The sequence below is a fragment of the Neovison vison genome, chromosome 2 (genome assembly GCF_020171115.1).
Source record: "Neovison vison isolate M4711 chromosome 2, ASM_NN_V1, whole genome shotgun sequence".
NCBI lineage: Eukaryota > Metazoa > Chordata > Mammalia > Carnivora > Mustelidae > Neogale > Neogale vison.
In genome coordinates this window covers 11,663,297-11,721,404 of record NC_058092.1, presented here as the reverse complement: position 1 = coordinate 11,721,404, position 58,108 = coordinate 11,663,297, and the positions used below count along the sequence as shown (strand labels likewise).

At 55.3% G+C, this 58,108-nt stretch overlaps 2 protein-coding genes across 6 annotated transcripts; both read left to right on the top strand.

The window, feature by feature from the left end:
* Positions 1–11,819: 11,819 nt before the first annotated feature.
* On the top strand, positions 11,820–15,574 carry CPLANE2 (ciliogenesis and planar polarity effector 2). 2 transcript variants are annotated; one of them, XM_044237251.1, is made up of 6 exons: positions 11,820–11,886; positions 12,401–12,514; positions 13,483–13,635; positions 14,136–14,260; positions 14,509–14,645; positions 14,866–15,574. In XM_044237251.1, exons 1-6 carry the CDS (start codon positions 11,820–11,822, stop codon positions 15,113–15,115), a joined length of 846 nt encoding a protein of 281 aa, XP_044093186.1. In that variant the 3' UTR covers positions 15,116–15,574. The 2 variants fall into 2 exon arrangements, with proteins under 2 accessions (XP_044093186.1, XP_044093187.1); XM_044237252.1 differs by lacking the exon at positions 11,820–11,886 and adding an exon at positions 11,889–11,978 and having other exon boundaries at positions 12,366–12,514.
* Positions 15,575–28,189: 12,615 nt separating this feature from the next.
* ARHGEF19 (Rho guanine nucleotide exchange factor 19) lies at positions 28,190–41,845 on the top strand. 4 transcript variants are annotated; one of them, XM_044237248.1, is made up of 18 exons: positions 28,190–28,323; positions 30,465–30,944; positions 31,020–31,112; positions 32,022–32,465; positions 32,869–33,150; positions 33,311–33,419; positions 33,502–33,578; positions 33,893–34,155; positions 34,878–35,038; positions 35,159–35,311; positions 35,559–35,688; positions 35,832–35,906; positions 36,065–36,154; positions 36,333–36,493; positions 38,605–38,763; positions 39,040–39,119; positions 40,768–40,872; positions 41,288–41,845. In XM_044237248.1, the coding sequence occupies exons 2-18, from the start codon at positions 30,827–30,829 to the stop codon at positions 41,443–41,445; spliced, it is 2,658 nt and encodes an 885-aa protein (XP_044093183.1). In that variant the 5' UTR covers positions 28,190–28,323; positions 30,465–30,826; the 3' UTR covers positions 41,446–41,845. The 4 variants fall into 4 exon arrangements, with proteins under 4 accessions (XP_044093183.1, XP_044093182.1, XP_044093184.1 ...); XM_044237247.1 differs by lacking the exon at positions 28,190–28,323 and having other exon boundaries at positions 29,881–30,944; XM_044237249.1 differs by lacking the exons at positions 28,190–28,323; positions 31,020–31,112 and having other exon boundaries at positions 29,881–30,944.
* The last annotated feature ends 16,263 nt before the right edge of the window (positions 41,846–58,108 follow it).

Genomic DNA, 58,108 nt, shown 5'->3' with positions numbered 1-58,108 from the left:
TCTGGAACCTGTTCTCTGGTATCATGGAGGGACCTGGTAGGGAATTCCAAGATGCCAATAGCATGAGAAATCCTTGAAGTGTCAAGAATACTGTTATTTCCCTTTGGGCTTCTTTTTACTTCCAAAGCACGTTAGGCACACCCATTATTATTTATACAATGTGGAAATTGATCCTGGAAGAGAATCCCAGTAATAGTTCCTTCTAGAAATAATTTCGCCTCTTGGTGTGACATGCATTTTTCTGTGTGGCTGTTGACTAGCGGTTGGGTTGAGTGTCGGGTGCTTAGCCTCTCTGAGGCAAGGCACACCTTGGGAGCAGCCCCTCCTTTGTGACTGTCTCCTTCACATGTGACCCAAATAAGAGTTGGGTTACGGTTCCTGGGATAATGTGCAACCAACCAGAGCATTCCTTTGGTTGATACAGGAAGTTACAAATTACCAGTCTCTAAACCATGGCCTGGGCCTAGGAGATGTTAGAGTAAGTCAGATGGCCCCACTTTAATTTTTGGTGATTTCTCATCAGTGGAAAGATTTTTACTTTGCCTTTAGGATTTGAATTTCAGAACACTGCATTTCCCATCTTTCACACTCCCCTTTTTTCCTGTTAGCATTTCTCAAGCACAAGCCTGCTACAGCTGGCCCTGGGTCCTGGCTTTAGGCCAGCCCTTAGCAATCTGTCTGATAAGTGTGTTTTCTCCTATGACATCATGTTGAATTCTTTCCCGTAGCCATTAGCTTTTACAATGTGGTCTTGGTGGGAAAGCCCCCCTGGTGCCAAGCCCAGGAAAAGGCCAGCTCACAGGGAGAGGTCTGTGTTCCAGAGACTGTTCCCTTAGATGACAAAACTGCCATGTGCCTATTTACTGTAGTATCCACCTACTCCTAGCTCAGCACTTCACCTGCTGGACACCTTGCTCCTGGGCTATTGCCGGTCCTTCTTCAGCAAAGACTGTTAGATCACGTGGGGTCCTTATTCGCAAGAGAAAGCCTAGCCTGTAAGATTAGGTATTACTTTATTGCTATTACCGAACCGTGTTTATGACATTGCATCTGTGCATGGACAGCATCCCCAAACTCAGTTCCTGTTTAAATATAAAGTATTTGGAAGCCTGAGAGTTCGGAATCTCAGCTTTGTGACCATTCCCTTAGTCCTGTGGCCTTCCTCAGCCAGCTGTTGGCTCGTGATTCCCTCTGTCTTCCCCAAACAGGCAGGCAGCGGAGGTGATGACTCCCTTGGAAGGTTGCTGGCTCCTTGGAGCTCCGTGGCACCCGGTGCTACCCAGACTGCTCAGAAGCGCGCTGTATTTTGACAGCTCCTTAGGAACATCTCCTTCATCTGCACCTGGTGGTGGTGGCCCTGGTGGCTCTTGGGCACTGTGGCCAGATAGCTTAGGAGAGCTTCTCCACACAGGGTGGTCGTGTCCTCAGGGCCCCGTGAAGCCGCGTGTTCAGGGGAACTTCAGGTGTTCCCCCTGTGGAGAACATTCCCCAACACCCTGGCTGCTTCTGGCGACTCTGGTTTGGACAGGATGCCAATTTTGTCTTAACGATTCACTGAGACAAATGAGACAGAAAGTTTCCTTGGCCTTCACAAGCACCTAAATTAGCAAATATTTGTCAGTGTTGAAGTATTTAAAATACGTGGTGTTTCTTACTTGAAGCTTTAACCCCTTCCACTCCTGCAAGTGTGCCTTTGAGAGCCCCACGTCACATGGACTTCCCTGGCCCCCTCTTGGACCTCCTGTGAGAGTCTCGGTGTCTTCCTTTCCTCTTGGACAGGGCTTCTGTTTTCTCACCTTGCAGGCTGGGCAGTAAAGAGGCTTCTGTATTTCCGTTCACATTTCATGGGTGGTTGGCTGCGCAACCCCCCCTTTACACACACCCCCTGCACACACTTCTGTATTTTAGGAGCACAAACTAGGTGTCGAAACAAGCTTACATTTAGTTGTAAGGTAACACTGGCCTTCCTCTCCTCCCAGCCCTCCGCAGATTGATCTAATTTTAATCTTTGAGTTTTATATCAAGAGCTAAAACCACGAACTATCCCAGGAACTGTGTTGGAACTCTCTCAAATAAAAGAAAAGAAGAGGACAACAAAAGAAAACCAACTTGAGAAGTCTTGACGTTGGAGAACAGAAAGCCACCAGCTGATGGAGAACAGAGGGATACTTCCTTTCCTCTAACTTTCTCTCTCTGGGTTTCCCTCTGCTTTGCTTCTTTGCTTCCCTTAAAAGTGATGTTCCTGTGGGTTTGTCTGTCTGTCCTTGTCCTTGTGGTGATCCTGGCATGGTGATGTGCTCTGCTTTGCGTTGTCTCTGCTCTCTTACCAGCGCACAAGTCAGTGGGGAGGATCTGAACACACCCAGGGGCAAGGAAGCCGAACTTTGAGGCCTGCGTCCCGTGCAGCCTCCCCACGAACTGCAGAAGGCATGTTCTGCATGGTCACCAGTAAGTGGCTCCCTCTCACTGTGTTCCTTGTCCTATGAGAGCAACCCTTAGGCCTTGGCTCCACCCTTGCTCTCTGTCCTCGCTCTGCTCCCTTCCCACCAACCAGGGTTCATGTCAGCGCACACCCGTCGTGCCCTGGCGAAGCTGGTGCTGTGAGTGATGTTTCCCATACAACTCAGGGGTCCCAGATGGCTTACCCTGAGATGGTCATTTTAGGCACATAACAGTGTAGGAATGAAAAGTGGACTTCATTGGTATTTAAATCTGTCAATTTCATTTTTTTGTTAAGGTTTTCCCTGATGACTTTTTAGCGATTTAACAAATAAAACAAAATGGACAGAATTGTCTTAACTGTTTTATTAGTAGAAAAGAAGAAAGAAACAGAGCGGTCATGGAAGCAGTTGAGATTGGAGATGGAAATTGGAAGCAAGGTAGTTGGAAAACCTGCCCTTAACCGCTCTAGGAAGGTTGTGTTTGGGGGTAGAGGTGGGGAGCTGCCCTTCCCTGGGGACAGCTCCCATTGAATAAGAGGCAACTCTCGGTTATGCTCGAAGGACTTGGCATTTCAGAGTCTCAGGCACCACCCCGTGGTGGAGACTCAAGAGAGGGCCTGAGCTTGGAGGAGGGCCCCAGGGACCAGGACAGCAACAACCACATCATCTCTGGCCTCTTAAGCAAAGAGGAGGACACAGGGCCCCTGGATCTTGAAATAGCACGGCAAATGGTGGTTAGAAACACAAGCCTGAAGCCCCAGAAGCTTGTGTTCTAATCCTGCCTTCCCCTGCTTTCTGCTTACCCTTGGACGTGAGTTTCCTCATCTGTAAATACAGTTGTTTCTGTCTTAAAGGATCATGAGGATTAGCTGAGGTTGTGTATGAAAGCACTAGGCACAGCGTCTGGCGCATGGTGAGTGCTCAGTAGATGGTGGCTACTATTTATAATGAACCTTGGAAGAAAAATAGAGGCTCGGGGAAGGAAAGGGCTGGGCTCACTGTGTAAATTGCTACAAGCATGTCCCTGCTGAGGATTATGCATGTCTCTGGTTGTCTGGGTCATCTTTTAGATGTCAGCGTGAGAACCTCTGAGGCTTTTGCCTCTCGAGAGCAGTAAGCAGCAGCTGCTGCCATAAATCAGGTCAGAATTGTCTCATTATTTAATCTCCCTTTTGGACTTGAATTCCTTGGTTTGCTAGTTGAACTCTGCCTCTGGCACATAAGGTATCCTTCTGCCTGGATTCAAGGGCACACTCAGTTGGCTCCCATTCTGGAAGTGTCAGCTGGGGACTGATGACAGGAGTCTGCCCAGCAGCGTGGGGGCCTGGGAGGAGACAGGCACCATGAGGGTGGGGGGCTGAAACCACTTGCTGACCACATGCCAGTTTCTTATACCCATGGGTCTTTGTGCCGAGCACCATTATGTTCTTTTCATTCGGTGAGTACCGTGTACTGACCCTGTCCCAGGCTCAGGTGCCGCGAGCCCGCAGCTCTCATGTTCGCTGCACATTTATGTCTCCCAAGATGTGGCATGAAACGTCCCTTTCTAACAGCATGTGGTCCGATGCTGTCTATCTCACCGCACTTTGAGACAGTAAACTAGAGCATGGCCGCAGGAAGGGTCCAGCGCCATGTGCTGGCTGCTGCTAAACTGGCAAGAGGCAGAACGACTGTTTTTGTTTTTTGTTTTTTTTGTTTTTTTTTTTTTTTTCAGAACGACTGTTTTGTATTCTTTCTCAGTCGCCCTTGTGGAAGGGCTGGGCTCATTGTGGGTCTGTTGGGCGGAACAAGGTTCAGTGGGTAGAAGCTGTAGAGAAGAGATTTCCTCATCGTTGAGAAGAACTCCGTTATGGTCAGAGCTATATGTATCAGAACCAGTTTGGCACTGCTGGGGGAATTCAGGCATTGCCTGGGCAGTCTGGAATGTTGTAGAGGAGGCGCCGTTCAGTGGGTAGGGTGCGGGGGCGATTGTGGTCCTGCGGAAGGAGGCAAACATCAGTGCCTGGGGAGGACCCCACATACTCAGCTTTCAGGATAGGTTGGCCTGTAAGCCCCCCAGACAGCATCCTACTGTAGTCTGTCCCACCACGGGCCATGCTCCTGCTCCAGAGATGATGACCTGAACGTGAGGACAGCAATGTGATCGGCCCCAGGTCAGAGGGTGTGTGGGAACAGAGAAGAGAGGATATGCCAATGTCAGGGAGAACACAGCTCAGAGGAGATCCATGATTCCCCCAAAGCCTGGCAGGAGGCGGCAGCCACTGCCTTCCCATGCAGGTCTAGCACAAGACTCCCGGGCCACTCCCCTCGGTATTGATGGGCCAGAGGCCTGTGCACGTTTAGGTCTAAATGACAGCACCTACAGGGAAAGGGCCGCTCGACACTGCCCTTTCTCCTTCCCAGGACTTGGTTTTACTTCTCTAACTGGCTCTGTGAGTAAGCAGTGTGGGAATCACTGACTCAGACGAGGAGACCGAGGCCTTGCCCATGTCCCTACCCTCAGCGAGTCCTGCTGCCTATGGCTTTGCCTCCCATCACCCTCATCTGGGGAACCCTGAAAGACCAGCCTTTGAGCTCCCTCATATCCAGCAGGACAGGAGGCGTCACCTCCAAATCTTGCAGGCTGGTCTGTTTGTCATGCTGCCGCAGGGGACCGGTGTCCACCCTTGCTTCTTTGTGCCTTACCACCTCCCCAGAGATGGGGGAGCATACCTAGCCCAGGTCCGCCTTCTGCCCTCAGTGGCCATAAGTGTCCCTCCCCACTCTGATCTACCCTGGCCAGCAGTAGTCCAGAGCTCTTGTAGATGCTCTGAGAGGCCATGCTTCCACTGTTACAGGAAGTGCTCAGAGATTGGGAACTTGCATGGGAGGCAATGACAGCGCTGATGTGTGCGTCAGATCAAAAATGGGACCAAGAGACCCCTCCATGCCCTTTCAACTCAGAAGGGGCTTCCTAGAGAGCCTGCAGGACAGGGACGTGGGCTGACTTTCAACCAGAAAACACCTTGGTTCAAAAGCTGGTACTGTCACTTTGGGCTGAGACAAGTCATCCCACAACTAAAGGGCTCGTAGGAGTCTCTTGATCCCACCTGAGCCCCAGTTTTATCACTCACCTGGGTCGATTAGCAATTCAGCAATAATTGTTCATCTGTGGAGTGGGTGCGCTTCCCCAGAAGACCACTTGGGGGCACCCTGTGAAAGGCTTTGCATCCTAGGCATTCTATCAGAGGCCGACTTCGGAGGGAAACTGAATGGGCTGGAGGAGAAAAAATTCTCCCTTCTCTCTGTTGGTAAAGCCTGGGTAGGACCCCATCCCTGGCCTCTGCCACATTTCTGAGCACCACCCCCAGGCTGGCTCCCTGCCCTCTCTGCCCCAGCCCCCAGCTGTGGGAAAACCAGTGTTTTCCCCACCAGGCTGGGCTCTGGGCCCAGGCGCTGTCAGCACGCACAAAGCTGAGCTGATGTTAGAAGAAAATGCCTAAGAGGGCTGGCAGAGTGTGCCATTTCCCCACCAGGGAACCTGTCTGCCCACCCACTGTAGGAAAGAGAAAGAGGGCTGGGGGCCAGCCCTTACCAGGCAGAAACCTGGAAGGAAGAAGGAAGCTCCTGCCCACCCATCAGCAAGGGCACGAGAGCCCAGCACTGCCCTGGGGATCAGTCATTCCCCGCACACCTTCACCTGAGCGTGGACTGGCCCTCGAGGCGCAGGGACACAGATGGCTGAAAAGAGGCCTGCGCCTGGAGTTGCCCACAGCCTCCTCACCAGCCAGGGAGGTGTTTCACTGAGCTGAACAAAGGTGACAAATCCTGAGCTTCAGAGCTGAAGACAGTCCTAGGTAACAGACTAAAAAGACACAAAGAAGGTAAAGAACTGTCTGGAAGCAACAGCCAGGCGGGCAGGAGAGCTGTTCGGAAGCCAGAGAGAGCTAAGAGATGGGTTTCTCCATACCCCAGCCTCACCCCACTAAACTGAGGCAGCGAGCAGATGAGAATAAAGTCTGTCTGGGGGATCCCAGGCCTGGCCTGGGGCAGTCCATAATGCAGGATGTCGGCAGTCCTCCAGGCCTCGCACTGGGGAAGACCCATTCACTGTGGGCCAGGTCAAGTGCAGAGGAGCTGGGGGAGATCTGGCATATCAGAAGCGCTGAGGGCAATGCAGAGTGACCCATATGGGTCTGATGACCAGGGGTTATTGCCTCAGATGTAGCAGGGAAAGAAGCGTATGACCAGCCACAGTGGGAGGAGAGGCCAGCACAGATAGGGCCATCGCGGAATTCTGAAAGAGAGTTCTCCCTGGAGCAGGAGACCCACAGGGTCCAGAACAGAGGATGTCCAAGGAGAGGGTGCTCCCCTCCCCACACATGCTTCCCTGGCATTTGGGTAACCCGTCCTACACACGGAAAATGAGCCCCAGGGCCAGGGGAGGGGGAGACAAAAAGAAACAACCTTGAGGAGATTGAGATAAAACTGTAGAGAATGAGAAGTCAACTGAATTTAAGTTCACCAGGAAACTATTGGATTAAAATGACTGCAGACAGATTAAATCAAGTCAGGAAACAAAGCTCTTTTTCAGTGAAGGTAAGAGCTTGTACTTGCTCCCGTTAGAAGGAAAGAAATCAGATGAAGGGCTAGGGAATCCCAAGAACCGAGGGTGAGAGGCGCTGTGGCCAGTGCCAGAGGGAGAAAGGAGAAGGGTGTTCCAGTAGAGAGAATTGCCTTTGTGGAGGCACAGAAATCTGAGTGTGACCCGCCCTTCCGGGACCTTGAGGAAGGTCAGTGTGACCTGAGTACACAGGGCAGAACTGGAGAATGCGTTGGAGAGGGGGATGAGAGGCAGCCAGGCGTGGGGTCTGGACCCAGGTGGGGGCGACCACAAGAGGATGTTAAATGTATAGGGAGAAAACTCAGCCCCTGGCGGCTGACTACATCAAGAGAGCAGGAGGCCGGCACCCGCTCCTGCTTTAAGCAAGCATGTAATGCTGTGTGCCAGACCCTTCCTGCGGAGCTGACATTTCAGTGGGGGGTGAGGGAGAAGGAACAGATGGGTAAAGAGCTGATTAGGACCATTCCAGATGAGGACCGTGAGGATTATAAAGTTGGGATGTGACAAAATGTGATGGGCTTGGGCTCACCAGAGAAGGCCTTTCCAAGGAGGTGACATTTTAGCTGAGACCCGAATGTAAGAGCAGCGGGGCAGAGAGAACAGCAGCAGCAAAGGCCCTGAGGCAGGCATGAAACTGACAAGTTCAAGGAGCAGAGGAAAGGCCAGCATGTCTGGAGTATGTGAGTGAAGGCAGAGGTTGCAGGTGGCCCTTTAGGCCATGGGGAGGGAGGGGTGGCCATGACTCTAGGTGCAGTGGGTGGCCATTAGAGGGCTGTAAGCAAGGAAGTGATACATGAGGCTGTCCAGGTCAAGGACACCAGCCTTGCTGCCAAGCAGGCCTCGCACATTCCAGGCTCAGAAGAACTTTCTGGGGATAATTTGACAGCTCAACCCCAAATTTTATATTTAAACAGGATCTAGACATTTCCAGTGTGCCCTTTCTCTCTACCCTGCTGTCCTGTTTCTAAGTGCAGTTGCCTGGTTATTTAATCGCAGTCCCAACCAGAGTGTGGGATCCACAAGGGCAGGGTCCGTATCTACTTCCCAGTGGCCTTCCCAGCGTCTGGCCTGCCACAAGGTGTGTTTGTCCACACTTGACAAGTACCCGTCTGCATCCCCTCGGGCCTGGGATGTTCACCCAGCTTCCTAACTGGTCCTCCTTCCCAGTGCACCCTCTTCAGGCCATTTCCCAAGCTGCAGCCACAGCCGGTCAGCCAACGCATTTCTATTGAGCTTTTACTGGGTCAGACATACTCCAGCTGGTAGAGATTATTATGGGCCAAATTGTGTCCTTCTGCCCCGCCCCGCCAAATTCTTATGCTGAAGTCCTAACCCCTAATACCTCGGATTGTAATCATATTTGGAGATAGGGTCTTTACTGAGGTGATTAAGTTAAAACCAGGCCATCAGCGTGGGCTCTGATCCAGTATGGTTTATATCCTTTTAAGAAGAGCAAATTTGGAGTCAGACTTCCGCGGAGGGAAGGCAGTGCGAGGACCTGCAGAGAGCCTGGTCACCCACAAGCCGGAGAGAGAGGCCTGGAGGAGATCCTTCCCTCCCACCCCTACCAACTCCTTGTCTATCACCGCCAACCTCCAGAAGTGAGAAGACACATTTGTGCTGTGTAAACCACAGTCTGTGGTCCTTCGTTACTGCAGGTGGAGGGGATACGGAGATAGAACAGAACAAAAAGGCCCTTATGCTCATGGAGCTTATGTTCTGGTGAGAGAGACCGACAATAAATTTAAAATTTCAGAACCAAAGGGCACCTGGCTGGCTCGGCTGGTAGATCATGCAATTCTTACTCTGAGGTTCGTGAGGTCGAACCCCATGTTGGGTGGAGAGATTACTTAAAAAAATCTTTAAAAAAAAAAAAGTAAAATTTCAGAATCATGAACAGGATGATGTCAAGGAGTGAGCCGAGGGAGGGAGGGCATGTCCTGAGTGGGGCAGGAGGCAGGGCTCCGGGCTGGTGGAGCAGCCCACGCACAGGAGGTTAGGGGGGAGATGTAGAGAGCACTGTGCTGGGCACTGTGTGGGAACAGAAGGCCGGGCTCACTGGAGTGCTGCAGTGTCCAGGCAGAGAAGAGAGAGAAACATAACCCACTGTCCCTTCACCACTTACCTTCCCTGGGCGTCCCATCCTCCCCTCCCCCGCGCCCAAAGTCCTGTGTGTTTGCCCCCCTGGGCCATCTATTTCAGGCAGGTGACTTTCTCTCCCTGCTTTGATAAGTCCTCTCCAGGCCTTATGGGGCCTTGTCCAGAAGGTGCTCGATCAACTTGGGGGATGGAGAGAGACCAAACCATGAGAAATGAGTGGATTAATTGGGAAGTTTTACATCAGAAGGGCCTTTAGATAAATGGCCAACCTGCCTCACCTTAGGCCTTAAAAGGAAAAGCATCTTGCTTGGGGGACCCTTAACTTATTAGTCAGAGTGGGCACAGGAAAGTGGAACTCACAGGACCAGACAGTCCACAGGCATCCTCTTGAAATGAAATTCTGAACCACCTCACTCCCAGCTCTAACCCGCGACTGGCTTCCTGCTGCCCGCAGCAGTTTTACGTGAGATCTCTGTGGCCCTGCTGCGGACTGAATTGTGTGTCTCCCTCTCACCCGCCACCCAGATCCACAGGGTAAAGCCCTAACCCCCAATGTGACTTCCTGGGAGGTAGGCCTTAAAGGAGGTGATCAAGGTTAAAGAGGTAATCAGGGCAAGGCCCTGACCCAGGAATACTGGTGTCTTTAGGAGACGAAGACACACCAAGAGCAAGTGTGCACAGAGAAGGCAGCTGCTGTCTGCAAGCCAGGAAGAAAGGCCTCATCAGAGACCAACCCTGCTGGCACCTTGGGTTTGGACTTCCAGCTGCCAGGACTGTGAGAAAATAGGTTTCTGTTGTTGAAGCCCCCCAGTCTGTGGTGTTCTGTTAGGGCAGCGCCCGCAGACTGCTTCAGAACCCACCTTGTGGACTGCCCAGGGCTCTTGTGAAGTGTGCAAGCTCACAGACCATCCAGCCCCCAAAGCAGAATCTCTGGAGGATGGGCCCCAAGAATCCATGTTTGGAACAGGCTCCTGTTGCTCACTGGTGTCCTTTCTGGGGCTCCTGAGGGCAGTGAAGGCTCATTCCCCTAAGAACCTTTGGCCACTAGCTCCTCTGATCACCAGCCTCCCTCTCTGTCCAAGAGGACTTCACCTTCGGCCTCCAGGTGAGCCGGCAAGCTCATTCTGCCAAGTTGCTTCGTTTCCTTACACTGTCTCTGAGCCCTCCAAGAGCCAAGACAGAGCAGGGCTAAATGTAAAGTCTGGAAACTCAGATAAGTGAGATCTGAGCCCTGCCACGGGGGGAGAACGCTCCACACACTGTGACCAGTCCTGACTCTGAGCAGATGCGGTAAGACCTGCAGGAAAGGGAGCTGAGCAACCTGGGAATGTGGGCAAGAGTTTCGAGCTGCAGAATCCCCTAAGAACTGTTCAGTTGTTGTGTTTCTGCCTGGCTGTTGTGGAAGCAAGCTGAAAGCGAGCGCCCTGTCTCACACGGCCACATCCCCTCTACTCTTTTGGACATAAGGAGCCACAGTCATTTGCGGGTTCATGGCCCTCTGGCCGCTTTCAGCATTACCAAGAAGAGCCCTCCTAGTGGCTGGGGGCAGAGGGTAAAAAACACGAGACCCAGTCTGGCAGGACAGAGTCTAGTTTTCTAGTATATGTGCTGCCGAAGCGAGCACAAGAGTCTAGTTTTCTAGACTTAGAAGGCTTACTTGGGCTCCAAGTCTAGTTTTCCCACTGACCATCTGTATGATTTGACCTCAGATAACCACGTTGTCTCTGAGAGCTTCCTCATCTGTAAAAGATAAGGATAATATTTCCTCCACACGCTTGTTTATGAAATTAAATGTGGTCACTGCTATAAAGCGCCCACCATCTGGCACCTAGTTAGCCTTCAATAAAAGTTAACTTATAGATTATTCCTTACAAAACAGGGATTTACCCAATGTGAAGGCCCTGCAAGAAGATACTGGTGAAAATCAAGCATAATAGACAATCTATCAGGAAGGACCCACCCACACCCAGTCCCACTAGCGGGCGTTTCCTGAGCGCCCACCTTCTGGAAACAGGTCGGTGCCTGTTGCTGGAACAGTGGAGAGGGGCTGTAGGCGTCAGTGCTGAAATATCAGCTCCGGGAGGGGAGCAGGTCTTGGTAGTCTCTGTATTGCCAGGGCCAGGGGGCGGGGTGCACGGACACATAGTAGGTGCTCAGTAAGTATTTGCTGAATGAATGGGATGAATCAATCAATAAATGAATGACCGGCCAGCATAATCCTGTGGACCTCTGACTCATTTTTAAGACTTTGAGCAAGTCCGTCACGCTCTGAGCTTCTGGTTCCCACTGGTGAAGCCACAGGTGTCTTAACTCATCATTTAGGTCCTGCGAGCAGAATTAACAGAGCGATAGTAACAGCAAGAATAGTAGCTTACTGAGCACTGCTATGGGCCGAGCGCTGTTGTAAACAAAACAAAACACCTTAGGAGGCAATAGTATTTTGCCTCCACTTTATTGAAGGGAGATTGAGGCACGGAGAGGCAGGGAAGGCTCCTGGAGACGGGGGAGTTGATCAGTTTTTGGAGGAATGCCTGTGGGATCGGACTGAACAACGAAGAAGAACCACGGCCGAGGGGGGAAGGCTCTGTCCTGGGTGTCGCCGCCGGGTGGTAGCGGCGGACTTTAAAGTGGGGCCAGCCCCGCCCCCGGCGTCTCCCTGACAACAGCGTCCGCACATGCGCCTCAAACACCCGCGCCTGGGCTGCCGGCGGGCTCCGAAGCCGGATGAGAGCCGGGCGGAAGGTACCCGAGCGGGCTAAGCGGTGGGGGCGCGGGCTGGGTTTTTAAAGGGACCAGCTCTTCACTGGCCCGTTCGCCGACGGGACCCGCTGATGGTGAGGGCTGGGTGGCCCAGGTAGTCGGGATCGAGGCAGAGGAGAAGCAGGGTCATGTAACAACCCCGCCCGCCCGGAGATGACAAGGGAGGGGAGGGCTGTGTAAATGCCCCACCCCCACCCCCGGCAATTAATGGGATGAGTATCCCCCAGGGAGCAATATGGGGAAGTAACTATGGGATTGCACCTTCTGGGTAATAAGAGGGAGACGGGGATTGCGTAACTCCCCAGGACCGTGAAAGGAAGCCCGGGTTCCAATAGAGTTAATGGGGATAAGGGTGGGGTGCCATGACTGATCCCCCACCCCAAGGAGGAGAGTCAGAGAGCAGGTTGAGTGGGATCACAGGTCCAGCTCAGGACGGTTACCGTCTCCCATCCCCTACTCAGCATTCTGCCATCTCCCTACCCCTCGGGTTGCCCAGCCATGGCCAGACCACCTGCCCCGGGCTCAGTGATTGTTCCAGACTGGCACGAGAGTGCTGAGGGCAAGGAGTACCTGGCTTGCATCTTACGCAAGAACCGCAGACGGGTGTTTGGTAAGTGCCTGACCCCCAGGCTTGTCTCCTGTCACTCCCTGGTGAGAAGTGTCACCTCTTGTTCCCTGGGGAGAGCAAAGAAGTAGGGCAGTGAGGGCCTGCTTTGCTGCACTCTTCAACCTTGGAGACCCCTGGAAGCCCTATCCCTGGGGCCCCCACCCCCGAATCACCTTAGAGCTAATTCCATCATCAGAGCCAGGGACATGGAAACAGCCGAAACGCTGCCAAGAACCATTGTCACCAGAGAGGCTGTTGATTGAGTTCTCACCCTGTGCCAGGCCCTCTGCTGGGCACGTTATACAACAGACTCCCAATTACCCTCAGCAGTACACCTTACAGACTTCTCCAAGATCCAGCCTAGTAATCAGAGGCATGCCTCTTCTACAACCTGCTATCTCTAAGACAAGACATTCATGTTTTCCAGAATGAGCCAACTCACCCAGGGTTGGGCTGACATCAGCAGAAGGGCCTGGCATCTGCTGTGGGGGCTCAGCTCTGGCCAGAAAATGAGAGGGCAGTCCACAACTTAGGGCTTTCAGATCCCAAGCCTATGGATGTATCATAATTTTTTTTTCAAATCTTGATTTATTGATTGTACTGAGTTTATTTGTAGTAATTGAGTATATTTTTGCTAATATTTCTCCATTGAGGAAAAACTTACGAAAAACCTTGCCTTTACGTGTGGGAAATCTAGAACACGTGATAATAGTATCAATAAAAACAATCTCATGCATCCAACTTCAAATACACGTAACTTGGTATTATTTGGAGTAGGTCTTGGTGCAGCTCATAGAGCACAGGTGAGCTGTGAGCTTCTTAGCAGAGCTCATCCAGGGACCCCCCTTGTGTCCCAGGCCTCTGTAATGAGCATAGAAAACCATGGCTGGCAGGCACTGAAAAGCTCTTAGAGTTGCTGGGTCTGATGGGGCAGACCTCTTGACCCCCCTCTGGCTCCCTTCTTGTTCCAGGGCTGCTGGAGCGACCAGTGCTGCCCCCACCCGTGGCCATTGACACAGCCAGCTACAAGATCTTCGTGTCTGGGAAGAGTGGCGTGGGCAAGACAGCGCTGGTGGCCAAGCTGGCTGGCCTAGAGGTACCCGTCGTACACCATGAGACCACTGGTGAGTCCAGCCACGGAGGCCTTGCCTGGGATGGAGGAGAGACTGGCTCTTGTCCCACCATTTACTCTGCAACCTTGGAAAGTCACTTCACTTCTCTGAGCCTACTTCTGGCTCCTCTGTTCAGCAGAGGTAATCGTACCAACCCCAAAGTACTAGAGATAGTACTGAGCTGGCTCAAGAGAGGTGCTCAGGGAGCATTACCCCTCCCTTCGTGTTTCCACTGGACGCTGATTGGCCAGCAGGTTGCAACATTATCCAGTATCCAGTACCTTTGGGTCCCCTGTGCATACAAGTGAAACTGCTTCGTCTTGGCTAGGGCTAAGCTGCATCTCTCCAGCAAACTGGAGGCTTATCTAGGCAGGCGTTTTCTCCCCTCAGACTGAGAATTCTCCCTCTCAGGCTGGTGACCCACCAGGGACATGGCTTCTTTCTATTCCTTCCTGGTCCCCTTAACCCTCTCCACTCTGCTTTCCCCATGCTGAATGGCTGACCCTCCCTAGGCATCCAGACCACCGTGGTATTCTGGCCAGCCAAGCTGCAGGCCAGCGACCGTGTTGTCATGTTCCGCTTTGAGTTCTGGGACTGTGGGGAGTCTGCACTCAAAAAGTTCGATCACATGCTGCCGGTGAGCAGACAGGCGGGCCTGGGAGGGTCCGGGAGGAGCTGGTTGTCTGAGATGGCCTTCAGAATCTGAGTGTCTGAGCCTAGCCTGCTTGATCTGCAGGAGCCAGATCTGGGCACGGGCTGAGGGTGCTGCCCCAGGTGGGAGAGCTCTGAGCTGGCAGTGGGGACTGGTCCTGTGGAGGGAGGAAGTGAGCTGAGACTTCTCAGGGCCTGTGGTTATAAGCCTCACATCAGCCTCTCCATACCCAGGCCTGCAAGGAGAAAACAGATGCTTTCCTCTTCCTCTTCTCCTTCACCGACCGTGCGTCCTTTGAAGACCTCCCTGGACAGCTGGCCCGAGTAGCAGGCGAGGCCCCTGGTGTTGTCAGGATGGTCATCGGCTCCAAGTATCCTTTGGGTGGCCCCTAGAGGCCACACTTGGCAAGGCATGGAGCAAGGGGATCAGGAACCCTGCCTCTGCCCAGCTGTGGGGTCTAGTCCCATGGACTTATCTTAAAGGCAGCAGGCGTGCTCCCCCCTGCCACCATCCCAGGGAGGAGGGCTAAGGTTGGGTGTGATGAGGTGGCCCACAGAGGTACCCGGCCAGGCTCCTTGACCCTTCTGCAGATTTGACCAGTACATGCACACAGATGTGCCTGAGCGGGACCTCACAGCCTTCCGGCAGGCTTGGGGACTGCCGCTCCTGCGGGTGAAGAGTGTGCCAGGGCGGCGGCTGGCAGATGGGCGCACTCTGGATGGGCGGGCCGGGCTAGCCGACATTGCCCATGTGCTCAATGGCTTGGCTGAACAGCTGTGGCACCAGGACCAGGTGGCAGCTGGCGTGCTCCCCAGCACCTCTGAGAACACCCCAAGCTGATCCCTACTCCCAACCCTCACGTGACCCAAGCAGAGGGCAGCAGCCAGGTCCTAGGGCTGAGGCAGGAATGTCGATCGCATCCTGAGGACTGGCCAGAGGGCCCTGTCGGGAGGATGGTACCCTGAGAAGAAGCCTCCTGCCCCAGCAGCACCTTCCTTGCAGAATTCCTGGCAGTGAGATGGGGGCACAAGGCTCTGTGGGCCAGTGGTCTGGGGGCATCTGGGTGCCCCTGGTCTTCTCCTTCTGACCTGAGGGTCTAGGCCCTGGAAGCTGAGGAACTGTAGGGGCAGGGCCCCAAGGCTCAAGCTTCTCCCCCAGCTGCCTGCCGTCCTCCCCCTTTCTGCAGCACCCAGAGAGGGTGACTGGGAAGAGGGGGTGTCCCAGCTGGGCCTGGGCCTCAAGTGACTTCAATCAAGAGCCTACATTACAGCCGTCTGCTGTAGCAGATAAATCCTGAAATCTTGGTGGCTTAACTCTATAGAAGTTTTTTTCTTGCTCTGTCTCACCTCAGTTGGAAGTGAAAGGTGGGTCTAGGGGCTCTGCTCATTGAACTCATGCAGAGACCCTGACTCTGAGGTCTTTAACATATGGCTTCCTGTTTTGGCCTGGGACTTCAACCCCCCAGTCAGCCCACTGGGAATGAGCGCAAATGGAAGATTATCTAGAAGGTCTCCAAGGACCTGGCCTCTGCCCACCTTCCATTGGCTAACACAGAGTCACATGGCTACACGAGGCAGGGCATGCTGGGAAATGTAGTCCACCAACATGTTCAGGAGGTGAGCCCTCTCTCTGCAGCCCTTTCTCCATCAGGAAGGTGTCAAGCTAGGCTTAGAACAGGGGCCCCACCAACCTGGAGAATCAGAACATTCACTATACAGGGCCAGGGACTGGACCAGGTGGGGTCAGCGAGTGAGTTGCCCTGTTAGGCAGCTCTGCCCTATGGAAAGCCAGCAAGGGCAGGTGAAGGAAAATGAGTGAACTTGCCCATTCTTGTGTCTCACATCTGCCCCATCTACCAGACACTGGTGAATGCAGACTGAAGTATGGGGGTGGGTGCTGATGAAGAGGGCCCTTATGTGTTCTGACACCCCCCGATGGTGGGCTGAGGCCTGGTCTGAGTCTGAGCCAGCTGGGAAGGGACTGAGGGCCCAGATATGTGACCCCAAAAGCCAGCTGACCCTTGGAACCCCCTCTTGAAAAGGCAGCATCAGCAGCTCTGTACAACATGCAACATGGGATCAACATGCAAGATCCCATCCTAGCGCTCCTTCTAAAATGCTGCTGTCCTCACATTTACACACCCCCTGCTGACATGCACAGGAGGTTTGTACCTCTGCACTCTGGCTCACACTCCTGGACACCCTGATTGCCTGCCTGGTGTCTACCATGTCTGCCACCTTGGGCACGACCCATAGGTTCGTCACCCCTTCCAGTACCTAAAGGGCTGATTTTAGTGCCTTCTTACCCCCAACTCTGGTTCAGAGCTGAGACCCAAGCTTACCCCATACCCCAGAGTAGGAATATTCCCTGGGCAGGAGCCCATGCCTCACAGTGGCCCAGCAGGTACCATAGACCCTCCCAGGGTAGGCTTCAGCTCTGCTTCCGGGCAGTGAGTTCAGCCCATTCTCTGTTCTTAGCTCCAGTAGACCCTACCCCAGCAGGCAACAGAAAAGCTTGGGAGTGGGACCCAGAGAAGGTGGCTCTGGGCCTGAATGTGACACCCCGCCCCCCCCAGGCACTGGTACCTGTGTTGTGAGCACCAGCTGCCCCACGTCCAGCACTTACCTCTGAGCTTGAATCTCCCCCCAAAAGGAAGCTTCTGCCTCCTTCTAGGGTACCAGCTCTGCATCAGCAGGCCAGTTTTCTCCTGGTTAGCCCTGCTCCAGTCAGAGAATCACCTGTCACGCTCCTTTACCCCAGACCAAGAGGTGAACAATTCCCTTTGCTGTTTTGCTGTGTAAGGACAAGGTGGGGAGGGTGGTGGGGCTGGCAGCCCAGTGCCTGCCGTCCCAGCCCCACTTTCCCCGCCCCCGGAAGCCCAGCCCTTGTGCCACGGGAGCCTGCTGCTCCACGGTGGTGCAGAACTGGGAGCCTGAGGGAGGAAGGAACCACGAGCAACCGAGCCGGTGGCTGTGCCTGCAGTGTGTCCTCTGGGCAGGTTACAGGGAGAGCGAGAAGCGTGTGTAGACACACTGTGTGGGTTCAGGCCAGCTTCATGGGCCTGCCACGTGGGTCCCACACTCAGAGGGGTCTTCCCACCTGGTTTAATGCTCTGCTGTTGCCACCCTGAAACTCTGCACACCACAGATTATGTGGCAGGTCCTGTGTGTGTTGTCCAGGGAGAGGGTCTGGGGTCCTGATGAAGCCCCCCTCTCAGGGCTTGGAGAGAGAAAGACCACTTCAGTGAAGTGTCACAAGGCCACCAAGAAGTTGCCTTCTTCCCGCTTTGGTGCCAAAAATTCCACCATTAGATCACAACAGCTCAGGGGCGCCTGGGTGGCTCAGTGAGTTAAGCCTCTGCCTTCAGCTCAGGTCATGGTCTCAGGGTCCTGGGATCGAGCCCCAAATAGGGCTCTCTGCTCAGGGGGGAGCCTGCTTCTCCCTCTCTCTCTGCCTGGCTCTCTGCCTACTTGTGCTCTCTCTGTCAAATAAATAAATAAAATCTTAAAAAAAAATCACAACAGCTCAAAGGCGAATACCTCTCCACTCACCCCACCCCCTCCATGGGCCCTGAGGGTCCCTGGGAGGAAGGGGTAGTGACTGTGCCCCACAACAGTTCAGGGGTGGGCCCTGACTTAGAGGGACCTTTGGGAAAAGAGTAGCCATGCTTGCTGCCCAGGGCCCTGGAGCCACTGAACTTTGGGGCTCGGGAGGGAAGCCTGGAGGAGGAGGGACCATCTCCTGAGGTGAGGGTGCAGGTGGGCTGTGCTGTGGCCCAGCCCCGCTGCCGATCTTCCCAGAGTCAGGACTGACCAGCCCCCTCTTTCTTCCCCAAACAGACTCTCAAGGAGTCCTAATCCCCTTCCCTACAGATGGGGAATACCACAGACTGACTGTGTCTCTCCCACATTTATAGTTTGAAATCTGAATCTCCAATGCAAAGGAATTAGGGGCCTTTGGGAGGTGATTATCTCTTGAGGGCAGAGCCTCATGCAGAGCTCTGTAGCCCCTTCTACCCAAAGAAGACGCAGAAAGTGCAGGCTATAAACCAGGAAGATGGTCCTCAAGGCTCCTGCTGGTGCCTTGATCTTGGACTTCCTACCTTCAGAGCTGTGAGAAGTGAATTTCTGTTGTTTATGAGCCACCCAGTCTATGGTATTTTATTATAACAGCCCAAATAGACTTAGGGAAGCTGATGTCCAGAGAGGGACAGGCATTTGCCCAGGGTTGCAGAGCCACGAAGCATCTCTGATGCTCTCAGCTCTAGGCACGCCCCTTCCTTGAGCCATCCCTGCTCCAATCTCCTAATGCTGTCCTCCTGGTCCAGCCCCTCACTGGCCCACTCCTGGTCCTCCCAGTTTTGCCAGCTGTGAAGCCTGGGGCTGCCCGTAGGAGGGGAGACACAGCGCTGTCACCTCCTTCCTCACTTTCCTTCCCTTTTTCTCCCCCCCCTGCCCGCTGCCTCCCTTCCCAGGCCATGCCCAGCTGGTCACTGAAAAGTTCTTCCCTCTGCCACCCAAATCTGGCTGGCCTCCTGGGCAACTGGGCAAATGGGAGGACCCCCTGGCAAGGAACCTGGCCCCAGCATAAGGAAGGGGATGCAGGAACCTGGCTGAGTCCAGGGTGGGGCTGAGGGTTTCCTGTCTTGCGGTGGATCTTACTCCCTGGGCAGCCTGGTGCCAGCTGTGATCCCCATGTGCCAGGCACGGGCTTGGGGGAAGGTAGGGAAGTGCCCAGATGGAGGTAGGAGGCTCAGGGGCCTGGACAAGTTGGAGCTGTGTGGACCGGAGGGGGCTAAACTGGGGGTGGGGAGCGAAGGGTGAGAGGGTGGAGGTTCTCCCCTCCCTTGGACCTCAGACTCAAAGGCTGGGGCAGTGGGGATGGAGAAGCTGGTGTTCTACTCCATTCTGAATGTAGGGGTGGATCCGGAGAGCTGAGGGTGGGGAGGGGCTCCAGAAGGAAGGCGAAGGAGAACTAGGACCTTGAACCATTCACTTTAATTCCTGCGTGTTCGTCTGTAAAATGAAGATAACAACACCCGCTTCTGGGAGTTGTAAGTAAATGGTATGCACCAGGCACCACCTGAGGGGCGCAATAAAGGCTGGCTATGACCTTCCACATTGTTCTTCTGGTGGTGGCGGCCGTTCCTGGGCTGAGAGCAGCAGAGGGGCTGCCACACTGCACACTCACCCAGGGATGGGCGGCTGGTGGGCAGAGGGAGGGCAACCCAGCTGGGCCGACCGAGAATGGAGACACTCCTGGCACCTGCAACTGCAGGTTGCAGGGGACTCCTCTCCCCCGCACTTCCGTCCTGTTGCGCCCAGGACGGCAATGGCACTGAGGACAAGGACTCTGCCCGTCCTGGACCATGCCCGTCTCTGCCCGTCCTGCGTCAGCATTTGTGCCTCAGAATCCAGGGCAACCTTTTTCTCGACGGGAAAACCAAACTCGGTGAGACTTGGGCCAGACAAGACTCTTGCCCCACATCACCCGAGCCCAGAGTAGCCAACGGACGGCCCTCTCTTAAGTCCCCTCTCCCTCTGCGAGCAATCCTGTGGCATCTCTGGTCCGTTGCTTGCAACGGGCAGTGGGTAGTGCCCCCTTGGAAACAAACCCAATCCCTCTTGCTGCAGCGCAAACTACTTCCTTTAATTCTGGCTTCAGTGGGACTGATAAACCCAGTCCCCTGCCTCCCGCCCGGGAGAGAAATGAGGCGGACCCTTCCTAACTGTCCTCCCTGCCATGGGGTAGTCTTCGTGCTCTTGCGGGATGGGCAGCTGTGCCCTCTCCCCCCGCGCGGCGGCGCTCGCAGTGTGCGCGCCAGTGGAATCCGTGGAGACCGGCTGAGCCCGCAGGGTACCCGAAGCTGAGCGCGGGCTCCCCCAGCAAGCTCTGGGACCTGCGCAAGCGACGGCACCACCTCCTCTGTAAAATGGACTTTACTGTCGTGTCAGCCCCTCAGAGGGGCTGATGATTAAGTGGGCGAAGTGTGCACAGCGCTCAGCCTGACACACTGGAGATGCCCAATATTTGGGAAACAGCAGCCACTGCTCTAGGACGCCGGCCCGCTCAGCGTGTATCCACGTTTATAAAACGGGGGCGCTAGTTCCCTCCTCGTTTGGATTTCAAACGAGAAAAGGCGCGTCAAAGTGCTTTTGAAGGCGGAAAGGACCCTCGCGCACAACGGGATCTGTCAGCCCCAGCCGGGGTCGCAAGGTAAGGGGCTCCGGGCTCTGGCCCACCGGGAACCCTGGCCCCCAGGAGCACGGTCCCGCCCAGCGCCGCGCCCAGGCCGTGCACTTCGCCAAGCTGAGCGCAGCCCGGGTGCTGCTCTGGTTCTACGCAGAGAGACTGAGACTGAGTAGTGGGCCGGGGAGGAGTCGGCCCGGGTGTGGAGTGTCGCCAGGCGCGGGTGACTCTGCTCTTGTCCCCCAGGCCCGATCCAACCTGGTCTCGGACGGCTCGGAAGAACCGCTGCGACGCCTGCGCCTGCCTATACAACTCTCTGCAACTACACGTGGCCAAGCCGCTGGACTATCCAGCGCTCCCAGCCTGCAACTCCCTGCAAGCTACATGAGGGGGCGGGGCCTTCCGCGGAGGGGCGGGGCGCTTGGCTTCCAAGTTCTTCAGAAAAGCAACTCCCGCCTCCCTCACGCTAAGTCTTCAGCCATTCTGTGTTCTAGCGGCTCCCGAGGCCTGATTCCCACCTCTTCAGTCCCCCTCAGCTGTCCATCTGGCTGGAACATACCAGCCCAGGCTGAGCTCCGTGGGTAGATGGGCTCTCTGGCTTTAGCAACTGGTACGTCTCCGCCCTCTGCCCCAGCCTAGAAATTAGGCCCTGCAATCCCATTGTGTTAGGTCTGACTCCTGCTCTGCTCACCGATTCCTAGGCAGTGCGTCCTACGACTCGTACTTCTCCAACACACAGAGACATGAATGGCAAGACAGCTGCCTGGGGAGGGTGGAGCTGGGACCTTAAGGGGAGGAAGCTGATGTCTCAGGCTCCTCTCAGGCAGGTGGCAGTCAATGGGGAGCAGAAAGCCATAGCCTGTCTGCTGGCCGGAGTCTGCACTACAGGCTTCCCACTGTGTGAAGGAGAGAAGACACGAGCTCAGCCCTCTTCTGCTGCTGGGGCATCAGGAGGGAATTCTGGGACCTCCCTGCAGCCCTCCCTCCTTTCATCTGCCTAGGACCCCTTTGCACTGCCTGGGTATCAGGTGCCTGGGGCACACCCCAACCCTCACCGATTGCTGCACTCATCCTGGGCCTGCTGGAGATGCGGGCACAGGCACCAACCCTTGCACCTCGTATGAGAATATTTTGGGGAGACGGTGGCCATCTGCTTTGGCTAGGTGAGCCAGGCACTGGTGGGTGGGGACTGGGAGCTGAGGTCAAGTACAGTGATGATGGCTCACTGATTTTGTCACCTCTTCAGGCTTTTGCACAGCCTGTCTGCTGCCCTTGTGGGCACCTTGGTCTTTATCTCTGGCCTTATTACCATGGGTACCAACACACCATGAGTGGCTGGAGCTGGGGGCAGGAGGATGGGCTGGGTGGGCCAGAACAGCTGGCTGGTTGAGAACAGCCCTTCCCAGGATGGGCAGCTTTAGCTCACAGGGAAGAGATCTGGGCCATGAGGGTGCCTTCCTTATGTGCCCACTCTGCAACAACTGTGCCACGTGGAATATTTCCAAGATCTGCCCCATGGCCAGGTGAGACAGGGACAAGAGCAAGGGAATGGACAGGGTTTGGAACACCTGGGCCTGGCTGCAGGGAAGGCAGTGCTGGTCCTGCAGTGTGTCCTCTTTCCCTCCCTTACAGCTGGGCTGCTTCTCTATCTGGCAACTGTGTTCTTCAGCATCTTCATGACCTTCTGAGCCCTTCTGAGCCACAGCCTTCCTGAAGCACTGGAAGGGCAAGAGCATCCCCTTGGCCCACCACTAGAACCTCAGTGGCTTCCAGGAAGAGGAATGATGCCCAGCTCAGCCTGCCAGGTCTGGAACTCCACCTCCCAGAATTCTCAGAGACCACAAGGCATGCTGGGAAGAGCCCAGACCCAAGTCCATCATTCCAGGTTCCAAATCTGGCTCCTTCCCACACCTCCTGGGTTACTCTACCACCCTCCCCTGAGATCAGGATGATACCAGCTTTGGTGAGATTAAACACTGGGCATATTTATGGTCTCAAAGAGAAACTCTGGAACAGGGAGGAAGGGGAGAAGCATTCCATTCACCCAGCCAGCCAGCCTCCCACCAAACACCCCATCATTGATCCTGAATCTCTTTGCTTGTCCCCATCTCCACTGCCGCTCCCTCCCCCATCCCCACCCCCTGTCCCAGCCACACTGCTTCACCTGGACCACTGTGGTAGCTTTCCCAAGATCTCCCTGCTTCCATGTTTGCCCTACTTAATTCATTTTCAGGGTCAGGGTGACCTTTTGAAAACACAAATCACATCATGCATTGCCCTCATTCAACGCGTTCTAGGGGGTTGTATTATGCCCTATGGGCTGCATGAGGTTAAACAGATGTGGGAAGACCGAGAAAGCAGTCAGGGAACACAGAGGTAGCAAAATCGATGTGAATGGTGCCCTCTAGAATACAGTGGTATACAGCTCATGCACCCTAAAGAATGGCCCTGCCTTTGCACAGACTGATCTTCCCTGCCATTACCGCCACCACTGTGGGATGCTGCCCACACCCCCCCACACACACACAACTCCTTACTTAGATCAGTCCTTCATCGGACTTGTTCACAATTACATATTTGTGCTTGTTCATTTGAGGTCTGTCTCCCCAACTAGACTGTGGTTCCATCAGGGCCCGGGCCATGCCCAGGTTGTTCACCACAGCATATCTAGTATCTACTGCAGAACCGTATGTCGTCAGTTAATAGTTATTCTTTTAAAGATTATTTATTTTGGGGGGAGGGCAGAGAGAGAGAGAATCTCACACAGATTCTGCACTGAGTCTGGAGCCTGATACGGGGCTCGATCTCATGGCCCCGAGATCATGACCTGAGCCAAAACCAAGAGTTGGACGCTCAGTCGTCTGAGCCAGCCAGGTGCCGCAGACAGTTCACAGTTTTGTTTTTTTTTTAAACATTTTATTTATTTATTTGACAGACAGAGATCACAAGTGGGCAGAGAGGCAGGCAGAGAGAGAGGACGAAACAGGCTCCCTGCCGAGCAGAGAGCCCGATGCAGGGCTCAATCCCAGGACCCTGGGATCATGACCTGAGCCGAAGGCAGAGGCTTTAACCCACTGAGCCACCCAGGTGCCCCAGTTATTGAATGAACTAGTGCATTATCCATTATCTGTCCATCCGTCCTCATGCCGGTCAGCCATCCCTCTGCTCATCCACAGTCATCCACCTGTCTGTCCACCCATCTGCCCTTCTGCTCACTCACTTGTGCACCCACTCATGGAGATTTGCCAATTTTTCCTATCCGGTTTACCCACCCATTGGTCCCTCTCCTGTTTATCACACGTACCTTCCATCTATGCATGCATCCATCCACAGGTGTTTAGCCAGAACCTTGAGGGGAAAGGCCCTGCAGAGACAAAAATGACTTGGTCCTCGTTCCTGTATTTCCAGAACTCCCTGCACAGGCAGAAAAAGATGGGGGCTCCCCCCCCGGGGTTGTAACACCCAGCCTCTTGGGCCCCAGGAGGCACACCTGTTGTCTCTCTGAGCACGAGTGTGCATGTCCAGAGTTGGCCACTCTGGGCCCACATATGGCCCAGATCCCAGTGACAGGGTTTTGAAGGAGTCCCACTTCCCTCCCACATTGCTCCTGCCTTCCTCACCAACTCACCAGCTCTGCAGCCATCCTTGTCATGGTGAGGGGGCTTTGGGCCCTTGCTCCGGCACCCCTGCTTGCTCTGCTCAACAACAACCAGTTGGAGAGCCGTTTATTTTTTATTTATCACAGGTTCCCGTGCGAGTCTTGGAGGCCAGAGGCTGAGCAGGTACAGGGCACTGGAATCTGGCTGCCTCTGCTTAAGGCCATGGCTCGTCTTCATTGTGAATGTGAGCATGGGGCAAAGGAGGGGCATACAGGGTCAGAGGGGGAAATAGAGATCAGAATCCGGGAAAGGTGGCTTAGGAATGGGGAAATGGGGGCTGAATTCCAGGGTCAGAGGTAGGGAAGTAAGAGGTAGAGTTCCAGGATTCTGGACGCAGGCTCATCCTGCCCACGGGAATGGGTTTGGACCCAGGGTAGCTGGGGAATTGGGCCTTGGAGTCCCTCTGGCCCTGCAAGCTTTCCTCCTCGCCTTCACCGCCGACCTAAGGCATCTCCTGCGCCAGTAGGAACACCACAGCCTTCTGTGCAGCTTCGTCAACTGCACAATTGCGCCCGCACCTCCAGTCTACCTTGCCCAGGAGGACCTCACGCCCTCCAAGTGGGAGCCTCAAGGAGGGCCTCTGGGCCTGTCTGGGAGGGGTGGAGCGCTGAGCCTGGGAAGCACGGGGCCTGGCTGGGGGACCCGGGTGCTGAATCTGGAGGCAGAGCGGTGAGTTCGTGGGTGGGAGGGGTGGGGCGGGGCCTGACTGGGAGGACAGAAAGCTGAGTCTGCGCAGCGGACGGCTGGGCAGAGCTGGGGGCGGGGGCGGAGGCGGGGGAGGGTATCGCTGAAGGGGCGGGGCCAGGCTCTAGGGCCGGGAGGGGCGGGAGAGACTCGCGGGACCCCGCGCCCTCCTCAGCTCAGGTACGCGGCCTTTTGCGACCCACAGGGGAACCTCACCCTCTTCTACTGGAAACTACTGGCCCTGCGTCTGGGCTTCATCGTCGCCTTCGAGGTAGGCTCAGCTATTTGTGTGTGGGACACACTGGGGTTCAAGTTCAAGTTCAAGCGCTGCCGCGGCCCAGATGTAAACGGGGGGTATGCTATAGGGTAGTATCTACTTCATAGGGTCGTTATGAAGATTCGGTGCCAAGCCCTTGCACAGTGTCCAGCACTGTGTACGTGCTCAATAAACAGCACTACCACTACCACTGTTCTCTTTAGGCAACGACCTGGAGGAAGGAGAGGAGGCATGCTCCCTCCAGGTTTGCTTAGGATCCTTTCTCCAGCTCGGCCTCTACCAGGGTCCCTAGTGTTACAGGTTTCGAATTATGCCTGTGTCTTTGGGCAAATGACAGCCGCTTTATGCTTCAGTCTCTTCATCTGTAAAACAGAAGTAGTAACTGTCCTCACCTCCTAGTGTTGTGAGAATTAAGTGAATTAATACCCGGGAAACCTCAGAACAGAGCCTAGCATTCAGTAAGCGTCGATAAATTAAGGTAACTAAGGGACTCACTGTCTCTTTGGCTCCCCCATACCCCCAGCACGTGGTGTTCTTCGTGCGCCTCCTCGTCTGGCTCGTGCCCGACGTTCCAGCCGGCCCTGGTGACCAAAATAAAGCGCGAGCGCTGTCTGGTCGTGCAGGAGCCTGCGGACAACCGGGAGGTGCTGCCTTCGGTCAGCGCGCCTAAAAGACCCTGGCCCCTCCCTGACCACGCCCCCTAGACCAGCCTCCAGGCCTTAGCTCAGCCCTCTCTTGCCACGCCCTCTGGTTTGGCCTCTCCCATAGGGAGAATTGGCCGACTTCCTTCTCCTTCCTGCGTGGTCCCGCCCTTCTCCAAACTCCGCCCACTTCCCCGCCCCTGCTATGACAGTATCCCTACTGGAGTCCCCTCTGTTCTCCAGGGCCAATTTACTTAGCCTGACCAAGCCATGCTTTCTGTCCTTTGCAGCAGGGGCACTGTCCCCAAAGCCCGGGACCAGGGGCGAGTGAGGCGGAACGGTCTTTGAAGAATCCTGGGCTCTCCTGATGCTTCCTTTCCTTTTTGGGGGGGTCCTCTGCCTCTGGCAGGGGGTCTGGGCAGTACCTTGGCCAGCGGCCCCAACGTCGGCCTCTGAACTGGGCTGCGAGGATTAAAGCTCTCTGAAGACCGCTAGTCCCGCACTGCCTCCCTCTCCCTGTCTCAGTCTCCTTTTCTACGTGCAGTGCTGGCAACAAACCTCTCTGCCCCCCAGGGTGCCGCCTCTCCACGGACACTTGGTTTACACACAGACGCTGTGCAGTGACTCTTCATCATGTCTGCATGCTCTAGAGACCGAGGGAGTGGAGGGACCCTAATCACTCAGTACTGAATGGTCACCAGTTGGTAGGGGAGAGTACCTTGGGATCTGGGCCCTGGACACCTGCCCCATATGCTCAAGGAGGCCTGCAGTGTATGAGTAACAGTAAGAGGGTTTAGTCAGGGGAGCTGAGACACCTCCCAATGGACGTTTACACACTTTTCACCAGATCTTCCCAAAAGCCTGGTCACGTGGTCCTGGGCTGTGGCTAAGGACAGAGGTTGGTGGCTGAGTCAAAGACCTGGGCTTGAGTATGAGTTCTGACACCTATTAGCTGTATGAACTTGAGCAAGTGATTTAATCCTTTGGGCCTTAGTTTCATAGAGACTTCAAAAAAATAGAGACTTCATAGAGCTGATGAGAGATTGAATGGGATAATCCCCCCGATTTAACATGTACTTGTGGGAGCAATAACAGGGTCGTGGCCAAGAGTAAATGAATACAGTATACCCTGCTTTTCAAAAGTTTGTGTTACAACCACTTGGCTTCCCCCAAAGACCTCTGTTAGTACCTGTTTTCACCAACCAGAAGAAATACAGAGAAAATGTTTGCTATTGCGGAAAATGGTGAAAAAAGGAGGAAATAGCATTCAACATTTGTTTTGCAAAGATCTGTTATAGAGGCAGCAAACACCCTGAGCGGAGAGCCTGCCCCACCAAGCTCTTCCCCGCCCCACACTCGGCAACTCGGTATCAAACTACCGGAACTTTGAACTGTGTCCGGGAGCATCTGTCCTTTATCTCGATTTATTTTGCCATCTGTTAGGAAGATGTGTCCTCAAGTATCAGAAAAGTCTAAGAGAGGTTATTTTGGGGGTATGGAAATGCTAAAAAAACATTTTTCCATATACATTAATGGTAACTGCTTCTTCGTTTTGTGCCATTTTTGGCTTAGGAAAGCTTTTGTAGGAAGGCTCTACTTTGGGGTAGTGGGGGAAACCTGTAAACAGATGTGAAGTGCTCAGAACAGTGCCTGGCACATAGTGTACAATAATTTATTCACAACATGAGTATTGGTATTTATGTACATATTGGTATTAACACTGAGTGTCTGGCCATTATGGAGCGCTTAAATAAGTGGCAGGTAGTATTAGGAAAAGAACAGCTTTCCCTTTCATGGGCTTGGGATGATTGCATGGTTGCTGCAGTCTGCTTACTGGAGGCTGGTTCTGCTTGGGCTGTTGGTTTATTGAGGGCTCATTCAGTGTGGACTACAGACCCGGAAGGCTTCCTGGAGGAGGAGGCCATTGGAAATGGCAAGGTGGGTCATTCCAGGCTGCAGGGGAGTATGGGTCATTCATGATAGCAGTGATGCTGAAAGGGTTGGTCGGGCTGGTCCTCGATGCATCACATCACCAACTTTCGTGATTTCCATCTCTCCACCATGGAAATGAGTGTTCCTATTTTATGGGTGCTGTAGACAGCTCAGAGAGGGTCAGCAAACTACAGAGTTCTCAGGGTCCCTGAGGAGTCCAAGGCTTGAAAGTTTCTCTGTGAAGCCGCTCCTCCCCCAGCATGTCTTACGTTGGGGAAGCTTCAGAAGAGGGGTGAACTGTTTCTTGGGCAGAAAAGCAGTGCTTCCCCCATCTTTAGGACATCGGTCTGGGGTCCTTCAGAACCTCTCCTGGGCATAGGACTCCCATTGTTCCAGCCCCCCTCTTGTACCCCAGACTGGCCAAACCGGTTCTGGGGAAGGGGGGCGGGGAGCAGGCACGTTGAGACAGCCGCCCGCCTGCCTGCGAGGTTCCCTCCGCCTTCGCCTCCCCCCCTCCCCGCCCCACACAATACCCAGGATCGTGCACTGCCCGGCTCAGGGGCCATGCTGACATCGCCCCCTGAGGACCCAGCTGCAACCCCAGAGCCCCCAGGTGGTCTGGAGCCCTGGACCGTGTCGGAGGCTGGACGGAGCTCCCTGGCTGAGGTAGGGCCCCACCCTGCTGCCAGCAGTCCTATCCTCCTCCTGCCAGTGTTCCCAGAGTGCGTCCTTTGTGCTGCCCGCCTGGCCTCTGATCCAGGCTCCCACCCACTTATGGCCTCCTGAGGCTCCACAGCCTACTTGGCTTGGATCCCCCTTCCAGCCATGACCTTCCACTCGGCTTTGTCCCTGAAGGGGCACAGGGGCCATGGCAGGGCCCTACTCCTCTGGGCACTGGGGCAAGGGGGACCAGGGAGGGGGCAGGGAAATCCTGGGCGTAGGAAGCCAGAGGTGCTCTCCCTGAACCACAGTAGTATCCAGAGACCCTCTCTGCCAGCCTTGCCAAGTGGGTTCCTTGTCTGTGGGATTAGCAGCGTCCACTGGATGGAGCACTCCTTGGTCCCTACTGTCCTTCTCTGGCCGTGGAGACACTCATGATGACATGAGCTTCCTAGAGGGGGCAGCCGAGAGGGACTTCCCATGTTACTTTACAGATGGGGACACTGAGGCCCAGGAATAGGCTATGACTCGCCTAGGGCCACACGGCTGGTAGTATCAACACTGGGCTTGAACCTTAGGGGTTTTCCCCTATAGGTTCCAGAATGACCGTCGGCACTAGAATATTCAGTGATCATTTCTGGGGCCGGGAATGAACATGCTACTTGGGGCCAGTTCTCTTCCTGAGGCTTTTCCTTTTTTTTTTTTTTTTCCTAGCAGAGATGAGCTGCACACAATATGAACACAGCTCAACCCCTCCTTGGTCCCGAGCACCGAGGTTGAGTGGGCCACATCTTTGGAAGGCCATAGGGCTGGTATCCCAGCTAGATGGGTCATTGCCTTTTGGTCTGACAGAGGTGGAGGTTGACTCATCCCTGACTTTTCCCCTAGGGACCTGCCTCCAGCCTCCTCTCTACAGAAAACCTACCACCTTCCCCTGGCATTCACCCAGGCTTCTCCTCTAAGCTCTTAATAGGGGGTGCTCCTGCCCCAAGGTTTCCATGTTTTTGCTCATTTATCCCTGTAACTCAGGAGGGTGTGGGGTGGTGTGCTCCCCGCCTTCCAGGGGCTTCCCAGATCCAAGTGGAGAGGATCTCCCAGGATATAAGGGAGCAGAAGCACATGTGTATTCTTGCACACGGGTCCTCACGGAAGCAAGTGGGACTTCTATGTCGAGAACTTCAGAGTCCTGGAGAGAAAGAGACTTCTCTGGCAGGCAGTGGTCCCAAGTCTCCTTCCTCACGCTCCTACAAAGAACGGTGGGTCTCATCCTCACTGACTCAGTTTCCCCATCCGTGGGATGACCCAGGCCACCTGCCCGACTAGAGAAAGACTAGTTATAATACTCAGGAGAATGGCTGTCAACTACGAAGTTCCTACCACATGCAAGGGGCTTTACACACGCTGTCATTGATTCACACATTAGTGTTTTTTTTAATATATATTTTATTTATTTATTTATCAGCTGGAGATCACAAGTAAGCAGAGAGGCAGACAGAGAGAGAGAGGAGGAAGCAGGCTCCCTGCCAAGCAGAGAGCCCGATGCGGGGCTTGATCCCAGGACGCTGGGATCATGACCTGAGCCAAAGACAGAGGCTTAACCCACTGAGCCACCCAGGTGCCCTCACACATTAGTGTTTTAAAGCTGGTATGAGTGGCCTATTTATCAGATGAGGAAACAGAGACATGCTCAGATGGACAGAGGTTTAAGGTACATGCTCAAGTTGTCCCTGTGGAAAGGGCCTGGCAGAGTAACTGTCTCTTGGGAGCAGCCCCACCCCAGGCAGGGACTGAAGAGAGCAGGGGAGAAGCTGTGCAGAGGGAGTGGTCCCCCTCCCCCCGGGTCCTCTCCTCCATCCCTCCCTCATCCCTCAGTCACTGACACTGTCACTGTTTCTCTCAGGTCAAGATTTTCTCCCTATCCATGTTTACTGGGTCCCGGCTATTTCAGCTGGAACAGTTAGCAGTTACTTCCTCCAGGAAGCCTTCCTGGAATGCTCAGGTCAAGTCGAACCCAGCGCTGATGGTTCCTCTGGCTTGGCTCCTGCCAACCCTGAGTTGAAACTGTCCTCATTTTTAGCTCCCTCACTAGACTGGCAACGCAGTGGGCCACAAAATGTTTGTCCATCTGTCTCCCTGTTTTTTTCCAGGCTTTGCATCTGTCTCTGAGTATCTGGTCTGTGACATTTTCGGTATCTCTGTCTCTGTCTCCATCCCTGGGTCCCTGAATGTCTCGGCATCTGTGGTTTTCTGGGTTTGACTGTTTTGGGGTCTCCCGTGCTGAGATGCTGCCTAAAGACTCTCTGTATCTCTGGGTCTCTATCTCTGTCTCTGTCTCCTGGGTCTCCTTGCCCTGCCAGGCTGGGCATTGCTCCTCTGGCCAGAGGGGGCCTCTGGGGGGGGTGGTCCCTGCTGCCCCGCCTGCCCACAGTGAGGCCAGGCAAGGGTAGGCCCCCGCCCAGCCCGCTGCCTGTTCCCTCCCTCCCTCCCGCTTGCCTCACCACAGGGTTTGATGAATCAAACTCTTTGTCTGGGTGGGATCTCCCCCAGCCAGCTGGGCAGAGAGAGGGCTTCCCCAGCCGCGGGGAGCAGGAGCAGAACAAGATCAGCAGCGGCCCTCGGCTGGAGAGGTGAGGGGCTGCGGGAGGGCCGCTGGTGGAGGGCCGGGGAAAGGGCTGTGGGGGCTCAGATCCCTCTGTCATCAGGCCTGTCCCGAAGCTCCGGCAGACTCCTTGGGGATGACTTCCTGCCCAGAGAGGACCCAGTCAGCCTGGCTCGATCTGGGGCTGAGAGCCCGGGTAGGGAAGAACCCCCTCTCTCGCCCCAAACTGGGGAGCTGGGACATCTCCCTGCCCTTCTCCCGGGAGGGCCTAGCCTGATCTGGGTGGTGGCCCGCCTGCCAGTCTGTGACCCTCCCAGCCAGCCTGGCAGGGTGTGGGCACTACTCAGCGCTGAAGGCTGCAACTCTGGGCATGGGAGGGGAGGTTGGGTAACACCAAAGCAAGGACTTCTGGGCCTGTGTGTGTGCGTTGATATCTCGGTGTATGAGTGTGAATAGAACAGGAGTGTGAGAAAGCTTGAGCAGATACATAAATATCTAATGGGTCAGTGTGTGTGTGTGTGTGTGTGTGAGAGAGAGAGAGAGAGTCTGTGAATATATGTAGTTGTGTGAAAAGTGTGTGAATGTGTAAGCCTGTGAATATGAAGTATCTGAGTGTACCCATGAAAGTGTGTATGTCCATGTGTCTCCTTGGAAGGAAGCGTGTGTGCATGTGCATGGAACATACACAGATTGTGTGACAACGTATGTATGTGTGTCTGATCATAGGTCAGTGAGAGTTGAAAATGCACGAGCTGCTTCAAAGCACAGACTCAGAAGCAAGACTGCCTGGGTTTGAATCTTGGCTCCCCTCTATGCCAAATAACCTCTGTGCCTCCCCTACCTCACCTAAAAGATGGGGATAAAACTAGCGTCACCTCAGGGTGGTGAGGATTAGATGAAATGACATATATAAAGCACTTGGCCTGCCATTCGGTAAGTGCCCAGTAAGTATTAGCTGTTACTATGCGATGAGGTGTGTGAGTGTGCTTGAACAGATGTGTGCGCATGTGTGTACACAATGGTTTGTCCAGGCCTCCAAGACAAAGGTGGCTTGCTGGCCAGCCCTCCTGTTCTGTGTCTGCCTCTCATACCTTTTCCCCTGCAGGCCCAGGTGGGTGGCAGAGCAAAGGAGGAATGGACTGTGGGCCACCTGCCACCCTCCAGTCCCACCTGGCTGGGCCACGTGGCACTGACCGCCGCCCAGTAGCTGTGTGCCAGCAGGAGAGTCTGTCCTTTGCAGAGCTGCCCACCCTGCAGCCCCCGAGCCCTGTGTGTCTGGATCTCTTCCCTGTTGCCCCAGAGGAGCTTCGGGCTCCCGGCAGCCGCTGGTCCCTGGGGACCCCTGCTCCTCTCCAAGGGCTGCCATGGCCACCATCCCCAGAAGTCCCAGACACCGAGATCTCCACCAGTGGGGGGCTGCGGCCCAGCAGAGCTGGCAGCTGGCCACACTGTCCTAGTGCCCAGCCCCAAGCTCTGGAGGGACCCTGGAGTCCCCAGCACCCACAGCCACAGCGCCGGGCCAGTCACGGCTCGGAGAAGAAATCTGCTTGTAAGTCACTCTGGGTGAGGGGGTGGTGGCCTAGTGGGACAGACAGGGGAGAAGTTGGGTGGCTCTTTTAAGACTCATAAGCCCCACAGTTCCCCCAAACAGGCAGGACAAGTGGTAGATTCTAGTGACAAGAGAACTGGAAATCAGGGAGGACAGGTGACTTCTCAGAGGCTGCACAGCAGATGAGGGGCTGTCCTGAGCTCTTGGCCCTTTGCCCACTGCAGTCAGACACTCTGTTCTCTCTACTAGCCCTCTTGTTGATCCCATTTGGGGACGGGGACCAGATCCTGGCCAAAACACTGACCTTTCCCTCAGATGCTCCGGGCCACAGGGTAGCAACAGGGAGGTGTGGAGAGAGCGCCCAGCGGATGCCAGTCAGTGCGTTCACCCCACTTCCCCACAGGGCGCAAGATGCGGGTCTATCAGCGTGAAGAGCTCCCTGGCAGCCCCGGAGCCCATGCTGTCTTCCTCGAGCCTGGCCAGGCAGCAGAGCAGACCCTGAGCACAGAGGAGCCTAGGCCACCGGAGCTGTCCGTACCCTCCAGGGTAGGCCTGGAGGGGCCTGAGCGCAGGCGCTTCTCAGCCTCCGAGTTGATGACCCGCCTGCACTCTTCCCTGCGCCTGGGGCGGAATTCAGCAGCCAGGGTGCTGACCCCAGGGTCAGGCACTGGTGCAGCTCGGGAAGGTACCAGCTTCTCCCCTGGGCCCTAAGAGCAGACCATGAACCAGATGCAGCATGGGGCAAGGCCCACACCTGAGACTGGGTGCTGGTCAGCTGCAGCGTGGCACCCCAGCGCCCAGCGCCATTCTTGGAGCCACCCACCCTCAGCTCTCGCCCTCTCTAGGAAGATCATCTGGAAGGGAGTCGCGCAGTGTAGAGATGAAGGTGGACGGTTTGGTGATGCCAGCCCCTGTTGACCCGAGCGGGTGCCATAGCGGCTGGCCCGAGCCCAGGTACAATCTCCCACTGTGCGCTCGGTCCGAGGGGGTGCAGAGGTGCAGGCGAAGAAGGGCCCTGACCCTGTCCGTTTCCTAGGCTGGACACGCCGGAAGAGCTGGCTCTGGGGTCCAGAAGCTCCAGCGAGCGGCGCCAGTCACGGTTTCTCCTTAACAGTACGTGGGACGCAGGGGCTGAGGGCGGGGGTGGGGTGGGGTGGGGTGGGTGGTTGGAGAGTTGAGAGGTTGGGATCTTGGCGAGAGGGAGAGAGAGCCGAATCTCAGGAGCGAGCACAGTGGCCAGCACGCAGTGGGTGTGCAAGCAGTGTTTCTGGAAGGAGTGAGTGCGTGAGTGAACGAGTTCACGGTGTCCTGCTACCCGGACCGTCCGAAAGGCTCGTTTAGTGAGGCGGGCTTTCGGGGAGCCCGGCAGGAGCCGGACCGGGCAGGCGGGCGCCCCACGGCCCTCCCCCGCCCCTCTCCCCGCCCAGCGGTCCTCTACCAGGAATACAGCGACGTGGCCAGCGCCCGCGAACTGCGGCGGCAGCAGCGCGAGGAGGAGGGCCCGGGGGACGAGGCGGAGGGCGCGGAGGAGGGGCCCGGGCCGCCGCGCGCCAACCTCTCCCCGAGCAGCTCCTTCCGGGCGCAGCGCTCGGCGCGAGGCTCCACCTTCTCGCTGTGGCAGGACATCCCCGACGTGCGCGGCAGCGGCGTCCTGGCCACGCTGAGCCTGCGCGACTGCAAACTGCAGGAGGTGGGCGCCGGGGGCCGGCGGGGCGGGGCCGGCGGGGCTGCCGGCCGGGAGGTGGCCCTGGGGCCCGCAGGGGGCGGGGTCACATAGGGGGCGGGTTCAGGAGGACGGGGGACGGGTCCCCGGACTTAGCGGGGCCCGGGGCCCAGGGTTACCGGGCCAGCGGGACTGCACGCTGCTGGAGGTGGGCGTGGGACCCAGCGGGGAAAGCGGGGCCACGAGAGGGCGGGGCCGGCGGGACCGTCTATGCGAAAGGTGGGTGCGAGGAACTGGGGCTGGCGGCTAGCGGGGACTGAGCCGCCGCTGGAAGGAGGGGTGGGGTCCGGGGTGGGGTCCGGGGCGGAGCCAACAGGGCCGGCGGAGGGGCGGAGTCAGGCTGGGCCGGCCGAGGTGGGACCGCGAAAGCGAGGACCAGGAGGGGCGGAGCCCTCTGGAGACGAAACGCCTAGTGGGCGAAGGACTGAGAGGGCCCGGCTAGGGGGTGCAGACCCGATGGGTGGAGCTAGGGGGTTCCACCCCTCAATCGAGGTCCTCCGTTGAGTTTGAACAAAAGCGCGCGGCCAGAGGTGGTCCCCTTCACCCGGCAGGTACTGGGTCATGGGAAGTGGGGCTGGAACAGCAGGGGGACAGGGAGGGAAAGGCGGCATCGGAAGGGTGGGTGGTGAGTTCACAGTGTCTGAGGCGGGCCGGTCCAGCCCTTTCGATCCCGCCTCCCCCTCACTCAGGCCAAATTTGAGCTGATCACGTCCGAGGCGTCCTACATCCACAGCTTGTCGGTGGCCGTGGGCCACTTCTTAGGATCTGCTGAACTGAGCGAATGTCTGGGGGTGCAGGACAAGCAGTGGCTGTTCTCCAAACTGCCCGAAGTCAAGAGCACGAGCGAGAGGTGAGGAGTGGTACGGTCAGGTGTAGTGGGGGCGGGGACAGAGCCTGTTGTGACTGACCGGGCTCCCAGGTCTGGGTTCTCGCCTTGACCCTGACCCTGACCTCTCACCGGACCCCTCAGGTTTCTGCAGGACCTGGAGCAGCGGCTGGAGGCAGATGTCCTGCGTTTCAGTGTGTGTGACATTGTGCTGCACCACTGTCCAGCCTTCCGCCGAGTGTACCTGCCCTATGTCACCAACCAGGCTTACCAGGAGCGCACCTACCAGCGCTTGCTGTAGGGCTGGAGGCTCTGAAAGGCGGGCGTGGGGTGGTGGAGGTTGGAAATAAAGGGAGTCTTAGGCGGGAATGGTTCCTGAATAGGGCTCTCTGACCAGGGTCAGGGTAGACCCCACCCCAAAGGGCAGGAAGGATGTGACAAGAAGACACCTGAAAAACCAAGAGGGTGGCTGGGGTCATGGATCCTGGGGGTTCATAGGATCTATGAGCCCATCTGTGACCTCAGGTCCCTCCCCATCTTCCAGCCTGGAGAACCCCAAGTTCCCTGGCATCCTGGCTCGCCTGGAGGAGTCTCCCGTATGCCAACGTCTGCCCCTCACCTCCTTCCTTATCTTGCCATTTCAGAGGATCACCCGCCTCAAGATGCTGGTTGAGGTACGTGGAGGGCACCGGGCTACAGTGAGAGCTGTGGGGGGAATGGGGCTATGCCTTCCACAGCCCCTCCTGGGTAACCACTGGCAGGCAGGGCTGTGGGTAGAGGTCCCGGTCTGCCTCACCACCCCGACCTCACCCTCTAGAACATCCTGAAACGGACAGCACAGGGCTCGGAAGACGAAGACATGGCCACCAGAGCCTTCAATGCACTCAAGGAGGTGAGCTCGGCTCTCCAGGACCCCGCCCCCCAGATCCCCGGCATATCTCGAAATGAGCCCCAGCCAGCAGAGCCTCTGGTTCCCAGGTGGGAGCCTGAGGTTGGGCTCTGGGAGCTGGGGTGGGGGGACCACAGATGACTCACACACGGCTTCCCCAGCTGGTACAAGCGTGCAATGCCAGCGTGCAGTCCATGAAGAGGACAGAGGAGCTCATCCATCTGAGCAAGAAGATCCACTTTGAGGGCAAGGTGCACACCTGCCGCTGGCGGGCTGGGGTCCACCAAGGGGCCACTCTCGTTCTGTCCTTCCCCAGGCACAGCAGGCCACTTCCTCACCCCCCACCCTCTCCCCTCTCCTGTTCTGTGCTGTCTGTCCTGCTGTCCGGGGCCTGACCTTTTCTCCCCCTTGCCTTCCCAATCCTTTCAGATCTTCCCACTGATCTCGCAAGCCCGCTGGCTGGTTCGGCATGGGGAGCTAGTGGAGCTGGCACCACTGCCCGCAGCGCCGCCTGCCAAGTTGAAGCTGTCCAGCAAGGCAGTCTACCTGCACCTTTTCAATGACTGCTTGCTGCTCTCCCGGCGGAAGGAGTGAGTCTAGGCAGGGTGCGGGAGGTAGACTGGAGCCAGGTCCCTTCTCCCTGCCGTCAGGCATCACTGGGCCTGGAAGCCCCTGTCTGTGCTGCTGGGGCACCCTGAGCCTTGGAGGCTCCCCCAGAAAAGGCAGCGGTGTGAGGCCAGTCCATTTTCCAGACCTGAGAACCAAGGACTAGACTGTGTGCAGAGGACTCAGTGGTGCTCTGAGCTTAAGACGAGTAGAGCAGAGATTAAGAGCACAATTCTGGAGTCTCAGCTCCGACCCAACTCATCCAGATAATGGCCGGCATTGACTGAGTGCCTGTCCTGTGCCAGGCATGCTGTGTGCATAATTTTTTAAATGATGTTATTTATTGATTTAGCAGAGAGAGAGAGAGAGGTCACAAGTAGGCAGAGAGGCAGGCAGATGGGGAGGGGGAAGGAGGCTCCCTGCTGAGCAGAGAGCCCGATGCGGGGCTCAATCCCAGGACCCTGAGACCATGACCTGAGCCAAAGGCAGAGGCTTAACCCACTGAGCCACCCAGGCACCCCCACTGTTTGCATTATTATCTCTAGTCTTCTAAGCATCTGCCTGGAAAGTAGGCTCCCTTGTTATTCTCAACAGCATGGATCTAGTAAGTGCAGAAGCCGAGAGGGCTCCAGGGGAGGCCAGGTCTGTCTGATGTCCGATCCTAGGCTCTTAACCATTGTATTATCTTATCTTCCATCTGTAACATAGAGACTATCATGTAGGGAGACTCTGCGATAATAAGACGGGGAAAGAGCTTAGCATAGTACCTGGCATGCAGTGAACACACACGCAGAGTTAGCTGTGATTGTTATCAGTTTGGGATGAGGGAGAAGTCTTTCTGAGTGAGGTAAGCCTTCAGGCTGGATGTGATGAAGAAAGGACTTCTTAGGCTATGGGAAGGGTTTATTCCTGGTTTATTCGTTCATTCACAAAAGTGTCACCAAACACCTGTTCTCTTCCGGGCCCTGAAGGGTGCTAGGGTCATTTCCACCTATAGGAGTTCTCAGGACAATTAAGCTATATCCTTATAACCACCTGGTCAGGGTTTTTAGGGGAAAGGTGCACTCCTACTGTAGCATCCCCTGGTATGGGGTGAGAATCTATAAAACTTCAAAGAGGAAGGGACATTTGAGCTGGGTTTTGAAGGATACATAGGAGTTTTCCAGGTGGAGAAGGAGTCTGGGAGGATATAGCAAAGTCACAGTAAGGTATAATAGCAGAGTGTGTTTGGGGGAGGATGAAGCCTAAATATGGCTAGATTCGTAGAGGGGAAGGCCAGGAGAAGGAGGTGGGGTTGTTGAAAGCCATAGGACAGAGATTGTGCTTTCTGAGGGCCATGGGGAGCATGGAGAGTTATGTAGACGAGTGACATTTTACTCCTGGCCAGTTTGGAGGATGGACTGGAAGGGGCGAGACCAGAAGCTATTACAGATTGCCCAGATGAGAGTAGATCCACCCCAAAATGGTAGGGGGCCTGTGGGAAGCGGATTCCGGGGCAGTCAGGAGTTAGGTAGGGTGGAGCTGCATGCCGGGTGTGTGGGGAGAGGGAGGGAAGAGGCTGGAATGATGGCTGAGTTTCCTCCTGGGCTACTTGACGGAGTCTTTCCCTGGACTGGGGAACAGTGAAGGGGTCTGGTTTGGACTGGGAGATAACTGACTTCTGTTCAGACAGTTTGAGAAGAAGGGACCTGTGGGACATCCTTGACCCACTCCCCTCCCCATCCTTCCCACAAGTGTTTATTGAACCCAAATGATGGGCCTGGCAGTGTGGAGCACTAGGACAGAATAGCAAAGGAGAGGCATAGTTCAGCTTCTTCGTGGTTCGAGAGTCAGACACTAAGTAGCACGCGGGTCTCATCCAAGGGGCCACCTGTTTAGAACCTTTAGAACAGGGACTCAGAGAACCTGAAAGTGTGCCCGGGGGGGCAGGGACTAGTTTTGCCACCTTTTTCGTCTGCCAGGGAGTCCGCGGGAATTGCTCCCCATTCCTTGTGGGGGCCTGCGGGCTTTTAGGGAGGTAACTGCCTTCCGAGAGTTTCCCCGGGGAGGGAGCCCGAGGGTGAGCGGGCTGACCTCACCTGCCCCGGTCCCGCAGGCTAGGGAAGTTCGCCGTGTTCGTCCACGCCAGGATGGCCGAGCTCCAGGTGAAGGACCTGAGCCTAAAGCTGCAAGGCGTCCCCGGCCACGTGTTCCTCCTCCAGCTCCTCCATGGGCCCCACGCGAAGCACCAGTTCCTGCTGAGGGCCCGGACAGAGTGAGTGGGCTTGGGCGTGGGGGGAGAGGACCCCTGGGCGGGTTGTAGGACGGGGCCTGAGGCACGCCACGGGTGGAGCTGGTGTCCAGCGGCTTCGGGGCCTGCTCTGTTGGGCTCAGAGCTGGGTGGGGCGCGGGCTTGGGGACAGACAGGGCTGTGGGGCGGGCATGCCCCGAGTCCGGACACCATGCCCAATCCTCCCAGCCTTGTCTCACCACCCTGGCCCTGGGAAACTGTACTTTGCACTTTGTGACAACTCAGCCTCCCCCTCCCTAGAAGTGAGAAGCAGCGATGGATCTCAGCCCTGTGTCCCTCCAGCTCCCAGGAGGATAAAGAGTTCTTCAGCGAGGGCCAAGGTAGCAGCCTGCCTCCGGGCCCACATCCCCCCGGGGTTGGGTCCCTCACTGCTCTCCCCCTTTCCTCCCATCCTGGTGCCTTGTTGTTGGCCGAGCCGGCGGGGAGAGAAACCAGCCGGCCTGGGGCCATCAGGGGCTGCCGTGCAGACCCTTGGAAGAGCGGCAACATTTGCCTAAGCCAGGCCGGACCTCCCCCGCTCTTCCCAGTGCTCAGGCGGTGCCTGATGGCAAAGCCTTTTGTGTCCTCCGGTTTCATCCCCGCACAAACCCATCTTACTCGCTAGAAAACAGAGGTTCAGAGAGGTTAAAGTGACTTACCCAAGTTCACCGAACTGGAAAGCGCAGAGCTGAGACGGATGCCCTGATCTGTCTCCACTTTTGCCTCCGCCTCTGTTGCAAAGGAGCAGGAACCAAAGTGGCCACAGGGTGGGGTGGGGTGGGATGGGGAATCAGCTCTGTGGATCTAGAGGCTTCTCTCTGGGGTGTGAGTGAGGCCGGTAAGCCAGAGTGTTGCCCAGTCCAAGAGGGAGCCCTGATCCAGCGGACACCAGGCTGCAGCTGAAGGTTGCCGAGCCGGGGAGTTAGGGCTCAGCTAACTAAGGGAAAAGGAAGGGAGCTTGTTTCTACCCATACTTGTTCCTCATCAGTCCTGGTGTTGGCCGCCTTTATACGCATTTAGTTTACTTAATCCTCCTGATAACCCCGTTGGGTAGACTCATTTTCTCATATCTGAGAAAACAGACTCAGAAATGTTAAGTAATTTGCCCAAGGTCAGACAGGCCAGTGGAGAGCAGAGCTGGGATTCAAGCCAGGTCTGGCCCCAAAGCCTGTGGTTTTCTCAATACTGCCAGCCTGTCTCCTGTGGTAGAAAAAGCTAAGGACCTAGATTGAAGCAGATTCTCTGGCTTGGACTAAGAGTCCTGTTTGAGCTGTGGGGTGAGCCTTGCATTCCTGAGAGGTGGTCAGAGAAGGCCCCTGAAGGAGGAAGAGGGGCAACCATGAAAAGATTTGGGGGGTAGTTCTCCTGGGAGGAGGATAGGCAGTGCAAAGGCCCTGAGGCAGGAGGGAGCTCAGAATGTTTGGGGACAGCAGGGCAGCTAGTGTTGCTGAGCTCTGTGAGCAAGGGTCTGGTGAAGGGGAAGAAGTGAGGAAGGGGGGCTAGTGAGGGCACAATGCCAGGCCATGTAGGACTTTGTAGGCTGTGGGGAGGGCTTTGGATTTTACTCAGAGGAGTAGGAAGCCCCAGAGGGTTATAATTGGCGGGGAGGTGATGTAACTTGACTCCCAGTTGAGAAGGATGGATTAGAGGGAGCCCTGGAGTACCAACAGGGGCAGATGAAGGGACCATTAGTGTTTTGTGGGGAGTGTCTGGAGGCAGGTGGACCTTGACCTGGAGGTCAGCGTCAAGGTGTTAGACTGAGCTGGGGAGGTGAGAGCCCTGGGCAATAACCCAAGCTGGCAGGGACTGGATTCACCAAGGGCTTGTATTTAGGGTAAGAGAGGAGGGTGGCCAGGGTGAGCAGAGGGAGGCGCAGAGAAAATGAAGCAGCAGCAGTCACCCTCTGACCCCTCACCCTCCTCCTTCTACCCCTCCCCACCCCCCATTATCCTCCCCTGGGGACTCCCTGACTCTCCCTTGGGCTGTCAGACCGCCCCCAGGTTCAGTGCGTCAGGACGTACAAGGCTTTGCAGCCAGACGAGCTGACTCTGGAGAAGACGGACATCCTGGCCGTGAGGACCCAAACCAGTGACGGTGAGAGGGGCCTCCTGGGAAGGCCTCCCTGATGGGACCCAGGTGGGCAGGAGGTAGCGAGATGGCTAAGATATCACAGGAAAAGGTTGGGCAAATGTTGATCAACCACAGCATGTAGTAATCAAGTTAGACAAGAGGAGGAACTTCCCTCTCATAAAGCTGGAGGATTCAGAGCGACGGGTGGGGAAGAATGGGAAATACCCTTTTTAGAGGATGTCAGGAAAAGCAGGTCAGAAGTTCATCTACGGGACTGCTAGAGGCAGGGTCCTTCCTGGAACTGGGACGCTAGGATGAGGTCACCTCCGCCCCCAGGGTGCAGACAAGGCTTGCATCAGGGCCTAGGCTTTCCCTGGCAGACCCGGCCCTGGTGTTCCTTTGATGCCACTAATGCTGCTCCTGGCCCGTGTGGCTCTAGGCTGGCTGGAGGGGGTCCGCCTGGCAGATGGTGAGAAGGGGTGGGTGCCCCAGGCCTATGTGGAAGAGATCAGCAGCCTCAGTGCCCGCCTTCGAAACCTCCGAGAGAATAAACGGATCACAAGTGCGCCCAGCAAACTGGGGGAGCCCCCCGCCTGAGGCGGGGGATGCCAGCTCCGTGCCCAGTTCCTGGACAGGTCTGCAGGGACCTCTGGTGTCGCATGCCCCAGGCCGCTGCTGGTGTTCCATTGCCTGGCGTCCGGAGTACAGCCCGTCCTCACGCTCCTCCCCGTCCACTTCAGGGCCGACACCAGTTTCTTCCTCTGGCATAGGGACTGCACAGGTGACCTGTGGTATCTGGCAAGGACTGGGGCTCACTCCATGCTGCCTGACTCTTGGTCCCTCTGGCAGGGACCCGGCTGGGGACAGCTCTGGTGCTGACGGGTGCTGGGACGTATATATAGAGAGATGTATATATATCTGGGGTCTTCTGGCCAGAGCCTGCATGGGCCCTGGCGGCTGTGACTTTTCTGTAAATAAACTCCCATGATGCCTTGGCTTGGAGTCTGCAAGCTGTCTGATGCTGCCCCCGCCAGCCCCGCTTCCTCCAGCTAAAGATCAGGAGGCTCTCTAGCTGCCTCCCAGTGGGGAGAGTTCACCTCTTATCTGGAGGAGGGGACAGAGGGGCTGGATGTGGATTAGACTGCTTTGGGTGGCAACTGACAAGATACCGGATTCAACCAGGCATAGAGATTGAAGACACTTTATTGGCTCTTGTGTCTGTTTCTTATAGCTGCTGTAACAAATGATCGCACACCAGGTGACTTAAACCAGTAGGACTGTATTCTCGATGCTCCGAGGCCAGAAATCTAAAATAAGTATTGCTGGGCCAAAATCCAGGTGTCGGCAGGGCAGGACTCTGTCCTGTAGTGGGGATGTCTGCCAGGGGAGAATGGGTCTTTGCCTCTCGCAGCTCTGGTGGCTGCCAGTTCTCCTCGGCTTGTGGCCACACCACTCAGACTCTGTCTCTGGAGTCACACTGCCTTCTCTGTGTGTCTGTGTCAGAGCTACTTCTGCCTCCCAAGGATAAGAATACATGGATTTTATTTGAGGTCCACCCAGATAATCTCTCCATCTCAGAGTCCTTACCTTAAATCCCTCCTGAAAAATCTGTCCCCCCTCCCTTGTTTATCATAGAAGATAATAATTACCAATTCTGGGACTAGGAGGCAGATATCTTTTAGAGGACCATGTCTCAGCCTTCCGCAGTTCTCAAAACTAAGAAATATATGGGCAAGGTGGGCTTCAAGCAAGGCTTGACCCAGCAGCTCCTGTGACATCACTGAGGACTCTGCTCTTTCCATTCTTCCACTTGGTTGTCCTTGGTATTGTCTTCATCCTAAGGCCTCCAGGGGCTTCTTCATTCACATCCAACATGGAAGGAGGGTATTTTGTTTTTAAAAGATTTTATTTATTTATTCGACAGAGAGAGCACAGCTGGGGGAGAAACAGGCAGAGGGCGAGGGAGAAACAGGCTTGCTGAGCAGGGAGTCCGATATGGGGCTTGATCTCAGGACCCCGGGTCATGACCTGAGCTGAAGGCAGAAGCTCAATGACTGAGCCACCCAGGCGCCCCTGGAAGGAGGGAATTGTCTTTGTCCCAGCATTCCCTGTCCAAGTCCGGGGATGCTTTCTGACTAGACCAGCTTAGGTCATAGGGCTACCTCTGGGCTGATCACGGTGGCCAGGGGGTGGTGTGTGCTGAGAGACCTAGCCTAGGTCATGTGCTTTAGCCCTGGAGTCAGGTTGGGGACCTACCCTTCTTGGAACCCCCTTGGTTCCCACGTGGAGTCTGGTGGCTGCTGCACAGGAGAGGTAACTTCTGGGGAGGCCAATGAACATTGAAACCCAAATCACCCAGGAGAGGAGAAACACCAGGGAATGAGCTTGAGATGCAAACACACCTGGGCAGACCAGAGCATCCTTCACCTCTCAAAAGGAGGTCATGGGGCAAAGAAAACGTGAGCCAGGTTGGTCCTAGAAGGCAAACATAGGCAGATGGGGAGCCACTCAGACCCATGAAGGAGCTTTTGGGAATGGCTTTCTAGCCTGAGATGGTGCAGGGAGGGCGGAGTATATGGGCGAAGGGGGCAGACACATTTGAATTTGAATCCTGGTTCAGACATTGATACCCCTGTGACTTTTTTTTTAAGGTTTTATTTATTTGTTTGACAGAGAGAGGGATCACAAGTAGGCAGAGAGGCAGGCAGAGAGAGAGAGAGAGGGAAGCAGGCTCCCCGCTGAGCAGAGAGTCAGATGCGGGGCTCGATCCCAGGACCCTGAGATCATGACCTGAGCCGAAGGCAGAGGCTTAACCCACTGAGCCACCCAGGCGTCCCCCCCCCACCATGTGACTTTTTAAAATAAAGTTTTTACTTTGGAATCATTACAGATTTACAGAAACATTTCAGAGGTGGCCCAAAGAGTTCCAAATGTCTGTTTCCCTGCTGTTAAGATCTTCCGTTACCACGGTACCATTGTCAAAACTAAGAAACCAACACGGGTACATGACTATTAACTGAACTCCAGCTTTTATTCGGATTTCACCGGTTTTCCCACTAATGTCCTTTTTCTGGTCCAGGAATCGGATCCAGGATCCCACATTGTGTCTGGTTGTCAAGTCTCCCTGGTGCCCTCTGGTCAGCACCAGTTTTCTCTGTCCGCCCTCGGTTTCCATGACCCTGACAATTTTAGGAAGTTCTGGTCAGAATTTTGTTAGACTGGCCCTCCATTTGGGTTTCTCTGGTGTTTTTCTGATGACTGGACAGAAGTTCTGGGTTTGGGGGACGAATACCTCAGAGGCCAAGGGCTCTTCTTGTCACATGATCGCAGGAGGCATGTGATGCCCGCGTGGTGTCCACGTGACTTATTGGTGATGTTAACCTTGATTACATCGGTAAGCTGGGGTCTGCTTTCTCCACTGTGACGTTTACTACCTTCTCCTTCCCGTACTCTCTTCTTGGGAAGCAAGTGGAACCCACACTCAAGGCACGCTCCCACTTCCTGGTGGGTACGTCTACCTGTATCCCATTATTTAAGATTCTTCTGCGAGGAAGATTTGTTCCTTTTCCCTACTTATGTAATCAGTTATTATAAAGGACCCGTGCCTTTATGGATCTTTCCTTTGGGTTATAATTCAATACTAAGTTATGTATTTTGTTGTTTAAATTATTCCAGCTTTGGCCATTGGGAGCTCTTTCCAACTCGCTCTGTGTCTGTTTTAGTTTAGTTTAGGTTTTTTTTAAAGATTTTATTTATTTATTTGACAGACAGAGATCACAAGTAGGCAGAGAGGCACGCAGAGAGAGAGGGGGAAGCAGGCTCCATGCTGAACAGAGAGCTGGATGCAGGGCTTGATCCCAGGACCCTGGGATCATGACCCAAGCCGAAGGCAGAGGCTTTAATCCACTGAGCCACCTAGGTGCCCCTCACTGTGATTATTTCTTAACCAGATCTGAGTAGGATTGATTTTAACCATTTCTGTAGCAACAGCTTACTGTTTTTGTTTTTTGGGGTTTTTTTAAGATTTTATTTATTTATTTGACAGGCAGAGATCACAAGTAGGCAGAGAGGCAGGCAGAGAGAGAGGAAGGGAAGCAGGCTCCCTGCTGAGCAGAGAGCCCAATGCGGGACTGGATCCCAGGACCCTGAGATCATGACCTGAGCAAAATGCAGAGGCTTTAACCCACTGAGCCACTCAGGCGCCCCTCCCCTTTTATTTCTGTCTTTTGAGCATGTCCTTGCTTTCTGGCGCTGGGAGATGCTCCAGGCTTGTCTTGTGCTCACCCAGCCTGAGGGCTAGAATCCGTCATTTCTCTAAGGCGCGTAGTTGTTTTCATTGGAGATGGTGTTCAGAAACCAAGATCTGGGCACCGGGTGTGCTCATGGGTATTGACGTGTCACTGCTTCTAGGCCTTCCCACTGGACGGAGGTGGGGAATCTATTGCCCCATCCATGTTGCATGATTTTAGGCAAGACGCTGAATGGCTCTAAGTCTCTGTTGCCACAGCAGCAAACACAGATGGTGACCGTCGTGCCTAATTCACGGAGCTGCTGTGAGAGGAAGTAGGCCAGATCGGGGCACCCGGGGGCTCAGCAGGTTGAGCGTCCAGCTCTTGGTTTTAGCTCAGGTCATGATCTCAGGATCGTGGGATGTAACCCCATGTCTGCTTGTCCCTCTGGCTCGGCTCCTCCTGCTGCTCTCTCTCTCTCAGAAATAAATAAATAAAGTCTTAAAAAAAAAAAAATAGGGCACCTGGGTGGCTCAGCTAGTTAAGCGTCTGCCTTCGACTCAGGTCATGATCCTGGGGTCCTGGGATCGAGCCCTGCGTCAGGCTCTTTGCTCAGTGGGGAGCCTGCTTCTCTGCTGCTTCCTCTGCTCCTGCTCTCTCGCTCTCAGATAAATAAATAAAAGGGGAAGGAAGGACAGAAGAAAGGAAGGAAGGAAATACAAGGTCAACACAGTGCCTGGCCCATCCAAAGTTGCCAAAAATGGCGGCTTTTATTGTGTTGGAGCTGCATAGCCAGAGTGTGGGGGCCCCTGGGAGGTGGCAAAGCCTTTGTCCCTTGAAGATTTAAGGAACTCAGAAAGTCCAGCATCGGGATTCCTGCGCTGAGTGAAGACGGGCGGGCCTCTCTGCTTCTTTCAGTGCTGAATCTGCAGGGGGAGAGCCAAGCTGGCATCAGGCTGGCCAAGCAGAGGAAACAAGCTCCCATTCAGCCTGCCCCCGGCGGATCTGGACTTGGGCCGACACCTGCGTCTGCACGAGGCTGCGGGGGGCTGGGCTGGGGGCTGCTAGGCGGCTGGCTTTGGGGCCATGCTGCCAGGCAGGGAGGCAGGGACTGCGCCAGGCCCTACCAGGCCAGCCCCCCTCCTCTGCCAGCTCCCTGTGAGGTATATCCAGGCAAAGCATCTCCAGGGGGCCTTTCACTCAGGGGTACCTGCCTCTGCCTGGTAGGCCTGGCCTGGGTGTCTGGCCTTGGCCATGGATCTAGGATCCTGCCCCTGCTTGCTGTGGGAGAAAGAGGGAGGTAGGGGTGAGGCTGGCAGGGCGGGAGATGAGGGCGGGCCTGTCTGGGGCAGGGGTTTTGGCCCCCGAGGCTGTCTGCTCAGCAGGTCTCCAAGCCCCTATCTCTCAGAGGCAGTTTCAAGGCTTCCTGGAATCCCCTCCCCACCCAGGGCTCACTCCTTCTCTACAGGGACCAAGTGGATCCGTCTGTCCGCTCAGTGGACCCCAGCCTATTTTCAAAGATTTTACTTTTTTTAAGATTTTATTTGTTTATTTGAGAGAGAGATCACAAGTAGGGGGAGCGGGAGAGGGGGAAGCAGACGCCCCGCTGAGCAGGGAGCCCGATGCAGGACTCAATCCCAGGACCCTGAGATCATGACCTGAGCAGAAGGCAGACACTTGACCGACTGAGCCACCCAGACGTCCCCTGATTTTACACGTGTTTCAAAAGATTTTTTTTTTAAAGATTTTATTTATTTATTTGACAGAGAGAAATCACAAGTAGATGGAGAGGCAGGCAGAGAGAGAGAGAGGGAAGCAGGCTTCCTGCTGAGCAGAGAGCCCGATGTGGGGCTCGATCCCAGGACCCTGAGATCATGACCTGAGCCGAAGGCAGTGGCTTAACCCACTGAGCCACTTTATCCTGAAAGGAAACTGTTGAGAAAGAATTTTATTCAGTTGCTCATGTATAGGGCACACTGAGGTTTCTGGGTGAACCAGGAGTCGAAACTTCAGTCCCAGCAGCAGGCACTAACCTCTGGGGTGGGCTGTGGTGGGCAGCAAGGAATCAGCCTAATGTTTCTTTGTCGATTCTCTTCCTCCCTCCTTTCTTCCCTCCCTGATTCCTTCTCTCTTCCCTCCTTCCCTCCCTTCCTTCCCTCCTTCCCTCCCTTCTTCTCTCTCTCTGCCTCCTTGTCTCTGTCCTTCTTTCTGATCCCCTTCATCCTGTGTCTCTTTTGGTGGGTGACACAGAAGCATCCACTCCCGGCAACAGGTGAGACAAACAAGGGACTGGATGCAAAGCCCCCAGACAGACTCAAGTGTCAGTGAGGGTGGGGGGCAGCAGGACCTCTCCTGTACGGTTGGCAGGGTTCACACCAGCGCAATGACTTTGGAAACACAGTGTGGCTGCATCTACTAAGGCTGAGTACGTGCCTACCCAGTGACCCAGCGAATCCACTTCTTCCCTGGGGTAAACACCCACAGGGTAAACACAATGTTTACGTGGGTGCCCTGAAAGACTCGAGCTGGGATGTTCACAGCAGTCCTATTCCTGAATGACCAAAATACTAAAAAAACAACCCAAATGCTCATCAGTGGCAAAATGGACAAAGTGTGGTCTATTCCCACAGGGAACACTATACAGTAAGGAGAGTAAACCACCCACAAGTATGTTGAAGGACACAATCTAGACACAATACGAGAAGCCAGACACAAAGGCTTCTCAGATGATTGTATTCACATAAAGTACGAAAGCAGCGGAATTCTCGGATGGGGTAGAGGTCAGGGTGGGGCTATCGAGGGGCAAGTGTCGTAACTGGCAGGGAGGAGTCGGAGGACGCCCTTTGCACAGGCTGCTGTCTTGGAGACAGTTCATGTAGGGGGACACATAAGATCTGTGTCCTTGAGGTGAGTTAAACTTCAACGGAAGCTTGGCCCCAGTAGGAGAAAGCCTGGGGGCTGTGGATGGGCAACTAAGGCAGCAGCCAGCTCTTGTAGAAAATCAGGCAGTCGGGGTGCCTGGGTGGCTCAGTGGGTTAAAGCCTCTGCCTTCTGCCCAGGTCATGATCCCAGGGTCATGGGATCAAGCCCCAACTTGGGCTCTCTGCTCAGCGGGGAGCCTGCTTCCCTTCTTCTCTCTCTGCCTGCCTCTCTGCCTGCTTGTGATCTCTATCTGTCAAAATGAATAAATAAAATATTTAATTAAAAAAAAAAAAGAAAAGAAAATCAGGCAGGCTTCCTGGAGGCAGTGCCATGCAAGCTGCTTCTTTAGGGCTAACGTGGAGGTGGTAGAACAAGGATACGGCAGAGCAGAGACCCGGGATTTGCCCCTCTCTGGGAACAAGGAGCTCTTTTCAGTCATGAAGAGAGGAGTCCAGTTGCTTGAGTCCTTGGACTGACTTTGACCTTGGCCTACTCCGCTCCACTTCTATGTGGACCCTTGATCCAATATTTTTTTTCTGGGTTTCGGTTCAGAATTGCCTTCTGATTCCAGCAGTTTAGCTGTAAGTAGGAACCATCCAGGCTTAAGGAGCTGTGTGGCTGGAAACCAAACCCTTTTTTCAGATGAGGGACATTTGGTAACAAAGGCCTTTGGAATTTGAAAGTTTCATGGGGGTGGGGGTGGCAGGGGCAGGACCTACACCTGACCGTCTCTGTCTCTGAGCACCTGCTATGGGCCAGGGGCTGCTGGTCCCTTTGCCATGGATGCCTCCAAGGAGTTCCCCAGCAGCCTGCTCTTCAGGGCAGTGGAAGGGGGTGCTTTATAAACTGTAAAGTGCGGTGCACTTGGACCAGGGCTGAAGCCATTCCATAACTGACTGCCTAGTTGAGCAGTCCTGTGTGTGTGTGGTGGGGGTAGTTCGGGGCTGGGGGATGGTGTTGAAATTGCAACCTGAAATGTACCACCAATGGACCTGTTGATAGATCAGTGATGAAGTATTGAGGGGTGCCTGGGGGGCTCAATCAGCCAAGTGTCTGACTCTTGATTTCAGCTCAAGTCATGATCTTGGGGCCGGGGGATGGAGTCCCGCATCGGGCTCCACGCTGAGTGCGGAACCTGCCTGGGATTCTTTTTTTCCTCCTGCCCCTCCACCTGCTCTTGCATGTGTGCTCTCTCTCTCTCTAAGGAAAAAAAGATGGGGCACCTGAGTGGCTCAGTCAGTTAAGCATCTGCCTTCAGCTCAGGTCATGATCCCAGGGTCCTGCTTCTCTCTCTCCCTCTGCCGCTCCCCCTGCTTATGCTCTCTCTCTCCGTCAAATCAATAAAAATTTAAGAAAGGGAAAGAAAAAGAAAAAAAAAAGAATATCAAGTATTTAATGAGCACGCAGGCCCAGATATAGAGATTGTGTGTCTATCTCCATTTTAAACAGGTGTCATTGAACCCATTTCACAGGTAAGAAAATAGACATTCCGAGAGAAAGGCGGTGTGTGAGTTCTTTCACAAGAGCCCATGCAGGCTCACTGCCCCGGCCATCTCCCCAGTGGGTCTTTCGATGCCAAGCTCATTCTAACCTCAGGACGTGTGCCCAGACTGTTCACTCTTCCTGGGGTGTTCTCCTGTCAGATTTTCAGGTCTGGCTCCTTCTTGTTATTCCAGCCTTAACCCACGTAAATGCCACCTCCTCTGGAGACCTTCCCTGGTCACTCTCAAATGTGTGGCCACCCCACCTCTCCTCCTGCCACACTGGGATTTCTTGTTTGTCATTTATTGACTCGCTTACTGTCACCTCCACATTGGGCTGTGAGCGCCATGGGGCAGGGACCTTGGCTTTGGCCTCAGCGCTGATTGCAGTGCTTGGCATGGGGGAGAAGTTCAGCAAATGCTTCTTGAGAGGTTTGAGGGGATTTGCACCCAGTTCCAGGTGACCCCCGAGCCGAGCTCTTCACGTGCCCCCAGCCTGCTCTGGTCCTCAGTTCCCACACCGCGTGCGTGAGCCACATGGCGTTGCGGCGCAGGGGGTGGGCCTCGCGGCCCTCGGTCCGTGGGTGAGGCTGCCCCACCTGGGCTGAGGCTGCCCTGGGCGCCAGGAGACCAGCTCAGCCACTCTTGCCGCCCTGACCTGGCTTTGAACCTGGGCTCAGCTCTCACTTCCTGTCCCTGAATGACCCTTCCCCATTCCAGAGTTCCTCTCTCAAGGCCTCCAGGGTCCTCCCCAGATTGTGTTTCTGACACTCCTGGGCAAAAGAACAAAGGGAAATGGACTGACACGGCAGCAGCAGGGACGCCGGTGAGACCGATGGTAGAACTTCCCGACTGTGGGAACTGCCGCAGCTGGGCGGGTAGAGGAAGTGGGTTTATGGACTCTCCACCCCTGAGCAGCGTGAAGAACAGGACTAACAGTCATCTGCCTGGGCGGGGTGCGGGGGGATGGACGGGATGACCTTTGGAAGACACTCTCAAGCTCTCCGCTCCTGAGCTGTCCTGAGGGCTGGGGGGCCTGGTCAGGAGGGCGGGAAGGGGGCAACTGCGGGGCCTGGCGTTGTGGGAGAAGGTGGAGGAAAAGGCTGAAGGGGGCAGAGGCCGTGCCTGCTTATTCAGATGAGGCCATAAGGACACGGGGGTTTCCAAAGAAGGGTGTGGGGAGTGAGCACTGCGGTTGGAGTCACAGCAACCTGGCTCGGAGTCCTGCTTTACCACTTACAAGCCAGGCGGCTCTAGGCAAGTGACTTCCCCTTTCTGAGCCTTAATCCCCTTATCTGTTAAATGGGATTAATAGTGTAGATTAGGGGCACTGGGCTGGCACAGTGGGAAGAGTGCACGTCTCTTGATCTCAGGGTGGTGAGTTCAAGTCCCACATGGGGTGTAAGATTACTTAAATAAATAAAGAACTTTAAAAAAAAAAAAAAGGTGCATAGGGCGCCTGGGTGGCTCAGTGGGTTAAAGCCTCTCCCTGTGGCTCAGGTCATGATCCCAGAGTCCTGGGATCGAGTCCTGCATCAGGCTCTCGCTCCTCTGGGAGCCTGCTTCCTCCTCTCTCTCTGCCTTCCCCTCTCTCTGCCTGCCTCTGTGGCTACTTGTGATCTCTGTCTGTCAAGTAAATAAATAAAATCTTTTTAAAAAATAGTGCAGATTAAAGAGGGGGACACCTTGAAAAAAGTGTCTGCAAAAAGCATTATCCATAGGGAGGTGGCACACGGCACACGGCCGACTGGGCGTTACGATAGTGATGGTGGTATTGTTCCCCGGGCAACCTGTGCACCTGGAGTTAGGTCACCAAATCCTTACATCCCCTGTTCTACACAGGAGGACTCTGGGGCTCAGAGATGACACTTGTCCAAGGTCACATAGCCAGTTGGAACTTGACTCAGATTCTGATTTCAGGCCCTTATCCTTCATCCTACTCCGTGCAGCCCGTGATTGACTGCGGAGGCATTTTGCAAACTGTAAAGTGACGAATGTCATCATCATCGTCGTCATTTTATTTTTTATGATAACTGCTGTCCTTGAACTGGTTTTCCGGGGTGGGCGCGGCGTCCTCCTCAGTCCGGCCACTAGGGGGCAGCAGAGTCCCGGGACTGGGGCAACGGGCGGGGGGGGGGGCGGTGGCGCGCCCCCGCTTACTCTTTTCGGCCCCAGGGGATGAGCCCTCTCAAACCTTAGCAGTGCGAGTGGGTAGGGGTACGGGGCAGTGGGCAGGGGGCAAGGAAGGGCACAGCCTCCAGAAAACAGGAGCTCCCTCCTGCCCAGTCCTTGTCTCAACTCTGAGAGGAAGGGATCTGACAAGCAAGATGGTGGCTGATCGTGGCCCCCTCCTCCAGGAAGCCTCCAGGCTGACTCCAGGGTGGAGTGAGGAGCCCTCTCCTTTCCTCACAGCTCCTCCTCCCCAGCATCAGCATCACCGGGAGTGTGGCCAGCTCCTTGCTCCCACCGACAGTCAATGCCCTCTGAGCACTTCAGGGATCCCAGCACCCACCAGGCACTCAGGGCGGCAGAAGGTGTCTTGAATACATGTGTGGGCGTGTGTCCCGGGAGTCCAGAGCCCCTTCCCTTTGAGACTGCCAGGAAGGTGAGGTGAAGGGCAAGGGAAGATTCCTAAGACTGAAAGATGCTAATCTCCAGAGGCTCTGAAGACTACCCTCTCGGGCCTGTGACTTCCCAGGCTTTATGCCAAGTTCTTGACTACACGATGGACAAGGACAATAAAAATCACCACCACCGGGTACTGAATGTTGTTTGCCTGCCACTTGGTCAGCATTGATCACTTCCTTTAACCACCGTCGCAACCCGGAGGAAACCGCAACCCGGAGGAAACCGGGGCTCAGAGAGGGGATGTGATTTGCCTGAGGTCACACAGCAAATGAGAGGCAGAGCTTCTTTGAACCCAAGCCCACCTGACCCAGAGCCTCCTCTGTGAAGACATTTGCTGCAACAATCACCTCCTGGTGCGCCGGGGGTGGGGGGGTGGGGGGGCTCAGTCGGTTAGGTGTCTCTGCCTTCAACTCAGGTCATGATTCTGGGATCCTGGGGTCCTGGGATCGAGCCCCACGTCGGGATCTGTGCTTAGTGGGGAGCCTGCTACTCCTCATCCAGCCTGCGGCTCGCCTATGTGTGCTCTCTCTCTCTGTCAAATGAATAAAATCTTAAGGAAAAAAAACAAAACAAAACAAAACAAAAACTCAAAAAAACAAAACCCGCCCCCTCCCAGCTCTGCAGCCACTCCCAGCTCCCAGAAGCCCATGCCTATCCGCCAGGCACCGTCCTCACGGCATCTCTGGGAGGCTGGCTGGCGGGGCAGAGATGATGCTGAGATGCCCACAGGCTCACTCTGCTTCCCGACCAGGCTTCAGCCCCTCTGTCCTCCTCTCCGGTGCTTCTGCCCTCCCTCTGTTTGCTCACGCCCTGCTTGGGGGTGGGGACGATACAGATTGCCACAGCCTCTGATCCTGTTATCCCCCATGAGGCGTGACAAGTGTGTGACTGGCCCTGCTGGGCTCCATGCCCCCCGCCAGAAAGGGGGGTGGTGCTTCTGACCCAGTCCTTCTTCTGGATTCCACGTGAAGTCTTCTGCCCAGCTAGGCAGTGGGATGCCTCAGACCTCATCCCAAGGAGGCCTTTGGTGTCCCTAAACCTGTGACCCATGGCAGAGTGGCACTGACGTTCTCCGAAGAAGGAAGATACCAAATGGTGTCACTTCAGTCCTGCCTTGACACCCATCTGTGTCTGCTCCTTCCAAGGTGGGGCAAAACAAGGCGCCATAGAAGGCGGGTATGGACCGGGCCCCGGGCGGCTGTACGGCTTGGCTGAGGTAGTGGCCGGCAGCACGGGTCACATGAGGCCCAGGTGGCACCCTGGACGCAGCCCCCACAGCCTGCTCTGATGGCTGGATCCCGTGGCTTGCAGGGGGTCCCGGCACGCAGGGGGAGGCTGGCTAGAGTGCCAAGAGGCAAATCACAAGCGGCAGTGCCGGACAGGGTGGCCACACCCCCTTTTCCCAAACAGGTGCCTCCCTTCAGGACTCCCCCACCGCGTCTGCAGTCTTCCAGGAAAAGGCCGATACAATCGCTGAGTTGGCTGATCGAGGCTGGTATCGGCCTGGCAGCTCCACAGGCTGAGCCTGCTGCTTCCAGGGCCCAGGAGGGCCTGCCCGAGAGCCCAGACCTGGCCAGGCTCCCGTTACCCGCCCCGTACTGTTGTTCCTGCTGGGCACCCGGCCCTGCCCTTCTCACTCCCCTTCTCTCCCACCCCGCCCTCTGGCCCAAACAGCATCTCATGCCCAGCCCCAGCCCCTCCCCAGCCCCACAGATGCCAACCTTGCTCATCCCTGGGGCTGGTGGGGGCCCTAACCCCACCCACACCTCAGGCTTCATCAAGGCCAGGAGCCCTGGTCTTGGTAGAGGTTTGATTTCCAGGACCCGAGTTTTGGGCTGGGTGGCCTTGGGCAAGTCCCCTTCCCTGTCTGAGCCTCACTTCCCTCGGTGACGCCTGCCAGAGCTCACGCCCACTACACCGTGCCGTCAAAATATAGAAAGTGGCGAGCGGGGTAGCCGGAATGCTGGAGGTGATCTGGAAATGCTCTGTACAGGCTCCTCTTCCCCAGCATGACCTGTTCTTCCGGGGCCCGTGGGGAAGGAGGAAGCTGTGGCATCTTCTGCGTGCCCACCTAACATTAATCAGCATGCCGTCATCCTGCTCGGCACGCAGCTCCTTGTTCCCGTGCGAGATGGGCTCTGGCTGCAGAGCTCTTCCCTCAGCCAGCTCTGGGCTCCCGGCTCTGGCAGAGCTGGCTTGAGGACCGGGTCCGGGGCTCCTGGCATTCACGGGGCTTGAGATGTGGGTGCGGAGTGGGCCGTGCCAGGGGCCCCCAGGCTGGGCAAGGCTGGGATTTGGAAGAATCCGGCTATCCCTGGGGCGGGTGCTGGAGAGGGCCCCCGGCCCAAGAAGCCCATGCCAGAGGCTTCGTGCCCATACCGTACCCTGGTTCTGGTGGTAACCCCCCGCGGCAGACAGCTTCTTCTGGTTTGTTTTGAGTTTGAGGGGAATTCATGCAAGGGTTCCAGTAATTAGCAGGGTGGCGGGCAGCACCCAGGACCGGCAGAGTGGGATGGGAAGGCGGGCAGGAGAGGACCTGGCCCGGGGAGGGCTCAGCAAAGGACTGGCAGGGGGAAGTGTGAGAGTGAGTGATGGCTTGAAGAGGGGACTGCATCCGAGAATGAGTGAGTTAGTGAATTAGTGAATGAGTAAGCCGGTGTCCACGGTGTATCAGCAAACACTGACGCAGCTCTCGCTTCACGCCCAACCTTGTTCCAAGCACTTTACTTGTCCGAACGCACGCGGTCTTCACAGAAGGCCATGCGGTCGTGTTGTTACTGCCATTTTATGGAGAATGGATCCCCAGGCACAGAGAAGTTAAGTAATGTGCCCAAAGTCACACAGCTGGTAAGTGACTGAGTTGGGGCTTGAACCCATGCAGGCTGGCTGGAGTCTCCGGGTTCAAGTGGGAGCAGAGCCCCAGGGCTATGAAGAGAGTTACTGGCTGAGGAGTGGGAAGATCAATTTTGCCATCTGGACCCTGAGACGTCAGACTTCACAACGTTCATTCCTTCCTTTCCTTCCATGTGTCTGCTGGTCCCTTGCTCACTCATCCACTCACTGAATGCTGGCCCTAGGATAGGGAGGGGTGAGATTACTAAGATTCTGTTCTGCCCCGGCAGAATTTGTCCTTCAGGGTTCAGCGTAGGTGCTACCTCCTCCAGGAAGCCTTCTCTGACTTCCTCTGCCGAGGGCTCACAAGCTTGGTCTTCTGTTGGTATTATTATTATTTTTTTAAGATTTTTATTTATTCGACAGAGAGAGAGAGAGACAGCGAGAGAGGGAACAGAAGCAGGGGGAGTGGGAGAGGGAGAGGCAGGCTTCCCTCTGAGCAGGAAGCCCCTGGGATCACGACCTGAGCCAAAGTCAGAGACTCAATGACTGGGTCACCCAGGCACCCCTTCTGTCAGTATTATCCTCCCTTGTATCTGGCTCTTTCCCTAGTCTGGCTGTGCCTTTGTCTCTGAATTCTTGGTATGCTGTGGGCACTCAATAAATGCTTAGTGGACAAAATGTTGCTACCAAGCCTCTTCCTGAGTATTGCCGGTGCTCCCTGCTCTCTGCTGCCTCCTCTCCTCACTCCAGCCATGATGCTCCAGTGTCTGGGCAGAGCTCACCAGGTCCCTACATCACCCCCCACCCCCACAAAGGCCTTCCCTTCCCCCTGGAGTGGAAACCCTCCAGGCACTGGTTTCAGCCATTGGCCACTGTCAGCCGGCCTGGGACTCGCCCCTTTGCTCTGGGGAGGAGGGAACTGGGCCCGCCCTGGCTCCCCAACCCACAGAAGCCTCTTCCTTCGTTGGCTAAATGTTTGTTTTCAAATTCCTGAGGCCTGCGTCACCCCCACCTCTGTCCCCGCTGGTCTCTGGCCTGGCTTGCCATGGCTTCCTTCCTCCCCTTGCTGGGCTAGGCTGGTCTGCAGGGTGGGGTGCCAGGCCACGGCTCTTTTTCCTGCTGCCCCCCAGCTAGGGCCAGAGCCGTGAGCTGGCTGACAGTGGGGCACGAGACAAGGAGCCCAGGAGCCCGCCCCAGCCTCTCTGCTCGCAGTGTAGAAAGACCCCCTCTTTTCTTCCGGGGGAACAATGGTAGGGAAGCTGAGCTGGTAGCCAGGACTAGTTATCTTCCCGGCTGGGTTAGCTGGGCTGGGGAAGCCCTGAGCTGGGCACACCCCCTAATCAGGCCTGGTGCCTGCCCGGGAGGCCCAGCACAGGTCAGACCTAAGTCAAACTCGCTGCGGTGGGGAGTCTTGAACAAGAAGGGCGGTGGGGGACACCTGGGTGGCTCCGCTGGCTAAGCGACTGCCTTTGGCTTGGGTCATGATCCCAGGGTCCTGGGATCGAGTCCCACATGGGGTTCCTTGCTCAGTGGGGAACCTGCTTCTCTCTCTGCCTCTGCCCGCTTGTGTGCTCTCTCTCTTACAAATAAATAAATAAAATCTTAAAAAAAAAAAAAAAGGCGGTGGTTCTCAAACTGGAACTACTGTGTCTTGGAATTGTCTGGACTCTGACAAAAATACAGACTCCTGGGGTGCCTGGGTGGCTCAGTGGGTTAAGCCTCTGCCTTCAGCTCAGGTCATGATCTCAGGGTCCTGGGATCGAGCCCCGCCTTGGGTACTCTGCTCAGCGGGGAGCCTGCTTTCCCCCCTCTCTCTCTCTCTGCCTATTTGTGATCTCTCTCTCTCTCTGTCAAATAAATAAATAAAATCTTTAAAAAAAGAAAAAAAATGCAGACTCCTGGGTCCCGTCCGCTGAGCTTCCGATTGGATGGGTTTGATGTGGAGCCTGAGGATCAAATTTGTAGTGAGCTGGAGCCTGAGGATCATATTTGTAGCAAGCTTCCCCGGCCAATCTGACACAGGAGGCCCACACCGCTGGAATTCCAGCTCTGGAAGCTTGAATAAGGCAGCTAGGTTGCCCCCCACCCCCATCATGTGAGAACTTCTAGAACTTCGGGGTTAAGTCCTGTACCAGCCACGGGTGCCTATTTAAATTTAAATTAATTTAAATGAAATAAAATTTAAGCCAGTTCCTCAGGGGCATTAGCCACATTTCAAGGGCTCAGTAACCACTTGTGGCTGGTGGCCATCACATGGCACAGAGCAGATATGGAACACTGCTTTCCGTCTATCCTTCCAGCCACGGAAAGTTCTAGAATGTCAGCTCCATGAAGGCAGAGATAATTGCTTTATTCACTGCTGTCCCCGGGCTCCAGTACAGTGCCTAGAACATAATGGGGATCAATAACAGCATTTTCAACTAATTTTTTATGGTGATTAAATATACGTAACATAAAATTGGCCATTATAACCATTTTTACTCACATTGTGTTGGCAATCGTCATCACCATCTTTAGGCAGAACTTTTTCATCCTCCCAAACCGAAGCTCTGTCCCCACGAAACGGTAACTCCCCATCCATGAATACATATTGTTTAAATATTTATTTATTTATTTGAGAGAGCAGGAAGGAGGGGAGGGAGAGAGAGAAGCAGACTCCCCACTGAGCAGGGAGCCTGATGCGGGGCTCCATCCCAGGATCCCACGACCATGATTTAAGCCGAAAGCAGATTCTTAACGGACTGAGCCACCCAGGCGCCCTGACATCCATGAATATTTTTGAAGGCACGAGTGACCTTGGTCAAGTCACTTCCCCTGCTCTGGGCTCTTGTTTTGTTATCTACAGAACAGGCACGTCCGAGTCCCTACCTCAGGAGTTTTTTGAAAGGCTCAAATGAGCTCCCGCGTGTGCTCAGCACACAGGAAATACTCATCAAACATTAGCTGTTACTGTTCTGTTACCCCATCAGGAAGTCCCGTCTGAATGTCCCACGCCTCCCTGCCTTCCGAGCTCCTCAGTCAAGTAAACAGAAACGGGGACCACTGTTGGCGTGAATCACATGGGTGTGTTTTGTCTCCGGGGTGTGAGCCACTGCCGGCCCTTTGTGTCCCCAGCCCGGCCAGTCCCCCGATGGTCATGTTTGCATTTCCCAGAGTTCTCTCTCA

Coding starts and splice junctions, on each gene's coding strand:
- ARHGEF19 (XM_044237248.1), top strand. CDS start 30,827: ATGAATCAAACTCTTTGTCTGGGTGGGATCTCCCCCAGCCAGCTGGGC. Junction 33,151..33,310: donor CACTGGTGCAGCTCGGGAAG/GTACCAGCTTCT, acceptor CGCCCTCTCTAG/GAAGATCATCTGGAAGGGAG. Junction 36,494..38,604: donor CTGCTCTCCCGGCGGAAGGA/GTGAGTCTAGGC, acceptor CCGGTCCCGCAG/GCTAGGGAAGTTCGCCGTGT.
- CPLANE2 (XM_044237251.1), top strand. CDS start 11,820: ATGCGCCTCAAACACCCGCGCCTGGGCTGCCGGCGGGCTCCGAAGCCG. Junction 12,515..13,482: donor GAACCGCAGACGGGTGTTTG/GTAAGTGCCTGA, acceptor TTCTTGTTCCAG/GGCTGCTGGAGCGACCAGTG. Junction 14,261..14,508: donor AGTTCGATCACATGCTGCCG/GTGAGCAGACAG, acceptor CTCCATACCCAG/GCCTGCAAGGAGAAAACAGA.